Here is a 61,223-nt window from a genome sequence, read left to right on the forward strand (position 1 = left end):
TAAGTATGACAAAAACTAACCTGAGCACTCTCTACTAATCCTTAGGTGAAGTACAGGGTTTAGTTAATTAAGGTTTTTAGTGATATGGTCCAGCCACAGCTTGGCCAGTGATTGCCTATTCTATTGTTTCTGTAGCATGTGACCATGTTTTTAGCTTTAAACACTCAATATTTCTTTTCTCTGGCCACTGCTGCGCAACAGCTCGGCATGAAGCACAGCACTGCACTGATTGGGGTAAGTTAGTTTAGACTTCTTTAGTATTTATAGTTATCCTAAGGAGGTTAGGGTCTGATATTTTAGTCTAGTTAAATACACTTTTATCATTTTAATAATTTGCATATTTGTTATATAGTATAATTTGCAGTACCATCCACATGATACGCAATGTTGTAAATATATTACTTATTCTTCAGTCACGAGAGAGAGAGAGAGAGTAATATGTCATAGTTGTATGTATATATATTGTTATATTTTGATGTGTATTGCATCATATAAATGGGATTTGAAGCTGTAATAATATACTGATGGTTGTTCTGATAATATATGCTTAATATCATGCTCATGGTAAACAGTAAATGTAATAATATGTTTGTTTAATATAGATTCTTGTTTATATTACTAATTCAACCTTATTATATTATGTTTTAGGGAATTATCATCCGTATCCATATTGTGGTGGGATCTCTATATCCCCGATCCCTGAACAGACGTAATAAATCCCATGAACCCCCAACAAGTATTCGTCGTCATTCCACATTGACGTGATACCGCTGTATATATGTGATCTGCAGGCCAAATCATTTTTAAAGGGAGGTAACTTTACCAGTACGTCGCTTACAATACTCATATCTTGCGACAATGGCTGACTTCCCTGGAAAAAAATTGTTTTCTATCAAAACAGTATGCATTGTCACCGGAGCCAGCAGAGGTATTGGAAGGAGTATCGTTGTCAGCTTTGCGTCTAAGTTTCCACCAGGATCCCTAGTCATAGCGTTAGCGAGAGATTTGGAACAGCTGGCCGTGACGAAGACTTTGTCAACGAAAGCTAGTACCGGTGTTCCGTGCGTGACCCATCTTTTTGACCAGGGGTTGCTTGATCAACATAAGTACAATGCGTTGCTCAAAGATTGTCTTCAGGTAGGTTGACATGAGGTCATTTACGTAGCTTAGATGCCAGGGACAGTACCAAGACATCGTTGGTACTCTTTAGCTCAAGCAATATCTTTTATACCCGACAAACTCTATCCTTTAGGCTACATATGCACAGAGTTTACTGTCGTGAATCTCTCTCTTCTGCTTCATGTCCAGTTAACATTTCTCTTCGACTGCCACGCCCTCTGGCCTAAAGCACCGGAATTGCTAATTTTACACGAATTATTGAAACACGCCTTCCTTGAACTTGCCGAATAAATAATGGTTAAGGTCTAGGTGAGGCAGGACTTGTTGGTAGTTAAGGAAAATATAGTTAAAAGGGCAACATGGGTTGGCAGCAGTAACAGCAGCAGCAGCACTAGTGATGAGTGACACTTTTCACCAGTAGCAGTAGCCATAATAAGAAAATAATATATATCCCGCTGAAAGTCAAGCAGAAATTGAATCAAAAGGTGGATTCCCAAGCGCAGATATAAGCAGAGGGCATGGAAGGTTCATTTCATGTACAGTAGGGCTCGGACAGGTAACTCAGGTACTCGTGTCGGGTGGTTACTGAGTAGGACCTGGGTACCCACAGGACTACCCGGATCCGTGGTTAGTCACGTGATATCTTGTTTCATGACAAAAATTAAATATATAACTACATCATGTACATGGTTACACGACAATTTTAAGTCTCGAATGTTCGCATTTCTTCATGACTATGAACACGTTCCTTCTGACTTACATAAGTTTGAACAAAGCTAAACCTTCAGTCAACTTCAGTGTATGCATGACCACATCGTTTTATATATATGTATCTATATACATTCTACAGGGCTACTGTCAAACTATTCCCAATCAGACATCTTGTACCTGTCTCTTGACACCAACAGCGGGTAACTGGGTAGGGTCGGGTAATAGGGGTGTGGGTACCCGGGTCGTAAATTTGGACTCGTCCCAGCCCTAATGTACAGCACTATATGGGATAGACATGACTTCAGCCTCGTAGGCTACATGGGTCAATAAAAATATGATTGTGGACAGCAACAAGTAAAGATCAAAGGTGTCATAAGCTGAGAAGGATCACGCTTGACCATTTTCGGATTTAAGATTGCATCAATTCTTACAACACCCTAAGAATAAATAGTAATCTTATGCACTGTCCCAATACCAAAACAGAAAATAAGATACGGCAGACATTGCTCGGACAGTTGATAGACTTGTCTTAGATTAAACAAATTTCATACATTCATATAATTTGAATAAAAGTAACTTGCCTTCCTGATAAAAACTATATTTACAAAATATGTAGCCAACAGTAATAAATTAAGCTGTTATTATAAGAATTATTTGAATCTGTCTAAAACTTATCAAAGCGGTAGAAGTGAAACAGTGTAATTACTAATGAATTGTCGTTGCTTAGCTTGTGCATGAACACAACATATTGATATAAGATCATGTTCTGATTGGAATTATTTTGAATACGTCTCTGGTACAAACTGTTTCACAAATGTGGGTTTCATTTGTCTACTTTGCATCATTCAAGAAGTTATTGAGTGTCGTGAGAGGAGTAACCCCATTGCTGTCCGGATATAAGGGTGAAACGATCGAGGCACCAAACTCTGATATCACACTGTGCATGGCCTTTGATATGATACGCGATACTTACAGACCTGTATTGCATTTCATGAAGACACAAAGTACTTGTTTATCTGTAACTTTCTCAACGAAAGAATAACCGTATCTAAATAGGGATAAATGTGAGCTTGATAGGTCACCTGTGTTTTACAGATCAGCGAGTTGGAATAATTTTGGCATCATGTTACTTTTTATTAACAAGGAAGAAACTGTTGAAATGTTTTTACTCATGGTTTTTGTGTTGTTATTCTGGTGTATCAAGGTACGCATCACATCATAGCCTTCCATATCTTTGCAATAATGATATCAATGTATCAATAATTTGCGATATTGCGATATCAATGTACATGTATCACTAAAAAATCTTCGCTACCCCAGAAACATTTACATTTGATAACATTACCATCGTTAAAGTGGACAATATGTATAGGAAGGCAGAATATTAATGTTTAAATATGTAATCATGGTAAGGGATCAGCCTATTGTCTATTTAGCATTACGTTGATTAATTGCAGGTCTAGATAGGAAATATTTATTCATACAAACACACAGAATAAGTTATTGCTTTTAATCCATATTTCAGGGTATTTTGTGTCGATATAGCAATACTAAGCTTTCCAATCATGACACCAGTGCGTTGCCCCTATACCAGATATAGAAGATCATGCCCCTTGGCATTTACTACCGAAATGGCTCTCAAACTAATATCATTTAACGTAACCTAAATACTACCCATTTCCATTGTCACTGAACCCATAATATAAGGTAATGTATTTCCCATGAAACGTTTGTCAAGCAACACATTTGTTATCAATTGTTATCAATGCAATACTACCCATTTCCATTGTCACTGAACCCATAATATAAGGTAATGTATTTCCCATGAAACGTTTGTCAAGCAACACATTTGTTATCAATGCAGTTGTGAGATTTTAAAACATATGACAAGTAGGGCTGTAACAAAGATATGAATATGTTACGTATCACGAATGTAGGGTAACACATACAAATATTTATTCACAATTACAATAACAAGTCAGCAGTTGATGTATTATTTTTTATATTCAGAGAAACAATAAGAAAATAAATTATTTGACATTGTTTGACCATGTTGACAGTGCTAATTGATCACGACAATGACCAGTGACCACATTACAGTCAAATTAAGTATATATATACTCACCGTCAAAAGAAACCCGAACCATAGAAACATAAAGAGAAATGTTTACGTTAAGAAGAGATGTTTCCATGTACCACTTAATGACAAAACTAACAATCAGTCAAGTGTTACCACAGAGTGTCTTTATTCTTATCATGATATGCTGCACATGATTTCCAAACTTGACACACTAATCCTGCACGAGACAAATGGTGCATCTAGTGTCATGGATCTATGATGTCACATGTTATGCCTTCATGAGTGTCGGTTCACACAACATACCAGTATATTCATTTGTGCATCGAACCAATCTGATATCTCTTGAATATGAGTAATTGTGTTGTCTCTGAAGAAATCTATGGATATAATCAGTTCTTACTGATAATTTTAGGTATAGGGTATGTCAATGCGTATGACTGCAGTGATCCCCCGATACATTGATACCATTGGGGTCCCAATAATTGATGAGCATTAACTGATGATCAGTCGTTTAACCAAGGTAGAGTTGTAGGGGTAGATGACCAACAACATTACATGCTCAGCCTACTTAACACGATCTTCGCCACTATCGCCTCAGCTCACACATATTAGAGTTTGAAAAAGGATTAGAATATTGTAGTTGTTTATTATTCACAGTGCAAAAAAATATTTTCAAGTATTATGCACAGTAAAAAATCTACATGATATCCCTTCTGATAGTGAGTCAGATGAACGAACAGGTGATAACAAACTTGGTAAAAAAAAGTGAAATTTGAGGTAAAACATCACTAGCTGTGATGCTTTACCATTTAAATTGTTTTTCTTGTTCTGCTAGGCATTGATTTATGTGCAGAGATTAAGATTACTGTGTGTACTTTCTTGTGAACTAAGCTGGAAATATCTATCAGCTGTGTACACATTTTTTCCAAATCTACCAGTGATTCATTAAAAAAATACCCAATAATATAAGTTCAAAGAATCTTGATGCAATGATCGAAGGAATTGTATCTGAAACTGTTATGTTATCAGGAATAATATATTCCAATATTGTCTTATTTTAAATAATTATAACCATAAGCATAGTACTTTGGTTCATCTGCTTTTGCCGGATATATTTTTCGTGTGGAACAATTTGACAATCTCACGCTACATGCAATTCGATTGCGAAGACATTATGTTGACATATAATAGTCAAACTGCAACAATTATGACTTTTAACAAGTCAAAGTGTGGCATTTATGATACATGTATCCATTCCCTGACAACTAAGGTTTGTTTCAAGGCATTGATAGCGGTAATCTGTTTGTGGTTGCTGTAAATAATGTTGGTGCACAATTTCTTTCAAAATTAATGTAAACAATATTGAATGCAAGTTTGAATAGATTTAATAAAATTTACTACAAACATATGTCTACATATACAATAAACATGTTTTTATAAACAGATAGTGTGATAATAGGAAACAAAATGCCGCATTATGTGCTCACGGTAATCAGCTTGGAATGTCTTTGTGTTGGGGTAAAAACATTGTGTCAGTGTAAAACTTAAGTTTATTGAAAATGTACATCATTTTTTCCATTAATTGCTCAGGTTGAAACATTTCAATGATATTAAAGCAAACAAGCAATATACTAGGGCTGGTCAAAAAGCCTGACTAACGTTCAAATTTTAGGCCATAATAAAGTGAACTGTAGTCAATGTAGTACATTGTTTGAGTAGTTCATTGCGAGTGTATTTGGTCTGTTGAGGCCGTTTGTATATTAAAGTACTGTTGGGAATGCTAGGAAAATGCTTTTTGCCCGTACAAAAAATTCATGTGGAGAAAATTCTAGATGTACATCTTCTAAAATAACAAAATTTGTTTTGTCAACACTGCCCTGTACCAGGAAATGTACACAAGTTCTTTACACTTCAGCGAGATAGAGGGAAACCATTTATTAGTTTAGATAGGGTGAATTACTGAACTGCCCAAGCTACTGGGTTTTCAATTCATACCATTAAGTCTCAGGTATGATAAATAAAACAAAACAGGTATAGGGATAGTCTCAAAAACAAAACCGGGGCGTAAAAGGATATTAGACAGCTTTGATAAAGGGTGATTAAGCGTATAGTGTACAAGCTTTATGAGCAGAAGGTCACTCACTCGACTTGTAGTAAAATTGGGGAGGAAATAACAGACAGAATTAATGTTTCCCGGCCTGCACTAACTATTGCTCTCCACAAGATGTGATTTCGATACACTGTGCGTGGCGATGACAGTAGTTTTCAAGGAAAGTTATTTCATCCTGTCTATGAGGTCACATTATCTCTTCACCATTCATAACTGTCAAAGTCAGGGTTTCCAGATTATTTACCTTGATGACTACATGTGGCTATCGTCAGATGGATTAAGGGCACATATAGTACCATCAGGTAAAGGTAATCGTGTCATTGTTTTGTCCACCGGAACCCTGATCTGTGGCTTATTGATGGCTAGTTTTCGAGGCAAATAAGATAACTGGTGATTATCATAAGGGAATGAATGGTGATATGTTCAGAGAGCCCATTTTAAACATACTCAGTGTCATTGTCATGGATAACACCAGTTAATATAACGTCCGGGAATCAGATACTGTTGCGCCAACCATGAGTAGTCTGAGAGTACTCTGTGGGCGGACACTCTGCCACTAGACTACCCAGGCAGTTGGCTTACTATGAAGGGTTCGTGGCAAGTCATAACGCAACATTCAAACTCACACATGTCAAAGGGAGGATCAACGCAGTCTTTACTAGATATCAGCCTTGTTAATGAATAAAGAGAATAACATAGGTGACAGGTTTTCACCTTGTCGTACACCTTTTAGACATTGAAAGTATTCTGTGATTATTACTTTGCTTGAAATACATGATTTAATATTGCTGTAAATGGAGTATATTATTTAAGACATTTTCCATTTATCAGTAATTAATAATTAATAAGTTTTGGCCATAATCCCTGTCTCCAGACATTGTCGAATGCTTTTTCAAAATCAATAAAAGCACAGAATAACTTTTTTGTTTACAAAATATGAATAAGACTACAGATTCAAGATATGGTCACTCATAGAATATCCCTTCCAGAATCCAGCTTGAATTCAGAGAGGGTTTCAGTGTTATCGAGAAAAGAAGTTAGTCTGTTGTTCAAGACAGATGTAAATAACTTGCTCAGACACGATAGGAGTGTAATGGGTCTATATTTGTTTGGGTCTTTAAAGTCTCCTTTATTGTTATTAATTATAAATGGTTTTAACCAAGACGTTGGATAACATCCAGAATATAAGATTTTATTAAATACAGCTGTGTGTATATTTATCGTGATACAAATTGAAGTTTTGATATCCTCATCAATTATATTGTCGCACCCACCTGCTATTTTATTTCTTAATTTATTAACCTCAGTAGCAATTTCATCTGCCGTAAATGGTCTGTCCAGATATTCTTTAGCTCCAGTAAACATGGTAAAAGCAGGGCTAAAGTCATGATCACCTTCATTTACTTCAGCATCTGGGTTAAGTTTCATTATGTGTGGAGGGGCGGTCGGGTAGCCTAGTGGTTTAAGCGCTCGCTTGTCACGCCGAAGACCCGGGTTCGATTCCTGACATGGGTACAATGTGTGAAGCCCATTTCTGGTGTCCCCCGCCGTGATATTGCTGGAATATTGCTAAAACGGCGTAAAAGCAAACTCACTCACTCACTCATTATGTGTGGGCAAGTTTGTGATTGCATCACACAGGTGAATGCATCCAAATGTCACCAGTGTTAGGATAGGTTTCCCCAAACTCTATTCTTAGCCCTTGGATCCCCTTCAAGATCTTTCAACGCTAGCTATAAGATCATTAGGGTTAGGAACCGGTTAATGGCTATTATAGATTCTATAGTGGCTCCTAATATTCTTCACACAAAATGTCAAGAAAGAAGGGTGAAATGGTTTAGTGACGAATTTAGTAACGGTTTTGGATTCTGGAAACTGTGCTGGTACAATTACACAAGCAACTTTCACCTGCTACATTTATTCAATACCGATTCAAAAGCAAACTCACTCTTCGTTCAGTTCCGTAACATCGTAGGCATGACTAGGTCAGTTGCACTAAGTTTCACAGTGCGCACATAGCTCAGTTGGTAAGCTGTCGGGCTAACAATCTTAAGGTCACGAGTTTGCGTCTGACAGATTCTCACAAAAACTGGCTGCTCGTGTTTGAGACGGTTGACCTACGGCAGATGGTCCTCACGAGAAGTTGTGGTACTGTATTCTTAAGGTGCTCCTACCTATGATTCCTTTGATAATTGCCACTTACGGATTAATCCTCTTTTATACTATTTGTTTGTTTGTTTGCCGATTTGTAAATGACTGTTGTTTCATTTCAACTCTCTTTTCTTCTTAATGACACTGTTGACACAATCACCTGATTGACTCTGTTGCAGGGAAGAGTGGCAAGTGAGTTCCAGCAAGCAATGATCGTACACAATGCTGGATCTGTTGGCAGTGAGTTCTGTCTAAATTTGACCAACGTGGCCCAAGTGTCTCACTACCTGGATGTGAATGTAGCCGGACTTGTTGCACTGAATGCTCAATTTATGCAGATGTTTAAAGATGTACCTTCTAAAGTGGTTGTCAACATAACATCACTATCGGCTGTGCAACCTATGGCCAGCTGGGGACTTTATTGTTCAGGTGAGTATAGTTTAGTATCTGTACACCTATGGAAAAGGTTTGAGGATGAAATATTGATGTTAAAGTGATTCTGATATTCATGGGGCCTTGGCCATTGACCCCTGAAAACACAAATGTCAATATCTGAGAAACATTTTGTTCTCTCACTGACTTTGGGTCTTTTGGCGCAAAAGATTTCACATCAATCTGAAATTTGATTTTGTGGATGATAGATAGATTAATTTGGAATTATATAATTGTACATTGATATTGAAGTGTGGAATGATAAATTTATCCATGTATGTATACTTTATAACAAAAACTATATAATCATATGATCATGCTAAGGCGACACTTTTTTTATTTCTTGGTTTACGGATTTCAAACTCATTTCAAAAGTGAGGCAGGCCAATTTAAAAGAAAAAGAAAAAAAAGCCTCTCACATTTTTTTTACTTGAATATTTTCCTAAAAAGTTAGGTAGGTATGAAAAAAATATCCTGGCGTAACAAAAGTAAAATAACTCAATTTTTCAAGAACATTTTATTATATCCCTGGCACTCAGCTTGTGCACAAATGGCAACATAACAATATTCATGTCATGGATGGAAATGCATGAAAGACGCTGCTATTTTGGCAGCATGGGCACAACTAAATAAAGTTTGTTTTAAATAAAAATAATGTAAGCTAAAACATTCATAACGTCCAGATTAAGGACCAATGAAGCGCAAATTTAACGATTTTTTCGGCAAATATAAGAATTCATAAAATCCATTTACCCATTTCTTTTTTATTTGCATTAATTTACGTTGTTGGAACGTTATTTTAAAAAGAATTACAAATAATATCTGTCATCACCCATTTCCCAATGATAGTGGCTGTCCGCTCAATAACATGAGGAGATACCTCCGTTTTCAAAGCTTCGTATGAATAACACATACGTCGAAGGCTGCCATGTCAGTATACATTAAAAAAACTTATATTGTTTCACCGACAAAATCTGCTACAAGGTTCGTGATTGGTCAAATTTAAGCATGTGACCTAAGGCAGCCAATCAAATTACAGCAACGGTAATTTTCAGACTTTGGCGAAAGGTTTGGGTTAAATCATGTTATTCTGAACGTTTAAGCATGAAATCGCGATCTATATTAAAAATATGGAACTTTATGGATGCATAGAGCTAGGTTACGAGCTGTGACAAAGATTTCTTATGCATAGATTTTGGCATTAAGACATCGTGTCCGAGCCGAGAAATCGAGGCGATGAAAGGCGAGATGTCTTTTGACTGACGATTACATGCGATCGCACGAAAAGTTGGAAATAATAACTAAGATGTCAGTTTGGCAACTTTTATAGATATATTTTTGATGATTTTATTACTTTGTAAATAAAGACGTTTCAGCACGTGGAAGGTCTTTATTTTGCTGTTTGACATGTTCGATGAGGACCCGTTTTTCGAAGCGTGTCCGAGAATTTTATTTTCAATAACATTGCGGGGAAATAGTGTCTAGTGAATACATTTTTTATCTATAGTTAAAGAAATGATAAAATCAAATGGAATACGTATTTCAGACATTGTGAAATGTGATAGATTTAATAAATGAACGATATGACAAGTAGGTTAATATAATTATAAACTATTTTGACGTGACTTGGACGGTCTACCGTGCGGTGTGACTTGTGGCTTTGAACGGCCAACAGTGTTGAAATAGTTAAACTGGTCACCACTGCGCTTTGCGTTGACAAGCTTTGATGGTATTAGAGAAGGATCCCAGCAAGAAATATCAGAGTGACTTCCCTTTGCTTTACTCTCGATGAGGAAATGAAATCTTTCTTCTTTTTTTTGAACTTTTTGTCGAAAAGATCGGCGGTAATAAAAAAAAGGGTAATTTTCATGTTTTAGTCTGTTTTCAGTCGTACAATTGGGTATCTCATACCTCTAGTCGCACGTTAAAAGGAAGCCAGAAGCTGGAATGTAAACAATAAACTTGTTTCCGTCCGGTTGCGCACGCACCTCCCTATGACATCCCACAAATCTCTCAGCGCGCCTCTGAGCTGGTCGCTCGAGAAGGACTTTTGCGATAGACTGCTAGTTTGTATTCTACTAGTACTTATCGTGTGTCTACAGTTGTTGTTCTAATAAAGTAATGATAATATGTCTTCCCTGTAGACTCCTGGAATGTAATCCTTGGTAATCCATTGTTTGTGTTCAACACGTGTTTCACTGTTTGACTTGATGGCGGGCATTTGTGCCTCGTGTCAACGAAAACTGTCACAAGTAGATCCTCACAAGTATTGTCCTTACTGCATAATTAAGGACGGGTTTTAAACGTGTTCGTGGGATAAACGTTGTAAAGAATGTGAGCACTTGTCTTCTATCAACTTTAACTTGTATCTTCGTGCGTTGGCAAAGCGGGCTACTGACCAGCGCTACAAGCAGAGAAGGTCATCGGGTGGATCCTTGGACTCTGCACCCTCTACATCTGGCCCTGGGGGTGGCGCGTCGGCCACACCCAAGAAATCAGTTGAAAAAGACCCGCCTCAGTCAACTTATGTTTTCGACAAGACACGTGACCGTTCGCCTGCTGATGATACTTCCCGCACTACTGATCTTCGTCAATCGGTTGATCGAGAGCGTCACTCAGCCACCCCCGTTACAACGGGACCGGGTGGTGACGAGGACCACGGGGGGACTACGGTCCCCAATCGGTCCGTCTCTCGTCCTACCAACGACGATAGGAACGTCGTGCGGGTCGACAGTGAACACAGATCCCTCTCCAGGAGTCGTTCCCGTTCACGGGACGACAGGTCTAGGGCCTCGTCGATAGACAGTAAACGACACGAGGACGTTTGTCGCCTTCGTGGACGTCGTGAGTTTGTTTCGGACGATAACTACGATAGGGATCGTACTACTTCTACAGTTAGAGATCGTAGCCCTCGCCCCCACGGGGACGTGCGACGCTCTCGAAGGGAGTTTTTTTTAGATCAGCTTCGTAGAGCTGATGACCGATCGACACCCTCGTCTCACTTTCCTATCGACCCGACTTTGATAGCCCAGATCACAGCGGCGGTAGTCGCCTCGACGGCGTCGACCAAGAAGGATTCGACTACGTCGGAGGTCCATGGACCATGGACCAGTACACCAGTTCCTTCATCTACGCCTACACAATCGACGTCGACGATGGATTGTGACGACAGCCCTCCTCGGCCTCCCAAAGACATTGAGTTGTTTGCTTGGCTATCTAACTTTCTGCCTGAGTTATCAAATGATGCCGACAAACCGACGCGTGCTGGCTTTAAGGTCGGTGATATGCCACAGTCTCTTCAGTTTTCACCTCCCGATGTCTTCAGAGCCATGGCTCACGATATGGACCAGAACTTTGCCTCTGCTCTACCGGGACAGAGTTTCAACAAGCCGCCTGGTCGATCTAGTTACCCGATCTATGGCATGCCGTTTTCGTCACCCATGAGTAGGGACTTGGATTGGGGGCTACTCTTCAAGACACCAGCGCCCTCCAAGATTCTAGTAGAAGACAGGCATTTGGAATCCATGGACACTGCTGTTCGTCACCAGCTACAACCGCTTGCTATGCTGTCGACAGCGATCGAGGCCCTCTCAGTGTACTTCGAGGAGAAAGACCCCCTCGACGAGGACCAAAAGACGGTGCCATCAATCCTCACCTGTATGCAACGGTGGATCTCGGACGTCCTCGCCCAGTCCCGATATGTATCGGGCCAGATTACTACGGCACGTCGTCATGGTTACATCGCCTGCACTGACCTACCTGATCGTCATGGCAGGACACTCTTACGGGCCCCGTGGTCATCGCAACAGTTGTTTGACGGTCGTACCAACGACGTTCTGGACAAGTACTCCAAGGAAGCCGAGCGTGACATCATCATTTCGGCTTCACACAACATGTCCAGGCGGCCACCGGTTTCGAACGCCCCACGACGCCGTTATAGAAACGAAAATGTGCAACAGGCCTTTCGTAGGGACACGCCTCGACAGCCGTCCCACGAGAGAGATGCGGACAGAAACGGTTGCCAGGTCTCCTTTTCCAAGTATCAGAGGGGGGGACAGAGCCAGCGGGGGCAGAAGTGAGGATCCTTAGACATGGGCGTACGCGCCCGTATCATCCCGGGGCCAAGAATGTGATAGTCGACGCCCTGTCGAGACCATCGAGGCCGTCTCCCACGGAGTGGATGATCCACCCGACAGTTTTTCATCTGCTGACAGATCGACTCTGGTTGCCTCAAGTAGATCTCTTCGCAGGTTACAATAAAAACTGTTGGTGAATGTACGCATTCTTCTGGTTTTTTGTTGCATGCAGTTCTTCGGCTGTTTTGTTATGGTTATTCGGTGTATGCATCGTCTTCCCATACTTTATAGTACTGCTCGTATTTTTTAGTTACCTTTTATACTGCGAGTTGCTCTGTAACTAAACTATGCGCCGACCACACTTCGATCGCAATTCAACTGACGTGTGCAATTGTCCTGTCACATCGATACTTACTTGTGGGTCGAATAGCATTAAACATGCTGTTTTAGTTACCTTGTATACTGCAAGTTGCTCTGTAACTAAACTATACGTCGACCACTTCGATCGCAGTTCAACTGACGCGTGCAGTTGTCCTGTCGCATCGATAATTAGTTGTGTGTCGATGAGCATTAACCATGCTGTGAGTTCGTGATAAACATTTTGTCTCGTCCGTGCATCTGGTCGAATGTTCTATTGTCACTACAGGGGTGAGGAACTTGGTACATTCGACGTGAAAGAGGTCACTTCCTGATTACTTCCCGTGTTCCGTCGAATTCTACCCAATTGTACGACTGAAAACAGACTAAAACATGGGTTTTTCAGATTAAAAACGATGTTTTATTGGTCTGTTTTCAGTCGTACGTTCCCACCCAGCCATCCCCACTGGGAAGTAATCCAGTCCTGTCCTGCTTGATGGCTTATTCTTCGAGATTTGTGGCATGTCATAGGGAGGTGCGTGCGCAACCGGACGGAAACAAGTTTATTGTTTACATTCCAGCTTCTGGCTTCCTTTTAACGTGCGACTAGAGGTATGAGATACCCAATTGTACGACTGAAAACAGACCAATAAAACATCGTTTTTAATCTGAAAAAACCCTTCTTTTTTTTTTTTAACATTTGGACTTTGAAAGAGCGGCGCATCCGTAAACCAAGAAATAAAAAAATTGTCGCCTAATGGATAAATGATATATACATTCAAGCACAGATTGATGATACATATTCATTGATGACTCATATAAATGGATAGATTAAAATGTCATACAGACTGTAGCCAGCATCCTCGCCTAGATGGACACCACCAAGCTGACTGTTGTTCTTTTGCAAAAAAAACGTGAAATGTTCCGTTATCAATCGAGCAGAGGAATTCAACAATGTATGAAAATAGCATCAATTAGGGACATTATCATCATTCGACAATTTCTTTTAGATTGTGCTCATTCCACCTAAACTAATGCCGTTATCAAAGTTTTCACATTTCAATCTTTAATGATTTGATTTTTTTAATGTTCAGAGAATGCTCTACCTACTATTAGAAATCATGAAGCTTCACACCGTCGTGCCTCTGGAAATGCAACTGCGCCACCTCTAGCGGTAATCCCTGTCATCAGCAGCCCATCTAGCCTTTTAGTATGACTCAAACACACAGAAACTTCACAGAACATTCATATTAATCCATTTTCAGCATTAACCATGTCTGGAATTCATTCGAACTCCCAACTTTATAGGGTTCAACTTCTGTTTCAAGTGAATGACTTTGTCATTTTATGACTTTTGTAAGACCAAGGGACGTAACGTCCAATGGAATTTTTAGGATGGATGACGTCACGACAAATGCAACTCAACGTGTTACTATAGTTAAGGAAGAAAATTTATGAATGTCAACTTCTTTATTATGAGGGACACGTTTCGGAGTACATACCTACTCCTTCATCAGGTAAATAATTGCTATGAAGCAGAAAACATATATGTATTTGTAAGAACAACAAAAGTAATAAGATAACAAAGGTGAAAAACTCAACAACGGAAGCCACGGGTGGCCACAGTTTCAGGGGGTCTGGTATTTACTTCTAATTAAATTTTGAGTAATTAGATTAGTTCAAATCTACCAGGGAGAATCTACTGGGGGCATATCATGCTATTGCCAAGTTGGTAATAAAGTTATAATGTTGAGGAAGACAGATATTGACAAGATGAACAATCTTTAAATTTAATTGTTGCTTGTTTGTTTATCAGATTGGTTGGTGGATATATGAACCTTCCACATATTACTATTTGGAATCAGGTGAACATTACAAGTCGAAGTAACGTTCTTTTGACTACGATGTCACTGCATTGTCAACTACACTATACTGCATCAGAAATTGTGGGAAAACTGTAAATATGCATCTGTTTATCCACATGTGTTGACTTACCGGTATATATGAATGTTTTACACTTATGTGGCTAACATATTTGCAAAAGTTGGATGTTTTGTAATATACTTTTATTCACCACTGTTCACAATTGTGTGTGATTTCCCAACATGAGGAAGTTGATGCAGTTGCCTTGTGCAAGAAAGTGCACACAAACTCACTTCTGTTTTCCGGTGGACAGTAACATTACATCATCCACTTATCATTTATCTGTGAAAAATGTAAATACTCTGAAAACAGACCAGTGGACATCCTTTGTAAATATAATGATCTTCATGGGCTGTTGGAGGCGTTTAAGTTTTGCTGTGCAGTACCATTGACCTGCAGTGTGGTGATGGCTGAAGTACCATGAAGTGGAAGAATAATATGTTTCTGGCAAGCCTTTCTGTGACATTTTCATGAGGACACTGGCACTGGAGCAGCTGGACTTCCAGGTGTTGAGCTATGCCCCAACATGGCGGTATGTTTCTGGCAAGCCTTTCTGTGACATTTTCATGAGGACACTGGCACTGGAGCAGCCGGACTTCCAGGTGTTGAGCTATGCCCCAACATGGCGGTATGTTTCTGGCAAGCCTTTCTGTGACATTTTCATGAGGACACTGGCACTGGAGCAGCCGGACTTCCAGGTGTTGAGCTATGCCCCAACATGGCGGTATGTTTCAGGCAAGGCTTTCCGTGACATTTTCATGAGGACACTGGCACTGGAGCAGCTGGACTTCCAGGTGTTGAGCTATGCCCCAACATGGCGGTATGTTTCTGGCAAGCCTTTCTGTGACATTTTCATGAGGACACTGGCACTGGAGCAGCCGGACTTCCAGGTGTTGAGCTATGCCCCAACATGGCGGTATGTTTCTGGCAAGCCTTTCTGTGACATTTTCATGAGGACACTGGCACTGGAGCAGCCGGACTTCCAGGTGTTGAGCTATGCCCCAACATGGCGGTATGTTTCTGGCAAGCCTTTCTGTGACATTTTTCATGAGGACACTGGCACTGGAGCAGCCGGACTTCCAGGTGTTGAGCTATGCCCCAACATGGCGGTATGTTTCAGGCAAGGCTTTCCGTGACATTTTCATGAGGACACTGGCACTGGAGCAGCCCGACTTCCAGGTGTTGAGCTATGCCCCAACATGGCGGTATGTTTCAGGCAAGGCTTTCCGTGACATTTTCATGAGGACACTGGCACTGGAGCAGCCCGACTTCCAGGTGTTGAGCTATGCCCCAACATGGCGGTATGTTTCAGGCAAGCCTTTCTGTGACATTTTCATGAGGACACTGGCACTGGAGCAGCCGGACTTCCAGGTGTTGAGCTATGCCCCAACATGGCGGTATGTTTCTGGCAAGCCTTTCTGTGACATTTTCATGAGGACACTGGCACTGGAGCAGCCGGACTTCCAGGTGTTGAGCTATGCCCCAACATGGCGGTATGTTTCAGGCAAGGCTTTCCGTGACATTTTTATGAGGACACTGGCACTGGAGCAGCCCGCTTCCGGTGTTGAGGGGGGGCGGTCAGGTAGCCTTGTGGTTAAAACTTTTGCGAGTCAAGACAAAGAACCGGGTTCGATTCCCAACATGGGTACAATGTGTGAAGCCCATTTCTGGTGTCCCCTGCTGTGAAATTGCTGGAATATGGCTAAAAGTGGCTTAAAACCATACTCACTCACTCTCCAGGTTTTGAGCTTTGCCCCGGGTCCTGTTGACACCAACATGTCGGTATGTTTCAGGCAAGGCTTTCCGTGACATGTTCATGAGGATGCTGGCACTGGAGCAGCCTGACTTCCAGGTGTTGAGCTATGCCCTGGGTCCTGTTGATTAGTCAAAATTTACTACCTTGGTAACCTACCCCTAATTACCCAACCGTATCTGGTACCCACTGCAGGTCTCAAGAGCTGGGAACAAAATGTCTGAGTGGGAATTGTTTTACCAAAGCCATGGCCAAAATTATTTAAATATACATGTATCAAACGATCAGATCATGCATACACTGAAGTTGATTAAAGTCAAAAGGATTGTGTACATCACAGAAAAAAATGTGAACATTAGCGACTTGTAGTGTAACCACTGAGCTAAAGTGAGTTTTTGTCATTAAAGAATATATCATGTAACTAACCACGGGTCCGGATAGTCCTGTGTGTACCCATGTCCTGCTCAGCACCCACCCGACTTGAAAACCTGAGTTACCTGTCCCAGCCCTGCTGTTGACACCAACATGTCGGTATGTTTCAGGCAAGGCTTTCCGTGACATGTTCATGAGGACGCTGGCACTTGAGCAGCCTGACTTCCGGGTGTTGAACTATGCCCCGGGTCCTGTTGACACCAACATGTTCCACAAAGAGGGGCTCCAGGAAACAAAAGCTGAAGACCACCTTGAAGCTTTAAGAGGTAAGTGCTATACAAGGGCAATAGGTGTGATTGAATTGATTTACTTATATATTTTACTTATCCTGCATTACTCCTTAATGCATTCACTGCTTACCTTACGACAACTAGAAGGACAGGGCAACTGCGAAGGTCCTGGGTGAAGAAATAAAGTTGTTGTTCTGAAGTCCCATCGAGGTCCTGTGACCTTGATGACACTTTAGGTCATCTTCACATCCCTGCTTATCGCAGTGCAGCAAGGACGTGTCCCAGCGGAGCTCTCCTTTTGGATTAATTTAGACCTTCAGTTTTCGTCTTCAATCCTAAAATTGATCTGTGATGGGTGGTGTATTCTTTTCATATTACTTTCACAATGTTGTGTCGTTTTATTTGGATTAATTAGGCGTGAAAAGACTCTTGTCTTTTTTCCCGCCACATATTTGTTGTTCGCCGCCATTTTTAATTGTGTTACAATCGATTGCCTGCCAAGGTAGTCAAATTGTTTACAATTCTCAGCTACGTATGTATAACATATTCTTGTGTTCTTAAATACTACTAGCTTTGGCGTAACAGTGAGTTGCGTATATATAAATTATTGTATACATTACATTTTCAACTCGTTAAAATTATGTTTGCCGATAGATTAATATCAAATCTACGGCTTTCTTCCAGTCCCGCTTCATCAACAATTATTTATTTGCGTACCTATGTTTGCGCGATTGTACTAATTGTCGTGGAAAAAATCTTACAAGATTATCATCGACGTTGTTTGGTTTGCACGCAGATGTGCTCTCCAAATTCTACATGTAAATAGCCTTGGTTTACATTGAGTTGCATATATAAAAATATTGTATACCCTTGCAACTCGTTTTTTTGCCGATAGATTATTGTTCAATTCTATGGCATTCTTCCAGTACCATTTCTTCAACAATGGTTTAATTGCGTAACTAATGTTTGGGTGTTGTACATATTGTCGTGGAAAAAATTGCCCAAAGATGCACGTTCCTCGGCATGCATGTAGATGTGCTCGCCAAATTCTAAATGTAATTTTTGTGTAAATCTCTCTCCAACGAGTTTTACAATATAAAAGCAGGTTACTCACAATCATATTTTGCAGTAATCCTGTCGTGAGACGAGAGGAATGTCACAATCACGGAATAGCGAAAGACATGGTTCGGTCATTACCACCCAACTGTTATTATTGGCAGGTAATATGACACCCGTACTGTGACAACAGAAGTACACCCTCCACTGAAATCAACAATACCGGAGGATTTTGTGAGTATCGTAACTGCTCCTATTTTTCAGCTGCCAGACACTCCCAGATATGTTAAATCTGTGACGTCGGCGACAGCACCAGCATCTCAAGATGCTATGATGGGGGTAGCACAGATGCAAGCCATGGTCCAGTCAATACCTTTGAGCTTTGTGTCTCAGTTACCTGCGCCGAGCGCAGCGCCTGACTACTACCCAAGCACCTCTATTACACAAGCAATGCACGATCAGCTTAGCGCTGTTCCAACATATCCAGCGCAGAAGATGTACGCTCAGGCGTCAACAATCACTGATGAGCCTTGTTTCATAGACCTGCGCTGAGCGCAGCGTCTGCGTACCCATCATGGTCTCTACAATGACGTCAGCCCAAGAGCTTACAGTGTGCTTTATGCAACCGGCACATGATCAGCTAAGCGATGTTCCAACATCCTTGGCACAAGTGTAAACGATTACATCTGCGCCTAACGTATACCTAATACCTAAAATCTGGTACAGCATACATCTCTGGGCAGTAAGTACGGGAACATCACCACATGACTCCTTATCCTGGCGGGTCATCAAAACCTGCTGATAGGTAAGGCACTGTGCACCTGATCACCGGCTTAGCACAAGTACCCGATCGGGTAGCAGACCATTTCGTGTCAGTAACGCCCTCCCCTGGTAACGGGGTAAATAAGAGGGACACCACGTGGTCATTGGAGGAAGACTTCTCCAAACTCACATATGCTCCATCATTTAAGCCACCAACATCGTCAATGTTTGTGGCGGATCAGGATCTATCAGAGGATAACCCTATCTGATAAGATCACTTCCAAACTATGGTGATTTTCCTACAGCGTCAGATTAACCACAGGAAAATTCATCTTGAGACCGCCCTGAAGGAGTTTACCGTTACACCCAGACTTGACAGTGTTTCCAACTGATATTCTGGTTTCAAGGTCAGGCTGCTACGTCAATCTTGGTCATCTACTCCCCTGTTCAATGAACAGATCGCAGACACGCACGCCAAGTTCCCAAAACGCTTGGAATGACACTGTGCTCAAGACTCAAGAGCACGTCTCTTTTAGTCTATCCCAGCGGGCTGGCAAGTCAGGCAATTATAAGCCTAGACACACGTCTCTCAAGGTAGACCAGTATTCTCTTACTGGGAAAGGGCGTGGCAGAAACAAGACTCAGGGACGATTTCGTACTCATCATACTATATCATGGTTTCCGTATACATGTAGAGGTAACCCCACCGTTGACCGCAGTTTGATTTGGAAAATCCAACATAGACATACTGTTGGTAAGAAGTGCTGTAGAGTTGGTTCACAACCCAGTCTTTACACTCGGGTTTTATCCTCACATCTGCCTGGTACCCATGAAGGACCCAGACAAGATGAGAATGATCCACAATCTCTCAGTGTTCAATGAATGTTATCTGAAGCGTCCACATTATGGCCGCCTCACCACGTTGAGACCTCTCATAATCAACATCATTATGTTTGATTCTTGATCAGTCTCGACTATCCATCCCAACCGTAGACTCCTCAGGTCCAATTCAATGGGGTTCACTACCAACAGGGAGGTTTTCCCATCTGACATGTTCGTGACCCTATGGCTATTTACAGGAGTAATGAAGCCAATAACTGCGTATCTACACTTGACGAACACTTGCTTCGAGTCGTAGATGGAGGACATCTACTCTCATCAAAACATGTCAACGTTAGTACGCCACCGGGAATTCACCAGGCTACTATATCTTTTTAACTGGAATGGATAATCAACGGGGCGAAGTTGGGTGTTATCTCCTTCCTATTGGCTTCAGTTCATAGGAGGCCTGTTCCAGACAGACCAGGATCTCCTATCTGTACCGAGGGACAGATGACACAAGTTTCTACGTCTGTTGTCATCTGTTCTACTTCAACCACAAATGCTTTGCCAATGGCAAGTGTTGCTAGGGTTAATCACTGCAGCACAGGGCTAAACTAGCTAAACACACTCCCACTTTGTACTTCAACAGACATTAAGATTTCTCCATTTTTTTCGATCGGCTACAGTTCATAGTTCAGCACATCCCTGGATGTCGAAACATACTGGACGATACCTTATCATGTCCAGACAGGGTGGCTCCCACCGAGTGGAAATTTCTCACAGATGCATTTCAGTTACTGCTTCAGAAGTTCAGGCAACCGAACATGACTTGTTTCTTACTTGCCTAGACCACCAACTCATGATGTATATCTCTCTGTTACCGGATCCGCAGACTTGGGCGTCGGATGAGTTCAGTATCCCTTCGGAAGGGCTAAAAGCATACACTTTTATGCCACCAGTTTTACTTCCCAAGATGATATAGGGGATCAAAGAGACAAGGTATCTTGCTCTTACCTTGGTCGTGCCCTGGTGACCGGCGAGAGGATGGTTCGTCAAGCTCAGAAAAATCTAGCTGAAGACGATCCACGACCCCTCCCACAGTGGTCCAACCTACTCATCCACCCTCACAGCAAATTGCCTCACCCAACGTCTGTACGCATGGTTCGTCTTCAAAAGGCGTTTAAGTGCAAAGGGTTATTTCGACACGGGGAAGCAAAGCTATAGCTTTTGTTCATCGTTCCTCTACAAAGACAAGTGGGGATCATTTGAGACTTTTTGCAAGGCTAAAGTATCAAGACCCTATGATTGCATCACAATTCCTATGGAATACCTCCTACATTTGCGTACCCAAAGACACTTGGAAGGTAGCACCATTACTGCGTAATTGGCTGCACCTAACTCAGTGTTGGCTGTTCCGGAAAATCACAAGGTGATTAAGGTCACGGAACTACAGGCACTGTTACGCTCATTCAGGCTTGAGGATCAGAAGGCCAAGCTCCGCCCACCTGCTTGGGATTTGAACGTGGTACTTTGAGGTTTGCGAGAGTCCCCTTCCTCCCCCTCTATGCGTCCTCATTTTATGACCTCACCAAGAAAACAATGGTTTCTCTTGGCATTAGCAACGGCGGCACGCATGAGCGAACTACATGTGATCGACACCACCCAGAGCCGTTTTGAGCATGGGACGCACAGAGCGGTATATCTCGGGTTATGCTGGGATTTTATTGCTAAAATATTCTACCAGGGCAACCCAACCGTTCCTTCACCATCCCACCAATATCGACAATAGTGGGAGTTGTACATGAAGGCCAATTTCTTCTGGGCTTGGTGCGAGCAGTTCGAGTTTTCATTCGCCGCTCCAAGACTAGGCGTGGATCGAGGAAGCGGTTATTTATACCCGTGTTTACTATGTCCATGACCAAAGTTAGTCGCAAACTCCATATCTCTATGGTTACGCGCAGTAATACTTCAGGCCAACGAGATCGCCAAACGGAATCTGCCAAGAGCGAATTACCATCACGATTTCAGGGTGTTAGCCTTACCAGGGCTCAACACGGCAATTGTTTTATTGGAACAATCAGGGAAGAATATTTCTGGAGGTTCGACACAGGTTTTCGTTAGTCATTATCTTCGCGTTGTGGCTCTCGAGGATGTCGAAGGCATGCAAAGTTTGGCCCTCTGGTTGTAACCCAGATCGCCAAACGGAATCTGCCAAGAGCGAATTACCATCACGATTTCAGGGTGTTAGCCTTACCAGGGCTCAACAAGGCAATTGTTTTATTGGAACAATCAGGGAAGAATATTTCTGGAGGTTTGACACAGGTTTTCGTTAGTCATTATCTTCGCGTTGTGGCTCTCGAGGATGTCGAAGGCATGCAAAGTTTGGCCCTCTGGTTGTAACCCAGCAGGTTACCAACCCCTGACGCAAATAATGAACTCGACCTATACAGAGCCAGTCTACTTCCATGTGCAGTTACTCAGTCACCACCAGTGGAAGAATATTAGACAATCTTGTTTGTCTACGACGGCTCTATGACGTAGTAAGTAAAGAATTAGCTGATTAGCTATTATTTTTTTATTGCTAAGTGAGTATAGGGAATTTCTCTTTAATTCCAATGTCCAATGGCATTTTTTCTGAACTTTCCCGCTACACGGTTTATCGACCAACTGGTTTCTGTATTCTGAAGGTATACCCACCTCCAAACCGTCCGATACAGATGCATTAAGGAGTAATTCAGGATAAGTAAAACATTCAGTAAAATCTAAATAATTTTTACATTTGTATACTTTTCCTGCATTACTACATATAAGGCCCACCCGTTGCAAGACTTGCCTCCCAACTTTGGCTTTAGAAACCTCAAAAGTATGTTTTTCTAAGAGCTTGGGCAGCAGGCAGTGATGTGAAGATAACCTTAAGTGTCATCAAGGTCACAGGACAGCGACGAAAGGTCAGTAATTGGGACTTCAGAACAACAACTTTATTTCTTCACCCAGGACCTTCAAAGTTGCTCTGTCCTTCACTTTGTCATGAGGTAAGCAGTGAATGCATTAAGGAGTAATGCAGGATAAGTATACAAATGTAAGAAATATTTAGATTTTACTAAATTTTTAACATTATTTACTTAGTCAGATTTTCAAATTCGAATAATACATTAGTTTGTCAAAAAATTAGACTTTTGATTGCCATTATTTTCAGCAGTATTGAAAAAAACTATTTATCACAAGTATTCAGTCATTTTCGTTCAGAATGTTATGAATTTGGTACATGTGTAGTTGGTGGAGGAGCTCAACACCTATGGTCCCATTTCCCCTGATTCTTTATAGTTTGACTTTGAGTTGAAATTCGAGCTTCAACCATGCTCTTACCTTCTTATGTATGATAACCTTTACTTGGATTTTATTTTGATTTTGAGACAAAATTTAATTTGGAAACTAACAGGGTTATCATCTGTTTAAGATATAAACTGGACTCCCAATTTCCATTCAGGGTTCAAACTTATTTGTACGTTTATGCAGTTGGCACAGTTATATACGTTCCTGGAACCTGAGGGGCACACTTAGAGAGTTCCTATTTGTTTATTATCCCCCGCCCCAACGAAGTTGGCGGGGGATATAGAAATGGGTTCCGTCCGTGTGCGCGCGCGTGTGTGTGTGTGTGTGCGTGTGTGCGTCCCCAAATCGTTTCCGGAGCATAACTCAGAAACCGTTAAATATTTCTCTACGAAACTTTGCATATCTATCAGACTCATGCTGAACTGGTGCCTTTTGCTATTTAGGAATTTAATAAATTTTTATGTTTCCATGGCAACAAGTTGGACTTAGGTTCTATAAGGGTGGTGTTCGTTTCCGGATCATAACTCAAAACCAATTCAATACTTTCCAACAAAAACTTTGCATGTTGACCAGACACATACTGGACTGGTGCCTCTTGCTTTTTAGGAATTTTAGAAGTTTTTATTTTTCACAGTTCCATGGCAATAAGTTGGACTTAGGTTCTACAGGGGTGGTGTTTGTTTCCAGAGTGTAACTCAAAAACCGTTAAATACTTTCTTACAAAACTTTGCATGTCTACCAGGCACATACTGAACTGGTGCCTTTTGATATATAGCACTTTTTTATTGTTTATGTTTCCATGACAACAAGTTGGATTTAAGTTTTAATATAGGATTGGTTTACTTGGAGTATAACAAATAAACTGTTAAATATTTCCTTGCCAAACATTGCATGCTATATATAAAGCGCATACTGAACTAGTGCCATTTGATATTAAGGAGTTTTAGAAATGTTTATTTTAGAATTTCCATTGCAGCTATTTTGACATGGGCTAAGAGAAATGTTGGGTCAGTTACCTGGTTTGGGACCATAACATGTTAAAATGGGCGGGGGATATAGATGACTTTGTCAACTATACGCTTGTAATAACTTGTGACAATGATGCTTATATGAACCCACAAAACAAATGTGACAAACATGTGAAAATAATGAAAATGTGAAACGGCTAATGCACAGTATGCGTAACCAAATCTATTTGGTCTTTTTTAGAAATGAATCTGACCTTACATTATAATACTAGCTTCTGATTGGTTAAAGAGCAGGCAATTATTTTCCATGTAGCCCGCATATGTACCCCGCTGCAAAATCCTTTGTACCACACCTTAGGTAACTTGCTGATCTCGTATACCAAAGGCCATCTGTTTGTGAAAGTAGATATCTTACATTTGTCTGTGTGCTACTTCCTTCAAAACAGTAATGTGAATACAGCTGGTTTGAAGGAGAGCTGTAAGAGGCACTAATTAAGAATGTTTTGCATTCAATCCTGGTTCGGTGAAATGCCATGGCTCAGTCATATGAAGCGGGCACTGCAAAACTTTTTATGGGGCTATGATGCTTTTGTTCTCAACGTAGGACATGAACTTCATTTAGAAGCTTATTTACTCACAGAATGAGATTATCGGTTTCTATTCAAGATAAATCAAGAAAAATATAATTGTTCTTTGCACTAATTAATTTCCTCAATCTTCAATCAGTTGATTGAAATTGAATTTTGCTGAAAGTACAGTTAGGGAAGTCAAACTTCATGATTGCTTGAAAAGCACTAAACCTTTCAGAAGAGGACTGCAACAGTTACAGAAGTGTTGGAACAAATCAACACTGTTGTGAAGAACCGACACAAACTCAAGCCTAGGCATATATTACTATTGTCAGTCACATATACTTTGGTCACTTTCCTTCTACCTCAGTACTGCCCTTCTTATCTGTACACAGAACTGCCATGATGCTGGTACATGTTCTCGCTGTCATAATGCTTGCTCAATGCTACATTGTTACATTCCTTCAGACTAAGTACTGCTGAATCTAAATACCGTATTCGACGTAATAAGTGCCCACAGCAATATTTGCTAATATATTGGCTAGTGAACAATCCCAATTAGCACCCCTTCCGATTGATCAATGTACACAAGACTTATTTATTCGCCTATAATATGCACTCATGTGTTATATGCACCCTTAATTATGGGCAATTAAATTCTGGAAAAATATATCTGTCGTACATAAACATTTCAGGCTGTCAGCATAAATCACGAAATTTATCTTTCAACTCTGTTTTTTTTACGAATCCCCCTATTTCTAATTTTGAGAGCATCCTGGGTGCTTATTACGTCGAATACAGTAGTTGTTTCCTTTACCTGACTTAAACCAACAAAATGCATGTAACTGGTCTTGTCAAGACTTTTAATCAAAACCCAATACATCTGTTAACCAAGGGTTGACTGAAGTGGTGCCTGTTGCACACACAAAGACCAGATTGTCAACTGGTGCCTTTATTTAGAAGAAGAAAACTCTGTTTTCAAGGCAACAATTTTGATTTTGACTCTGTTCATAGTGGTGTGTACCTGACATAGAAATACAAAGTTCTGAATCCCAATTCCATTGTATTTTTTGCTAGCTCAATCAGATGATTTGTTCTTTCAAATTTGTGGGGGCCGGGGGGATTTGTCATCTTCTGATGACTCTTGTATTAAACAGAAATTAATTCAAGAAATGAAAATAATTAAAATTAATAATTTTGTTTTGGGGATGAAGCTGTTGCTCACTTGTTGCTCGCTGGCTGAAACAGATAGATTTGACTTGTGAAACAGAATGGACTGAACTTAAGCCCCAGTTGTTAGGGAGGTATTTAGATAAAGTAGAGTACATGTAGAACGGATGGATGAAATAAATGATCAAGTGAAATTTAATGTGGATAACGACAATTTGTTTTCCTATTGTTTAGTTCATGAGGAACCAAACTATTTTAACTCAAATTTCGATATTGAAACTATACATTTTGGTATTATCACAAATAATAAGAATTGATAAAACCATACCAAATAAGTAAGGATGTAATAGCAAAATGGATGGCCCTATCTAACATTTACATTAGTCCTTTGATTCCCACATTCACTTGATTCTGTAGGTGTAATTTGACTGATGTTGCACTGTTATTAATGGAGTACAAGCATTATCATCAAATGTAATGATTAAACTAAACATTTAACCCCTTTTTCTTTGATGTCATGTCTTTGGTGACATCAGAGAAAGACGACATTGATATGTTAATTGATTTTTATCTCACTGAAATTTTGTTCATCTTATGAAAAATCAAAACATAATTTGACACTTTTTCGACAACACGAAAAGACCATGTTTGATATTGAACATTAAAGCACCAGGACGTCGGCTGTTCTGAGGGATTATTTGTATACAAAAGGCCTGAGCTTACTCTGCTTCTGCACAAGTGACTGCACTGCTGGAGGAGAAGGATTTAAAAGTAAAAACACCCAGTTTAAAATAAAAAATAATAACATAAATCCACATCATGATTGAAACTCTAAGCAGTGTTAAAATAGACAGACACAGGTTCGTCATATGTACCATATATTGCTATGTATAAGGCAAGATTTTAGTACCTAGATTTAGGTGCCTTAAAGGGGTCATCTTATACACAGGTTTGAAGAATTTTGATGTTTTTTTCCCCCAAACACAAAAACATTACTGTGAGCATGTAACACCGGAAATACCATGTCAACAAATCCGTAATGAAGTACGCATGTAATTACACTGTCTGGTTATAAAAAATGTTCATTGCATATCTTGACTTATGTCTCTCCACCACATACTTCCCCCTCCACACAAATGACGTCCTCGTCATTTGCCAGGTTTATCCAGTAGGGATACGATCATCTGTGACATGGCTCCACCAAGTTGCTCGAAGACTCCAACCTCTGCCAGCTGCTTTTGGAGGATTGCAGACGAAAGGCCAAACTCCTAGAGCAGCTGCGAGAGGTTGGAGTCTTTGAAGCTTAAGAAAGCAATTTTAACGTTTGGATATACTGCTTTTAGAGATACTCGGGGCTAGCATGCTGCACGGGCATACCATGCATGGCACGTGATCTTTTGTTATGCATGACTGATTACACCATCTCGAGAAAACAATTCTTCCCGTAATTATATCTTTCATGATTGTTACAAATCTTGGGACCAAACAATAATGAAATATATTAGGGTGTGCCTAACTTTTTTCTTTGTGTATACATACCTGGTTTCCACACTTTCAAGTCCACAGCCACATCTTCATTACATTCGTTTGCACACAACTGGTCTTGGTGGAGTTTTCTTGAAGTTTGAGCAAATGTCGCTTTCACGAATAACTTCAGGGGTCATCTCACTTTGATCAGTTTGTGACTAGATTTAAGCTGCTAGCTACAGATTGTGCATTTAATACATCTGATGAAATGGTGAGGGACCGCATAGTGTTCGGCACATCATCTACTAAACTTTGTGCAAAATTGATAAATGAAGGGGAGAAATTGACACTCGAGAAAGCAATTCAAATGGGACAAAGTTTAAAATACTCTCAGGAACAGTTGAAAACAATGGCCAACCCTGAGGTACATACAGTTTCAGCCAGTGATAATTCCCATCGACACAAAAAGTATCATTACTCCCAGCAGAAATCACAACCTGTAAAACACACCAAATAGGAGATCATCAAACAGTGATGACAAAACACATAGTCAGTGTGGAAACTGTGGTAGATCACATTCTCAGCATGAACCGTGTCCTGCCAAAGGTAGAAAATGTGACAATTGTGGAAAGTGAAATCATTTCAAGATTGTGTGTCACTCAGTGAAAGTCAATGAGGTTGTGACAGATGAACACTTTGATTCAGGGGACTCAGACTTTCGCATAGACTTAATTGATAGCGTGGATACATCTGGTGATGTTGACAGTGTCCACTCCAAAGCTGAAGATACTAACCAGGCTTTTGTTACTGTGAAGGTAGGAATTAAAGACATACCAGTGGAATTCAAATTAGATACAGGGTCTCACGTAAATATCATACCAGCTAGATTATTCCCCCAAATTGGCACTACAACTGTACCGGCGTATGGCGGTACACATCTTCAAACTCAAGGTACATGTAGCTTACCTTGTCAGATTGATGATCGTGAATTCACAGCTGAGTATTACATTGTAGAGACGGAATCAAACCCTGTACTCAGTCTCAATACATGCCTTGAATTGGAGCTTATCCAACTTACCTGTGCTGTTGATGCTTGTGGGACGAGTGAGCAATCTGGAAAACCTCTTGAGAAGAGCACCATTCTTGCAGAATATGCCGATGTGTTTGAGGGCATTGGGCTCTTTCCAGGTGAATGTACGATACACATCGATCCAAGTGCTATCCCTGTATCACCCACCACGAAAAGTTCCAGTCGCACTTCGTGAGAGACTAAAAGACGAGCTTGATCGAATGGAAAAGTCAAACATTATCACAAAGGTTGATGAACCAACTGAATTGGTCAAACAGTGTTCCCGTTTACCGGTAATTACCAGTTTTTTACCGGTAAAATTAGGCTTGGACCGGAAATTCATGTGACTGCCAGTCCCTGTGGACTGGCAAATAAGGTAACATCGGTGATATTCATATAAGTACATTTTTCGAACAAAGTCAGCTTGTCTGTTACCATCAGGGTTTCCTCTTGTCTATTTTTAGGTTAAATATCCGTTTGTAGCGACTTCATCTCGAAATATTAAAAAACAAAGAGACAATTGTGACTGAAGTTTGTGTGAATGACGTAAAGATCTAACTAAGTTACTTCAAAGATGACATCTTTGCACTGAACGTGAAGTTGAAAAAATTAAAACAAAATAATTTTCATAGGTTTTTTTTATTTGTTGAAAGTTGGGACTGGCAAAAATTAGGGGTGGACTGGTAATTTTTAGAGTTGCCAGTCTACAAGGACTGGCAGTTTCCAAAGCCAGCGAGAACTCTGGGTCAACTCTGTAGTAATCGTTGAAAAGCCACATTCAAGGAAACTGCGCATATGCCTGGATCCATTGGACCTGAATCGTGCTATACAGCGTCCACACTACCCAATGAAAACACTTGAAGACATCCTTCCAAGCCTCTCTCAGGCTTGTTTTTCACTAAACTTGATGCTCGATCTGGATATTGGGCCATCAGACTGGCTGAGGAATCTTCATTTCATACAACGTTTAACACCCCGTATGGACGTTACAAATTTCTTAGACTTCCCTTTGGGATACATTCAGCGCAAGATGAATTACAGCAAAGGATTGACGAGTGCTATGAAGGACTAGATGGCGTTGCAGCGATAGTTGATGACGTTCTTGTGTATGGATGTACTCCCAAAGAGCATGATCACAACCTGCGGAACATGCTTTCCCGCTCCTGTGACAAAGGTATTAAGCTTATCGAGGAGAAGCTTGAAGTTGGTGTCACAGAGATCGAATACTTTGGACACATCTTGAGTGCTGAAGGCCTCAGACCGGACCCAGCTTAGGTCTCTGCTATATGCTCAATGAAGCCACCATGTGACCGCTCTGAATTAGAAACAATTCTTGGAATGGTGAACTATTTAGCCAAGTTTGCTCCTAATCTGTCCGAGATCACCAGCCCTCTGCGACAGCTCCTTCCCAAAGACGTTGAATTTGTGTGGGATCATCCTCAGTCCACAGCGTTTCAGAGAATCAAGGATATTATTACACAGACACCTGGGCAACTTCTTGCCCTTTCATCGTTGTGTTTCTATAGATCCTTTCAAGGTTGTGTTGCCTTCCCAGATATTGCTTTGGGTACCAAAACAAATAAAATTGAACATAAAGAGCTATGTGGGTCCCTTGTCAAAAAACACACTTTACAGTTTACAGTTGTACCTTGCTTATTTGGACACTTGAGCTTTTTTCTAATATTGTCCAGATAAACATATTTCCAGAGATCTGAATCCCGTGTTAACTGATCAGAGTTACATCCCCTACCCAAATTCTACTGAGGCATAAAAATATAATGCATAATATATTTATTCAATACATTGTGTCCTTAATCAATAAATGTACAAGTATAACTGATAACATCAACTGCACAAGTCATTTGCATCAACATTTCATCATTTACACCTCAGAAGCCAAAGGTACAATGAATCTTCTATGTTTTGATGTTTAATGTTTAATGAACGTGATGACTTTGATGAACCTTCAGATAGGGTCGACAATATTTGTTTTTATTATAAAATGTCACCAATAGTTTTGTTTGTTGTTTAATGCTGCACTCAACAATATGCCAGCTATATGATGGCGGTCTGTAAATAATCGAGTCTGGACCAGACAATCCCGTGATTGATATCATGAGCATTGATGACATGCATCAACCAAGTCTGCAAGCCTGACCACCCAATCCTGATAATCGCCTCTTATGACTTACTTACTTACTTACTTTGGAGATTTAACATGCACTTTCCGACTGATGCGTATTTCGCACACGGGCCCGGCCAGGCCATTTAATGTGTTTCCGAAAGGGGCGAAAGTGGTCTGTGCAACCCAAGAGGGGGGTTTTAGGGGTTGCTTATATAGAATTTGGGAATTTTGAGATTTGGAATAGATGCCGATGGGATTGGGGAGGAGAACTAAGGGAGCTGGGTATGGTGGATGTTTGTTTGTTTATGTGATTTTGATTTGGTAGGTTATTGTGTTTTTAGATGCGTTTTATTAGTTCCGTTTTTATTAAGAATACGCCTAAGGCCTTGAAGTTTTCTAGTTTATTTTGTGGGTTTAGTATTGCTTCTAGAGTGAGAGCCTTGTTTAGATTGAGGGTGGTTTGTAATGCGGTTCGATGTGTTAGGTAGTGTGTGCAGTGGATGAGTGCGTGTTCTGGGGTTTCTGGTTGTTTGCAGTGTGGGCAGTTACCTGTAGTGTGTTTTTTTAAATTTTTTAGGTGGTTATTTAGGTTGGTGTGTCCTGTTTGGAGTTTAGTGATTACTCTGTCGATTTTTTTGGATGGATGGAGAATTTTTGGTTTGGTTAGTGGTTTGCTGAGCACTTTTTTGATTTGGCTATTTGAGTTTAGATATAGGTTATGCCATTTTTGTGTGATTTTTTGCTTGTTTACACTTTTAATTTCTGATTTTGAGATGGGTAAGTTTAAGCTTATTTCTGGGATTTTGAGGGATAGTTTAGCTGCTTCATCGGCGTTTTCATTACCGTATATTCCTACGTGGGCGGGTATCCACAAGAAGGTTATTTGTTTGCCTGCCTTAGTTAGGTCGTTGGAGCTTTTAAGTATTTGATTTATTAATTTAGGTCGGTTTTTGGTATTTTTGTTTTGGAGGGCTTGCAGTCCACTTAGGGAGTCGGTAAGTATTAGGATTTTTTTGTGTTTTTTTTATTCTTGATTATGGAGGGCTGAGGCCATGCCCATTAGTTCTGCCGTGAATATTGATTGGTTGTTTGGGAGTCGGAAGGATTGTGTGGTTTTAGTTGGTTGTGTGGTATGGACTCCGAAACCTGTGTGTTTTTGGAGGTCGGATCTGAGGATCCGTCCGTGTAAATGTGACACCAATTTGGCCAATTTTCGTGTATGTATGCTAGTGTGGTAGTTTTAGCTGTGTTTGGGTCGGTTTGTTTATTTATTTGGCTAGCTAGTGTTGTGTCTATTTTGGGTATTTTAAGTTTAGGGGTGAAGATATTTGATTGTTTGCAGTTTTGTTTAAGATTTTTAATTTGGTGTTCATTTAGGTAGTTTGTTATTCTTTGGGATATTGGGGTAAGTAAGGGGTGTTTACGAGCTAGAGCTTGGTTTTGGGGGCTGATGTTTTGGTTTATTAAGTTTTGGATGAGAGGGTTTGATTGGGACGCGGCACAGAAATTTAAGCATAGCTGTTCCCTGCGTAGACTTAGTGGCATTTCTCCTGTTAAGGCCTGAAGTGAGGTGTAGGAGGTGCCATGTTGGGTGCGTGTAATTAGTTTGAGAGCCTGATATTGTATTGAGTCAAGTTTTTTAGATAGAGAGTTGTTTATGGTGTTGTATATGGCGCAGCCGTAGTCTAGTTTAGATCTAATTAGTGATATGTAGAGAGAGAGGAGGGTATCTTTGGATGCTCCCCAGTTAGAGCCAGTTAGGCATCTTAGGGTGTTTAGGTCTTTACTGCATTTAGTTGTTAGGTTTTGGATGTGAGCATCCCAGGTGAGATGTTCATCGAAAATAAGTCCTAAGAATTTGGTTTGTTTTTGAAATTTGATTGTTTGATTGTTTAGCTGGAGGATTGGGGAGGCGGGTTTCATGTTTTTATGTTTGAATACTATTCCTGTTGTTTTTTCTGAGTTAAGGGAGAAGCCCCATTTGTCAGCCCACTGTTGTATTTTATTTAGAGATTTTTGGAGTAAATTTTGGACCATGTTCATGCTTTTAGTGCGGATCCAGATGGCTCCATCATCCGCGAATTTTGATGTGTTTACTTTAGGGGATAGGCCCTCGAATAGATCGTTTATCATTATATTGAAGAGGGTGGGGCTGAGGATACTGCCCTGTGGAGTACCATTTTCTAGGGGACATTGGTCCGATAGCGTTTGGTCTATACCCACGGTTATTTTACGATTGTTTAGGAAGTCCTGGATGTAGTTTATTATCTGACCTTTGAGTCCTATTTTTTTAAGTTTTTGTATTAGCCCATCGTGCCATACCATGTCGAAAGCTTTAGAGAAGTCTAAGAAGATGCCTGTGGTATATTGTTTATTTAGTTGTCCTGTCTTAATATCTTGTTCTAGTCGGGCGAGGTTATCTAGGGTTGAGCGGCCAGGAGTGAAACCGCTTTGATCTGGGTTTATGATGTTATTTTGGGTTAAGTAATGTTGTAATCTATTTTTAGCCATTGATTCCATTACTTTACATAAGTTTGAAGTTAGGGATATTGGTCTATATGAGTTAGCTTGATTAGCTGGTTTATTAGGTTTAGGGATTGGTATGACTAGGGCCTGTTTCCAGGGAGTAGGAACCTGTCCGTTTAGCTAGATGAGATTGTATAGTTTGAGTAGTGCCTGGAGTAGTTTTAGGTGGAGTTTTTTAATTATTTGGTAAGAAGTTAGGTCTAATCCTGGGGCTGTGCCCTTTTTCCTGTTTTGGATTACGTAGAGGAGCTCCTCCATTGTGTAGGGTTGATTTATTTCTAGATTGTTATTGTTTGGTTCTTTTGTGGGTTTGTTTTCTGTTTTAAGTTTATCTTGGAATTTTTTACTGAAGTTGGTGTTACTGCTAACGACCGAAAAGTGGTTAGCAAGATTAGTTGCTTTTTGGGCGGGGTTGGTTGAGTTGTCAATGTTAGGGGTTTTTTTATGTCGTTTTAAGCCTCTGATGGTGTGGATTTTGCGCCAGACCATTCTGGCATCTGTACGGTTATTTATACCTTCGCAGAATTTTTTCCAGTCTCTACTTTTGGCTATTTGGACTAGTTTTTGAACCTGGTGGTTTAGTTCGTGGGCTATGTTTAAATATTTGTAGTCGCATTTTGCTTTATTGAAGGCTGATTTACGTTTTCGTCTAGTCTGTTCTATTTCCTCATTCCACCATGGTACCGTCGGTTTGCCTGTCTTAGATGTTTTGAAGGGGATGGAGGTTTTGGCTGCGTTTATTATATAGTCTGTTAGGTTTTTACAATAGGTTTCTGGATCATTATTTTCTATTTCGTTTAAGTTAGCTTCGTTGCAGATATCTTGGAATTGGTCCCAGTTAGCTTTATTGTAATGGAATTTTGGTTCTTGGTTTTCTGTTTGGATTGGTACGTTTGTATTTCCTATGGTTATGTTTATAGGGAAGTGGTCACTACCTAGCGGGACGTCGTGCACTTCCCATTGAGTACTTTGGGCTAGATCTGCGGTGCATATGGTTAGGTCGATAGCCGACATTTTTTGGTTTATCTTATCGTACCTCGTGGGTTGGTTGCTATTAAGGAGTACTAGGTCGTTTGTTTCTATCCATTCGGAGATTAATTTGCCATGATTATCTATTTTATCATCTATGCTCCAAGTAGGATGGTGAGCGTTAAAGTCTCCTAGGAATATAGTAGATTTATCGCTTATTTGGACTTTTTGTTCCGCCCAGTGGTAAATATTTATGATTTAATTTATTTAAGGTTATTTAATGTGATTTTAATGCCGTTGGCTTCTAGGTTTGGCGTGTCTATTTTTATTTCTTCGTAATTTATATCTTCCCTGATAAATATGATTAGTCCTCCTGCGGCTCTTCTTGTTTTCGGTTTAGCTCTGTCAGTTCTAACTGAGTTGTAGTTAGGTAGTGTGAATTTGGATTTTTTTGAGAATTTGGTTTCCTGTATACAAGCAATGTGAGGGCCTTTATTTAGTTTAAATTTAGTTTTTAGTTCATGGCCGTGGGAGGTGAGTCCGTTTGCGTTCCACTGAAAAATATTTAGTCCTTCGAATATTGGGTTCGGTTGATTGGTGATTTAGTTTTTAGTTTTTAGTTTTTATTTTATTCGGTGAGTTCTTTTAGATGGAGGTTAAAGAGGAAGAAGGGAAGATCGGTTAATTTTAGATTGAAAGCTACTTTGTAGAAGGATTTCATGCTAGCTTTTGGTGAGTTTTGACTATGCATGTATGCTAGGAGTAAGGTGAGGTTATTTAGGTTTTGGGTGTTGGCTGGGTGGAGAGTTTGGTTTGTTTTAGTTGGAGTAGCGTCTATTGTTTCCTCAGTAGTGGAGAAATCTTCGTCATCGGTTAGATTAGGTTTAGCTGATTGAGTTTCCATGGGGGAGGCATGTGATGTGGAGGATTGTGAAGGTGTTTGTGGGATGGGTGTAGCTGATGATTTCTTAGTGTTTGTGTTTTGTTGTTGTGCTTGCTTGTGGGAGAGTGTTGTTACCATATGGGCTGTAGGGTGCTTGGATGAGTGTCGTGTTGTGGCGGTCATTTTGAGGTTTGTTTTGCATGCGGGGGTTGATGTTTTGGCTATGTGAGATGTGGGAGGGTTCGTGGTTGGTTGAGTGGCTGCTTGTATGTGTGAGGTGGGTGCGGTTTCTCGGTAGGGGCCCCAGACAGAGCTGTCGGTTATGGGTGTGGTGTTTGTTTGTGGGATGGTGTTTGGGTGTGGTGTAGGGAGGAGTGGTTTAGATGCAGGTGTAGCAAATTTTCGTTTTTGGATTTTAGCCGTGTCTTTGTTTATGTGTTTGTTGGCCTGCTGGGTGAGTGTGTGTCTGTATGGGCATTGGTTTGAGAGTGAAGTGTGTTGGGTGGATTTGCAGTGGATGCACCAGGGTGTGCATGTGCCTTGGCAGTCTGTTTGTGCGCATTTTTTACATTTAGTTTTACGGTATGTGCATTGGGAGGCAGTGTGGTTGTATTTGAGGCACTTTGTACATTGCTTAACCTGCTTTATATAGGGTTTGACTTCTAAGTTGGTGTGGGCTCCGAAGGATATGTGTTTGGGGGCTTCAGGGAATTTAGCGGTCTTTTTGAAGTTGATTATGACAATGGAGGTTGGGACCGTTTTTCCGTTTCTAGTTGAGGTTATTCTACGCGTGCTGGTGATTAGGGGTTGAGGGTTTTGGTCTTGGTTTATGTTAGCTTCTAGAGAGTATAATTGTAAGTCCTCAGTTGTTTCCCTTGGGTTAACCCTAATTACGCCTCGTGTATATTGTTGCCAATTAGGTGTTTGTTTGATTACTGTGACGTGGAATATTTGAGTTATTTTATTTGCTGCGTTGTAAGATTCTCGGTTAGGGAAGATTATCTGGTATCCTTTGTTGGCTTTTTTAATATTGTTGTAATTTATTTTTTCTCTTTTAAACCAAAGTCCTATTTTATCTGCCGAAAGTTCTAGTGAGAGAGTGGTGCCTGAGCCTGCTGAGAAGAAGTAGAGGGCGAAGGTGGTGAGGAAGGCGGCCGGGGAGGGTGTGGGCGATGGAGGTGGAGTGGATGTGTCGAGTTTGCGTTTTTTGGTGTTTTGAGGTGCCTCTTATGACAAGTATTGTCGCATTTTATAGTTCACCATTAGTTGATTTTCTGATGTTATGTCAAAACTAAGAAAACATACAACTTAATGTATAACAACTTCTTGTTTTTTTGTGTCTAGCGATGTTTTTATGTAGATTTTTACACTGTTATTAAGTTGGAGTGACAACAACTCAAGTGTTAAGAGGTACAGATGCATGATATGTTGTGATAAGCAGCAGATTCACATTGAGAGGTAATAGATAACAAGTGGCACAAAGAAGATTGGATGAAGCTAAATGTACAGTAAGAATAGCAAATAGCACACAAGTAATGAAGCCAGATGTACAGTAAGGATAAGGATTGAACAGTTGTGACAAGCTGATTGGATCCTAATTATAATAGTCTATTGCTTGATTAGATCTTCATAGGCAGACGAGATGTAATAACATTGATCTCTGTTTGTGACAATGGATTTCTAAAGCTTCTGAGAGGTTTCTTTTGGTGAAGTCCTGATGTTTGGTTGAGAGGATTTGGACTATGTCAAACTAAATTTGCTGGCAAGGGAATTTTTACTGGTGGTCAGAGAGGGCTGCTGTCTGCTTTGGCTGTTGCGGGTATCTACTGGGTGAGAGGTTTCAACAATGTATGAGTCAGCACTGTCACAATAAACTTTATAGATTACCCTTTTGGGGGTTGCTTGTTGGAGGGGGTCGGGGGCGGACAGGGGGGTTGCGGCCGTTAGAAATCTACATGACCAATTTTAATATGAAGCGTGGTGGGGACTTTGTTTCCTGAGCACAACTAAAAAATAGTTCAATATTTTTCTACAAAACTTGGCAGATATGTCAAACAGATTCTGAAGTGGTGCCTTTTGACACTTAGGAATATTTCAAAATTTGATTTTTCCCTGTTTAGATTGACCTGAAACAGAGGGTGTTGTTTCCAGAGCAGAACTGAATAACAAGTCAACAGTTTACATCCAAACTTGGTACATGTATTAAGCAAAAGTTGAAATGGTGCCTTTTATTATGTAGGAATTTAATTTTTTAAAGTTTGAGTTTGACTTTGTTCGTAGTGGTGTGTTAGTTTCAACAATATCTGTAACACTAACATCGGTAGGTATTCTTTCATGACACTTTGCACACACCAAAACCATGTTGTCAACTGTGCCTTTTGCTATTTAGGGATTTTAAGAATTTACATTTTTTCTGTTTCCAAGGCAACAAGTTTGATTTTAACTCTGTTCATAGTGGTTTGTACCTGACATAGAAATACAATTTTTTAAATCCCAATTCCATGGTATTGTTTTGATAGCTCAATAACTATTGTTTATGGACAGACAGATCAGGTAGATATTCTCTCATCAAGTTGGACTTTAAGTAACAGTCAGATGATTTGTTTGTGGGGGCCAGGGGGATTTGTCCTCTTCTGATGACTCTTGTTATTGCTTGTGAATTGGGTATTGAAATTCACTGTCTAGATCCATAAACAAGATTTCCAGATAAAAGAAGCGTTTTATGTACCAGGGTAGTATCTATTTTGTGTAATGTAAATATCATACGGTAGACATGGGTTCAGTGTGTCTGGAGAAGCAATGTTCCACTGTAATTAATTATCACAGGTTCTACTTCACACTCAAACTTTTTTATGTTTTCAAGGCATCGCTTTCAGATGCTGAAAGTAGTTAAAATGTTATGACGCCTTTGCTGCTTAAGGTGGTGAAATGGGGTCTAACATCACATTAAAGATTATTGCACTTGTGTAGAGGTGTCTGTGTGTGCGGGTGAGTGTGTGTGCTTGTACTAGTACAGACTAATGTTGGTTTTACAGTACTAGCAGACTGAGACACCATGCCACAGTTTAACATGAATAACCCACTCAGAAATGGTATACTGACTCCGAGCCGACTTGTCCTTGTTTAGGTCCCTTAATGCCCAGCCTCAGGCAGGGTACTAACAAGTACTATCTTGAACATCTTTTAGTATGTTGTGGCCATAGATTGAACCACCAACCTTCCATTCTGTGGGCAGACGCACTATCCACTAGACCATAGATATGGTCTTGCTGCCTGCTTAAGACAATATTTACTGTGTACTAGTGCCCTGTACAAAAGCTTTTGTGTCTGTGGTCCTAAAATTGTTTCTTCACATCATTGTCAGTAGCTTTTCATCTAACATTTGGGATGTTAGTACTTGCTACCTTAGGTGACATGATTCAAAGAATTTTAAAAGTCTTAATTTATTGGAACGTGACTTCCATATCTGTTCTTTAAGTTATCTTGTATGTATTTCTTCTTTCAGCAATGGAGAAGTGTCTCCTTAGCCCAGAAACTACAGTCAACAGACTCATCGCCATACTGGAGAAAAATGTTTTTGAAAGTGGAGCCCATATTGATTACTTTGATGATCAGTGATATCAGTAAAACTTTCAGGAGTGAAAAGGACTTTGATGCTTTGCATTTTCATCCAGGTGTATGATTGAGTTCTATAATAAGAGTTTATCAAAGCAAAGGTCTTATCAAGAGTTTGAGATGATTTGACCTGTCATTGGTAGGAAATCTATAAGCAATTAAAGTCAGTATGGATTGATGTCTTAATTCATGTTTGACCAATGAGTGACATGAATCAGGTGATTGTTTGATTTATGCCCATAACTGTGTCACCACAAACTCGGCTGCCAATCAACCATCAACAGAGAGTGGCATCAAACAGTTCAGAGGACGTGTCAATCAAGGTAAAAGAACTACAACTGTCAGACTGTAATGAACAGGAACAAATATATCCTGTGCAGCTGTTTCAAATGAAATGTTTTGTAACTGCCAGATTCAAACATTACTTCACTGAGAAAGGGAAGACAAAGTTTGAAAAATGCAAGTTAGAAATGAAACCCGAAGACATGAAATATGTGGAACACAGGCGAGGGAAAAACACCGAACAGGTGAGCAAACCTGCATGTTTGCTGTTTCATACATTGCTGTTTCATTCCTTCATTTGTCTTGAAGGGTGGCTTGGATGATGAATATGCCTGAACATTGCTAAAACGTCCTGTGCATGATGATATAGGTGAGAAGAAAAGGAATTCCCTCGACTGTAATTGGGATTCCCCGACATTCCGTTGAAGGTTGTCTGCTTTGGTGGGCATGGCTTCATTTTTTATATTCATTGGGATGTGAATGCAATAACACGTGACCAATTTAGCTATTCAGAATGCAGGAATTACAATGAACACAACAAATGTGATTTGTAAACAGGGTAATGTTATTTCTACAACATTCTATAGAGATTTGATATTTATCCACAATTTTGTGAAGTAAGACCCACTTAATAATCATCATTCATCTAAAATATCAATAATCAGACTATGTGTGGTTAACTTTACAAATTTCAGCTGTTGATATATATACATGCAAATAGTAACCATCATTTATATGTACTGTGTTTTCACAACAGATGAGGATCACACTTTTGCAAACAATAATACTGTAAATACTGTGTTGTAGGTGCATGAACAGTTCTTCAATAATACACAAGCAATCAACACCATAAAACTGAGGTCTTTGTGAAACTGAAAGAAGGTTGAGGCTCCCTTGTACATGTTTGTTTGTTTGTTTGTTTGTTTGTTTGTTAGAGTTAGAGGGATGGTTAAGAGTACAAGTTTAAGTAATAAGGTTGAATAGGTTTACATAGGTAGGGAAGGGAGAAAATTCCGTAGGTTATAGATAAGAGAAAGATTTTGCCCCTGTTGTTTTTTTTCTGTTAAATAAACTTTAAATCCAGCTTCTTTCTTTGTGTTTTGTTTATAATTAGAATTGGTAACCCGGTCAGGAGCCTCCTAGAACATAGAGACAAAAGAATACTGCACAGGGAAAAGAGTACACAACGCAAAGCACCGCAGTATAACATCTGACCCTTTGTCAACTATCTCTATAGTTCTACTGTCACTGGGCGCCTTTTACAGGCGTTAGAGGGCGCCTATTACAGATTTGATGCCGAGACCAGGATCGGGTTATATTGTTTTCAATTTCTAGTTATAGTCTGCTTCTGAAAACTAAATTAAAATTCAAGTGAAAATATGATTGAAGGTTTAGGTTTAAATTGGTCAGTTTTGTCTGAGACTGATTATGATCATTTTCTTGGTAGTGTCGGTGTTAATCCCAAGGAACTACTTATCGATTTGACAAGTGAGTTTCCACCACCTCGGCAAAATATGTATTCTACATCTACACCTTACAAACCCCTACCTCTTGTAGGAGATGCTGTCGGTTTAAGGAGTGGACAGGCTTGCAGGGATACATATTTGGGGTCAGACTATAATGCACCTGCACATTGGAACGCTGATTATCGGTGGTTGGGTCACTCTTTACCAGACGGCATCATGACGGGTGGCCGTTCTGTTCATTTCAGGACACCAGAAATACCACAGGAAAGGTCAAGGGTTGATTTTCAGAGTCTCAGCGGTTTTGATAGTGTAAGGCCATTAAATACAGCAGGCACTGTTTTGTCAGAATTTGAGAAGACTAGGGTTTCTCATCGGGAAGTTAGACCTGACAAATTTGAAGGGACGTCATGTGATTGGCAAGATTATATTGTTCATTTTGAACAAGTTGCTTCATGGAATGGGTGGACCAAGTATGAAAAGGCTCAACAACTTAGTATGTGTTTGAGAGGTGCAGCACAAAAACTTTTGAGTAATCTTACGTTAGGACAACTCAATAGTTATCAGGCGGTCAAAAGTGCATTGAGTCAGCGTTTCAACCCAGTAGAACGTAATGTAGCCTATAGAAGTGAATTCCGAAATCGTCGACAAGGTTATGACGAAACCGTTTCGGATTATGGGTATCAGCTCCGTAGATTAGCAAATTTAGCTTACCCTACCAGCACTTATTCATCACTAGAGGTACATTTAATTGATCAGTTCTTAACTGGCCTGCATAGCTTTGACATGAGGAAACATGTCACATTTGCACATCCCCAAACACTTGAAAATGCTATTTCATACGCCATGGAGTTTGAAGCTGTCGATGGTAGCAGGAAAAAGAAACCTGAAACTTTAGACAGGGTAGCAGGAATTTATCAAACTGTTCAACCAGTTGGTAGTACTGGGGTGACACTTGAGGCAGTTGCCAAGTTGATAGATGATCGTCTGGAAAGTTTCAAACGTAGCTTACGTAGTGTTAGGCCCAATAGCTGCTATGTCTGCAATCAACCAGGTCATTTTCATGATAGGTGTCCTTACTTATCAAAGCTGGGTTTACCGGATCAGTCTGTTACTAATAAACCTGAATCGGGAAACTAGATGAGGCTGAGATCGAGGCCGGGATTTCAGCCAATGTTGAGCAGATGGGTAGGCCATGTGAAGATGTAGTTCCGGTAAAGTTATCTTCACCTGATGTGAAAGCCAAACCTATTTTAACTGTTGATGTTGGAGTCCAAGTAGATTTACCTAAGTTGGTAGGGAATAGTGTAGATCCCTTGGTGAACCAATCTTCACTCCATGGTTTTGGGTTGGGGGAGAGGTTATCTTTGTCAGCATCAGGTGTAGGGAAACCGATGAGGTCATCTTCGTCAACACTGACTGGTATGTCTAGTCCACGGGAGAAAATTGTTTTGCGTTCTTTGAAGCCTCAGAAATGTTTGTATATAGATGTTCTGATGAAAGGGGTTACCTCAAGACTGTTGTTGGATACTGGGTCTCCAGTGTCGATTATCTCACAAGATGATGTCCTTAAACTGGGTTTACAGGATGATAAGCTGAAGGAAGTTCATAAAGATTTCTTACGGCCAACGGTACACCTATAGTTGTTCATGGTTCTGCTTGTTTTGTGTTGGAAACGTGCAGCTTCAACAAGAGTTTGTGGTTGCAGATTTGGGTACCATGGGTAGTATTCTTGGCATGGATTTCCTGGAGGATTATGATGGTGAGGTATATGTGAGACGAAAGACACTGTCTACATCTAGAGGTAGGCTCAAATTGTACAATTTGAACACAAGCAATTGTGCACGGGTCAGAATTATTGATAAGGTTATTGTTCCCGAGAATTCTGAGAAATTAATCAAATGTACTGTTGACGGTTCATTTGGTGCTGATACGGGTTTGGTTCAGCCAAACAATTATTGGAGAAACAAGGGAATATTTGTGGCTAGGAGTCTAGTCCAACCTGACAAGGATGTAGTAGTCATTTCAGTGCTGAATATGAATAGCAAGAGGGTAACCATAGATAGCTCATCAGTAATGGGCACAGTGGGCATGGTAGAACAGGTGGTTGCTTGTGAGGATGTTGTTACCGCTAATGCTGAAAGCCAGGGCTTACCAAGTCACTTGCAGTCACTTGTTGATCGCTGTTCCACTGATCTTTCAGAAAGCCAAAAACTGTCTGTTTTTTATTTAGTGGGAGAGTTTCAGAATGTTTTCGTTGGTGAAGATGGTTTGTTAGGGCAGACGGATGAGTTTACGCATACCATCAATACTGGTGGGGCAACCCCTATCAAATTACCTGCTAGGAGGGTTCCTTTAACTAAGAAACAATTAGTAGAGGAGGAAGTTGACAAGATGTTGCAGCAGAACATTATAGAGCCTAGTAGTAGTCCTTGGTCTGCTCCCGTTTGTCTAGTAACCAAGAAAGATGGATCCTGCAGGTTCTGTATTGATTTTAGGAAATTGAATGACGTCACTTTATGAGATGCCTATCCTCTGCTCTGAATAGATGAAACACTTGAAATGTTAGGTGGTTGTCATTGGTTTAGTACCCTTGAATTAGCTAGCGGATATTGGCAAGTCAAAATGGATCTGAAAGATAAGCATAAAACTGCTTTCGCTACTCATGTTGGACTCCATCAGTTCAATGTCATGCCGTTTGGGATCACTAACACTTCAACTACTTTCGAGAGATTGATAAAATTAAAGTTGAAAAAGTGTCTGTGTTACCTGGACGATGTCATCGTTTTGGGGTCAGATTTTCAGTCTGCTTTAAACAATCTTAAGTTAGCTTTAATTCAGTTGCGACAGGCAAATTTGAAACTCAAACCTAAAAAGTGTACGCTCATTCAACCTGAAGTTGCTTTTCTAGGACACATAGTCTCAGCCAATGGTCTTAGATGTAGTCCAGAAAAGGTAGAAGCTGTCGAAAACTGGCCTAGACTGGAAACCTGGTCAGATATTCACAGTTTCTTAGGGCTTGTAGGTTACTATAGGCAGTTTGTACCAAACTTCTCGGATATCGCTTCTCCTATGGTGCAGCTCACTCGAAAGGGTATACCATTTCAATGGACTAAGGATTGTGAGAAGGCGTTTGATCAGTTAAAGCAGTGTCTCATAACTGCTCCAGTACTTGCTTTTCCTCAAGATAAAGGATTATATGTGCTTGATACGGATGCTAGCGGATTTGGTATAGGTGCAGTATTGTCTCAGGTGCAGGAATGATATGAAAAAGTTGTTTCGTATGCAAGTCATACTCTGGGACAGTCACAACGCAACTATTGCACCACCAAACGTGAGCTTCTGGCAGTGGTAACATTCCTTAAGCACTTTAGACACTTTCTATATGGCAGAAAGTTTGTTTTGCGCACTGATCATGCTCCTTTGATTTGGCTGCAAAACTTCAAGGATCCAGAAGGAATATTAGCAAGGTGGCTTATAGTTGTAGAAAACTATGATTTTGAGATCCAGTATAGGCCTGGTAGAAAGCATCAGAATGCGGATGCAATTTCATGTAGGTCATAGCGAAAGTGTACTTTTGAGAAGTGTCTTGATTGTCATTCTTCAGATTTGGCTTGTAGTCAGCATGATAGTCAGTTGGTCGTATCAATAGAGCCTATTGATGATCTGCAAGTTGCAGAAAGCCGTCTTCAGTCACCTGAACCTGTCAGTCCGGTAGAAGTAGAGGAGAGGAATGTTATTCTACTGATTCGGAGGAAGATCGGAATTCTACGGATGTAGGCTCTGATAGTTCTGGAGTAGGCTGTACACTATTCAGTGACTCTGCAGCTTGTGGTGGTGTGGGTAACTGGTTACCAGTGTGGACTCAGGTTGAGTTGCTCAATTGGCAGTTAGCTGACATTGGCATAGGTCCGGTATTGAAGTTGTTGTCAGTTGATAGTGGGCAACCTGAGAAATCAGAAATCATAGATTGGAGTTCAGATGCAAAGATGCTATGGAGACAATGGCAAGGTCTTAGGCTGGAGAATAGATTGTTGAACCGCAAGGTAGAATCTGATATTTTTGGCTCTCGTTTACAGTTGGTAGCACCAACAGCTGTATGTACATCAATTCTTGAATATTTGCATTATCCACGTACAGCTGGCCACTTCGGTCGAGATAAAACTATGACATCTATCAAAACCAGATTTTATTGGCCAGGAATGTCTAAGGACATTAAAGGATGGTTAAAATCTTGTGACTTGTGTGCACGCTGTAAACCATGCCAGGAGAAACCATGCCTTCTTCCCCCGGAGAGACCCTCTTTCAGGGTCTAGAAGAGCAGACTGGGAGCAGGCTGCCCAAGCTAGATCTGCACAGCCCAAACGACGCCTGATCCATGAGGCTCAGGAGGAAGAAGACCAAGAAACCTTGGCGAACTTCTCAAGTGATTGAGAAGTTCACATTGTCGCATTTTCTCATTTTGTTGATATTGTTTGGCCTAAATCCTTATTTATTTATTTTTTGTTATTCATTTTTGATATACTCAACAGATTTTTCTATATATTTACACTTGTTAATTTACTTAGATTTGTTTTGTTTTTGTATTTTGAAGGGGGCAAAAAGGGTAACTTTTTTACTTAAGGGTGGGTGGGTGGGGGGGGGGGGGGAACGTGGTCGACTGGGGGTTATTATGGGTAAATATATATATTTAAGAACGTAGTGAGTGGGTTAGTTTAAGGGGGAGTTGAACGGCTGACGTAGTACCTATCTTTGTAGTCCTTGTGTAGAAGCTTATCCCCGAGCAGGCGTAGTGGCTGGGAAGACATGAGGATGCCACACTTCTTGCATGCTCAGCTAGGCGGAAGCCATGATTGGGAGAGCAGAGATGTAAGGAGCATGTTCATTGGTTGTGTACGTTTTCCTGGTCACATGGTCCGCATGTTGGCTTCATAAGCCTACCCTGGGTAGGGTATTGTCAGTCGTCACTCACCAGTATCTGGTCAGGTACAGTCGGCTCCCGCGTCCTGAATCAGGATCATTTATTATTTATTATAGGGCTTTCGGTATGGGTGTGGGAAAAGTAGAGTAGGTATTGAATAGGTTTGTTTTATAGACGTTTTACTTTTGGGAGTTAAGTTAGAGGGGTTGTTAAGAGTACAAGTACAAGTTTAAGTAATAAGGTTGAAAAGATTTACGTAGTTAGGGAAGGGGGAAAATTACGTAGGTTATAGATAAGAGAAGGATTTTGTCCCTGTTGTTTGTTTTTTCTGTTAAATAAACTTTAAATCCAACTTCATTCTTTGTGTTTTGTGTATAATTAGAATTGGTAACCCGGTCAGGATCCTCCTAGAACATAGAGACAAAAGAATACTGCACAGGGAGAAGAGAACACAACGCAAAACACCACAGTATAACATCTGACCTTTTGTCAACTATCTTTATAGTTCTACTGTCACTGGGCGCAGACCGCCTCCGTGGTCTAGTGGTAGAGCGTCCGCCAGGAGAGCGGAAGGTCTGTGGTTCGAACCCCGGCCGCGTCATACCAAAAGACGTTAAAAGATGGTACTTGTTGTAACCCTGTCTGGCGCTCGGCATTAAGGGGCTAAAACAAGGACTCGTCGGCTCGGAGTCAGTATACTGTGTCTGAGTGGGGTATTCATGTTAAACTGCGGCATGGTATCTCAGTGTGCTAGCACTATAAATCGGCATCAGTCCGGACTAGTACAAGCAGCCACGCAAACACACATACGTACATGCACGACGTTAAACCCCATTTCACCTCACCTCACTCGGCACCTTTTACAGGCTTTAGAGGGCGCCTATTAAAAACACATATATAAAATATCAGTAGGTTCAGTTATAGCTTTTTATATAGATGCTAGCCTAAGGTAACGGGAACACATCTCCTAGAAATTCTATTCAATAAGACAAAAGTTATGTCTACATGGTTTAATAGATTTAAAGCTTTTAGATAAATACTAGCCTAAGGTATCAAGATCCCATCTCCCAGACATAATATCTAATAAGACAAAAGATATGTCTACATAGTCTTATAGATTGCCTTGAATTATTTTATTTAAGTAAATCTGTCATCACCTATATTAGAATAACATTCAGCAATTACTTCAATTTAGACTCATTAAGTATTAGCCCCCATACAAGCTCGTCTATAGTGACACCATAATCTCTTTCAAAGCACCCAGTAAATATGTCAACAAGATTAGTGCTAGTCCAACAGGATTAACAGGATTAAGTATTCCCCTCTGTCTAGCCATTCATTAACCATAAGGCACACCCCATCATGTATCAACCTATCGTATTCCTTTTTATTGTTCTAAGTTTTGTTAAATACACACAGAAGCAATATGTTAAGCAGAAGGGGTTTGACGCTCATACGAAGCAAACCTCTCTCCCACAGCCCCGAGGGTTGTACCAACTTTCTGTGGCACCCTCAGCTATATTCTAGGTTATTGTAAATTGTTCATTGTTAATTGTTCTTGTAAATAAAATTGTGATTAGTCTCCTGTGACTCCAGCTCTTTGCTGACTAATTCCCCCAAGAAAAGCAGCACGCCATTTGGAAGGTTTGGAACAACCGAACAGAACCATAATAATTCCATAATAATTTGGCGGAGAATCATCGATTTCGGAACCACAGAGCCCAAGAACTAACTACGACCAGCTACAAGAACTCATTGGAGGACATGTCCAACTGTGATCATCTGATGGAATAACAAGCAAGCTGCATCCACCTCTGACCTCAACACTGGATTAAAAGAACCAACTACTCCAAAGACACCAACAAAGGGAGAAAAAGTCTTCAAATATTGTAAGTACTTCATTACATTGTTCATTACTTGTCTTTCTTTAATTTAGTATGGTACATACTAATAGGTGTCATGGCAAATATGTAGTCAGGTATGGAAAGTAACTTTGAAAGTGAAATTCCAACAGTGTCTTTAGTTACGCCCCTTGCCAAAAGTGTAATTCAGGCAAAATTTGGTACAAAAACAACATATTGTTTAGTAGATACATTTGTCAGCACCATACCCGTGCTCGTGGGTTTCACCGAAGTGGTAAACGTCTGAGACCTGCATCACTTCGGGCTTTCCTCCCACATTAAGCTGACACGCCGTGATATAACTGGAATACTGTTAAAAGCGGCGTTAAGCCAAACTCACTCACTCACTCACTCACATTAGTAGATACAGGGGCATCCATTTGTTGTATTTCGTCTGCTTTTCTGAGCACAGCTTTTGAAAACCCTACTCTTGGAAACTCACCCTTTCCACAGGTTAAAGTGTTGGCGGCGAATTGCATAAAGTGTTAGGTTCAGTTGTGTTAGATTTTGTCATTGAGGATCAGGAATTTTCTCAAAGATTCTATGTTCTGCCTACACTACCAAAGGCAGTGATACTAGGTGAGAACTTCCTTGATGACAATGATGCAGTCTTAGATTATAGCTGTCATTCCTTGATACTTAACAACAGCACCTCAGATAGGCAACATATCAATTTCATAGCCAATTCAGTGCAAGAGATTTGTGGATTAGCAAAAACAATAGATCACATTTACATCTTCCCTCAGAGTGAAATTCATTTCAAGGTTAGACTATCAGATGCCAAAGAGGAATCCCTCATCCTCATTGAACCCATTGCTTCCCTCACTGCTCATTCTGAAGTAGCAGGTGGTAGAACTCTTTCCAAAGCGAAAAGCAAAATTGCTACATTTAGGCTTATGAATCCTTCCAAAGAAGAAAAGGTTCTAGACAAGGGTACAGTTGTAGGAAATTTACTAACATTGACAAAGACTCTGTTTTTGAAATAGACTCTGACCAACCATTCATAAGTACCGTTAACACTGACAATGAGAAGAGAGATAATGACACCAGGGACTATGTTAAAATTGCACAAGAATTAGGATTTGATTTGACCAATACACAACTGACTCCAGACCAACGACACAGACTACTTAGATTTTTGGGACAAAATAGAGACATGCTTTCAACGAGTCTTGCAAATTTAGGAAAGACTGACATGAACCAACATTTGATTGACACTGGCAACCACCCACCCGTTAAGTGTAGACCATATCGCCAATCTCCTCATCTCCAAACAGTCCCTGAAGAACTTATAAATGATTTTCTGAAGTATGATTTGATCGAGGAGTCTACTTCTATGTATTTATCCTTGTCAAGAAACGTGATGGCTCATATAGATTTGTTTGTGACTACAGGAAGTTGAATTCTGTCACTTTACCAATGTCATGGGCTCTTCCTGTTTTTGATGATGTTGTTGATCACATCGCCAATGCACAAGCTAAGATCTTCTCAACTGTAGACCTTGCTAATGGCTTCTTCCAAGTGCCATTACATGAAGATTCCAAGCATAAAACTGCTTTCGTCACCCATCAAGGCCTTTATCAATTCAAACGTTTGCCCCAAGGTTTGGCAAATTCTCCACTTTGTTTTCAACAGCTCATGAGCAAAGTGCTAAGAAAATTGCTTTTTTAAGGTTGCACTGATTTACATTGATGATTTGATAATTTACAGCAAAAACTTTGAAGAGCATCTCCAGCATTTGTAGCAAGTATTTTACTATCTCAAACAGGCAAAATTAACACTAAAGCCATCCAAATGCAACTTTGCAACAGACAAAGTTTCTTTTCTGGGTCATGTTTTATCATGTGGAGGTGTTCAAGTTAATGACAAAAAGATTGAAGTAATTAGAACCTTTCCAGTGCCCAAATCACAAAAGCAGATTCGCTCCTTCTTAGGCCTCACAAACTTCTACAGAAAGTATGTGAAAAATTACGCTCACATAGCACTTCCACTGAATGCTTTGCTAAAGAAGCATTCAGAGGCAGAAGTAGGAAAGAAACCAAAGTTCCAATGGTCACTTGAGTGTGATCAGGCATTCAACACTCAAATATGCTATGAGTAATACACCTGTTCTGGCTTATCCAAATTTTGACAAAGAATTTCTTCTCGCAACTGATGGCAGTGATATCAGCATAGGTTTTGTTTTGAGTCAAAAAGATGAGAAAAATAATGAACATCCAATAGCTTTTGGTGGTAGAGATCTTCATGGCAGCGAAAAGAACTGGAGCATTATGGAAAAGGAAGGCTTAGCTCTAGTTGAAGCAATTAGATCATTTCGTCCATACGTGTTGAAACACGTGCTGTGTGCGCTCTTGCATTATCTTGCTGGAAGGTGTGCATATCCTGTTGCTGATGAAAGAATGGGATGATGTGATTTGCCAATATGTTATTCCTGTAGTAAAGGGCATTAACTCTTCCACGACAAACATGGAGCTCTGTTCGATGGTTATGACTGATGCCAACCCACACCATGACACTCCCTCTCCCTATCGATCTGTCTGTACAACGCAGTCATTGTGGTAACATTTTCCACGTCGACGCCAAACTCGCAGTCGACCGTCAGCATTCCGTAAATGAAAATGGGACTCATCAGAGAACAGCACACCATGCCACTGCCGCAATCTCCAATGACGATGCCTTTTGGCCCAACGCAGACGTTCAATTTGATGTGGATCAGTGAGTATGGGTCCAACATATGGACGTCGAGCACATAGCCCTGCTGAGCGGAGACATCGACGTACGGTGTCAGCGCTGATCAAACCCCGTCGGCCTTGTACTGTTGCTGGAGTCCTGGTAGCTGGAAGTGTACGATCATGAAGATGCCGACGAACAATATGGCGATCCTGACGTGGTGTAGTTACACGACGTTGACCCGGACGTTGTCGATCTCTGGTGGTTCTTGTCTGCTGGTATCTGCTCAGTAGCCTGAGGACTGTTGAATGATGGCATTGAAACCGTTGTGCAACGACTCTACTTGATGTACCAACTTGAAGCATGCCCAAGGCACGTTCACGTTCCTCTGCTGTTAATCTTGGCATTTCTTGTGTCAGTACCCTTTAAGTCTGCAGCAACAAGTGATGTGGCTTTTAAAAGTCTGTCTTTTATTGCCCTATTCTGCATGCTTCCCGTGAAACAAAACACGTTTTCCATGATTTGCTCGCAATTTGTTGCGTTTTGGCGATGTCGCTCACAAAAAATTTAGGAATGTGTATTGACAAGCTGTTCTTCTTCATGCTTCGTCCAGAACGTCGTATATTACTCATTCATTTATATATTTTCTTATGACTTAAGCCCGGATAAAAATTCATCCATTTTCATGGTGGTGCGTTTTTAATGCTGTTCAGTATATTAACTGTAATGATCAGACAGAAGATGCTGCTGAGAAAACAGCCTTCTCAGTAACTTCAACTCAGCAAAGCAAATCAACTAGCAGTACCACAATCTTGCCAAACACACATTCACTTAGAATCAGACACACAGACAACACATTGGTCAGTCACCTTTGAATATGAAGAGGATTATCAGTTAGTACCAGTTAATGTTGTTGCAGCATTACATACTACAAATGCTGATGTTACTCAAGAGACATTGGTTGAAGTAAGTATAAAAGAACATCCAAATTTACGTCATTTACAAAGGATTTGTCCAGATTTCATCCAAATCTTTGACTACAAAGAGGATGAAGTCCTTCCACAAAATGAAAAGGATCGTCAAAAGATTCTTATCGAAGCCAATACTTTTGAAATTGATGAAGGCATCCTTTTCCGATTTGTTCCACAAAGACAGAAAGGACATGCGGACAAGTTCATTAAACAGCTGGCAGTCCCAAGAACCCTCAGGAATCAAGTCCTGCAATCCTACCATGACTCAGAGTTTGGCGGTTGCCACCACGGGAAAGAAAGGATGCACAACACCATGAGACCTAAGTACTACTGGCCCAAAATGTACAGCGATATTGCTACTTATGTCCAGACATGTGAGGTATGTCAACAGACCAAGAGGCACTACCAAGGCAACAAGGCTACACTTCGTCCACTACCTGTAGAAGAGGTCTTCACCCGATGGCACGTTGACATTCTTAGTCCCCTGCCAACAACACCAGACAAGTACAAGTACATTTTGGTCATCACCAAAGCATCATCCAGATGGTGTGAAGCCTCTCCACTTCGGACCCAAGAAGCCAAAGAAGTAGCAGATGTTCTTGTATGGCGCTCCAAGGACCTTAATTTCAGACAGAGGTCAGAACTTCATGTCCAAACTTATCAAAGCAATTTGTGAACTTTTGGCAATTAAATTTTCCCATACCAGCCCATACCATCCTCAAACAAACAGCTGTGTAGAAAAGCTCAATTCTTATATCAGTCAATCACTAAGAGCCTATTGTAACATGTCTCAAAATGATTGGCCCCGTTTTATAAATAATCATAATGGCCTATCGGATGGCCCCAAATTCATCAACACAAAAATCCCCAGACGTTATGCTTTTTGGTCGAGAAATGAGGGCTCATGATGTAGCATTAATTCCAAAAGAAAATCTAAGCAACAATAACAAAAATTATCTTTCAAATTTGCTTGAGGAGCTTGAAATCACTAGAACAATTGCAGCTGAAAACACTGTGCGGGCTAAGGAGATGTGTTCTGAACAATATAATCGAAAGGCTAAAAAGAACCAGAATTCGCCCCAGGTCAAAGAGTTTGGCTTTATTGTCAAAAAGTTGAAAAAGGTCTTTCCAACAAATTAACCAAAAAGTGGTATGGTAGCTATTATATCATCCATACAGGTCCAAATTATACCTACAAACTACGCAGAAGTTCTGACAACAAATAAAACAAACCACTGGTCCATGCCAACCGTCTGAAGCCATATTTTGATCCTGCTGATCGTCCACAGTATCCTCCAGAACCATGCATCAATGACACCAGTAACATGGATTCAGGAGTCATGGATGACAATGAGGGACCTCTCAGGGATTCACAGCTTCACAGCAACAATTCCCAGTCAACAAGCTCAACGTACCAAGCAACTGATAATCACCTCAACGACAGAAAGGTAACAACGACAATTCAAAAACTATGGCAGGCACGTCCAGCAACAAGAATTCGAAACAAAAGACACCAATAAAGGAGAAAAACCCTGCTCCAAATACAACAGAAAAACCTTCAGGTTCCAGTACGACAATTACCAAGGAAAATCATGCCACACCAGGTCCTAGTCCTCCAAACAAGACGAATGAAAAAGTAAACAAGGGGAAAAGAGGAGTAAATAGTAAGCATCACCAGCCAAAATCCAGACAACAACTTGACAACAGACAGGTACAGTCTCCAAGTCAGGGTCCAACATCAGGTAATCAAACCAAGGATATCCCTCAGGTTGTCAATCCAGAGGACATACACTCAATTGTAAGTTCCAAGAGAGCAAATGGAAAAAAATCTACTACAGAGTGAAATGGAAGGATCAGAAAGAGGAAACACATGGGAGTATGGCAGCAGCATTCCAGACTCCATTTAAACCTCAAAAGAAGTATGTCAGGAAAATCACGAAAACGTCCACTGAAGAATAATAAGTTTTTCGACCAAAAGGAACCAGCACAAGACAATACATCAGTCAATGTTCTGTCAATACATCATTCAATGTTCTGTCAGGGAATACAATGTCAGTGAATGTTGAGCAAGACAACACCAAACCATGCATAGAATTAGATGTCAAACCATATCCATTTATTCCAAAACACCTACGAGAAGTAGAAGTAGATCATTCAATAAAGAGAGTTATGGGCATTGAAATTATTCAAGGAGACTGCTATGTCAAGGTATCATATACCCACAACAAAAATAACCATGATTACCATACACACTATTTTGAAAGTGGTCCTCCCCACCTCATACAGCAATACCTTGATGACAGCTGGAAGGATCTCTACCAGTGGTTCTATGAGCCTGAAGATTATCATCCATCTAGTCTGTCTCAACTACCAATCTATAAGTCCAAAAGGGTTATTATCATCAACACATTTATATTTTTAAGTATGTGTTTGGCAATGATCTTATATTCCATGATGTCATTGAAAATGATTATGACGATATTGCTGTTTATAACCCATCAGATGTTGAGTTTGACATTCTTGAGTCCGAAAAAACAAGAAAGGAAATTCTCGATGCTATTGACTCACTTAAACCTGGAAAATCTCCAGGCCCTGACAATATCTTAGCGGATATGCTGAAGAGTTCCAAACACATAACTGTTCCATTTTTGCATTCTCTGTTTTAATAACGACATATTCAACAAAGATATATTTCCTTCAACTTGGTCAAAATCTATCATTGTTCCTCTATTTAAGAAGGGTGATACAAGCGATCCTGATAATTATAGAGCAATTTCATTGACAAGTATTTTAGGTAAGGTTTTTGCTATAGTTTTAAACAAGCGTTTAACGCTCTGGTCTAATGTTCATAATAAAATTCAAGAAAATCAGGCAGGCTTCAGACTATCATATTCACCTATCGACCATATTTGTACACTTTATTCTATTGTACAAAAATATCTTGGATGCCGTAAACGAAAACTGTATGTTGCATTTGTGGACTTCAAAAAAGCTTTTGATAGTGTTAATCGTTGTAAACTTTGGGATTGTTTGAGAAAAACAGGCGTTGGGGGTAAAATGTATAAAATGTTACAATCTATAAATGCAAATGTCAAATCATGTGTTCGTCACAAAAATGGTGTCACTGATTACTTTGATTGCCCTATCGGTGTGAAACAAGGTTGCATTTATTTAAGCCCTCTCCTTTTCTCTTTCTTTATCAACGAATTGTCCCTTGAAATCCAACAAAACGGAAAACACGGTGTCCAACTTTATCCAGATATGTATGAATTGCTAATATTACTTTTCGCAGATGATGTTATACTTATTTCTGATACTGTTAATGGGCTTTAAACACAAATAGACATATTGTTTCAGTATACCATCTCCTGGAAACTGACTGTTAATACAGATAAAACGAAAATTGTTGTTTTTAGAAAGGGGGGTCCTCTTGCATCCACGCAAAATGGTATATAAATGGGCAACAAATTAATGTTGAAAAAACTTATAAATACCTTGGTGTCATTTTTCCTTTTAATCTGAAACTAAATCACGTCGTCAACGATCTTGCGCTACGAGCTAAGAGAGCCCTCATTACTTTATTTGTTGTTCTTGATAAACTCGGTCTGTCTTCCCCGTCTGTTTTCTTCAAAGTTAAACCAATTCTGTTATATGGTTCAGAGATTTGGGGTCTCGAAAAATGTCACATCTTGGAAAAAATTCACTTAACTGCATGTAAACGATTCATAAATGTTGGCAAATCTACCCCAAATTGTATGGTGTATGGTGAATGTGGAAGACATCCCTTATCTAACTGTTCTTATGTACGCGGTCTAAAATATTGGTTAAAGATTACAGAAATGTCACCTGATCGTATTCCACATAAATGCCATGAAATGCTGCAATACCGCGACAATGTTGGTTATATAACATGGGTCACTAAAATCAGACAACTTTTATTTCCTCATGGATTTGGATATGTTTGGATTTACCAAGGTGTTGGAGATAAGACAGCATTTCTTAGTGTATTTAAATAAGTTGCATCTGATATGTTTATCCAAGAATGGAGAGCTACATTGGAAAATAGTTCAAGATACGACCTTTATAAAACATTTAAATCCTGCTTATCTCTATAACAGTACTTAACAGAAATAACAGACAGAAAACTAAGAGTGTGTTTTACACGTTTTAGATTAGGTTTGAACTTTTTAGTATCTAATACGGGTCGTTTTTCCTCAGTTTAAAAAAATATGCATTTTGTCCTTTTTGCCCCACATTTATTGAAAACGAATTACCATTTTATGCTTATCTGTCTATGTTATGAATAGATCAGAACAAAATATTTCCAAGGTTTACCCCAAAACATCAGTACACAAATCAAGCTCAAGTTTTGATGAAATATCTAATGAGCAACAAAAGAATACTATCCTATACATTAATTATGGTTTGCGACTTCGCAACCGTCTTTGTACAAATGATGTTTAATTATTCTTGAGGTTATTTGTTTTTATTAATCAAATGCTTTAATCTCTTCTTGTTGTGTTGTGATGCGATTTATTTTTCACAAAAGTGTACACGTGCACATCTCTGTGCATATAAGTCTGCATGTTTATACTTGTACATGTGCAAAATTGTATATATATAGAATATTATTGTATGTATATGGGCCTGTGGCCTGAATACAATAAATGATGATGATGATATCAATGCGACTCCCCCAACCCCATCCCCAGTGAAATGATACATATCCTTACCTTAATTCAATCAAACAGCAAATAACACTGCTTGATAGCACCAAGTAAATGACTTCCGTACTAACAAAAAACAATGTTTTCCTAAAAACATTACAGAATATATACTCAAACGCAAAAAGAAACGCAAGTTGAGTATGCAGTTGACATGTTATTTATTTTCAACAGTAAAGACAAGAAATACCCATAGGTCAAGATTTTGACAAAAATTTGACTGAAGACAGTTATATGGATTAAAAGGCAGATGACATAATTGTTTTTCTCAAATGTTAAGGGCTTACACAGTTTCGGGTGGTCAATACCCAAAATGTCAGTCAATACCTTGAATGACCACCATTAGCATTGATCACTGCCACACATCTCCTGTACACTGAGTGGATCAGACGATTTGAGTAAGGCCCTAGGGACCATCCTGCACACATCCAGAGCAGCTGTGCCTAGTTCATCGGCAGTTGTAGGGACTGGGCGCACATTGAACCTCATCCCACAAATGTTCGATGGGGTTCAGATCAGGGCTGAGGGCTGGCCACGGTAGAACACGGATGTTGTGTTGTTGCAGAAAGGCCATGGTAGCTCTGGCAACATGGGGACGAGCGTTGTCCTGCTGGAAAATGTGTTGTTGATGTTGTGAAAAAAATAGAACAACGTGGGGTCTGATCACTTGGTCGATATACCGCTGAGCAGTGACGCCGTGTCCCCGACCTTGACCAACATTCAGAAAGCACATGGGTCCAAGTCTCGCATTAAGTCCAATCCCTGCCCATAACATGACGCTAGGTCCACCCCACTGATCCCTTTCCGCAACGTTTCTGTCAGCGAAACATCACCTCGACGCCGCCAAATTCTGACTCTTCCGTCTGCTTGGGAGACACAAAAGCGACTTTCATCAGAGAAGATGACACGCCTCCACTCACGATGACGCCAATTGTGATGTCCCTGTGCCCACTGAAGTCGTGCTTGTCGATCCCGTGGTTGGAGAACAGAACGACGTGCAAAATGCAACCAATAATATTGATAACACCATCAGGCTTCACTACATGCTAAAACTCTATCAATTTATGGTTCCGTGTTTGTTACCTATTTGCTTTAAACCACTTGCGTTTCTTTTGCTTGTGAGTATATATTAAATCTGTTGACTGGCATTAAGAAAGTTTAAAGGCAATAACATAATTGAACAAAGACCAGTTCACTGATTGGAGTGGTCAATGATGCCTAGTTTGACACCCGTGGGAAGAACTTTTGACGCCAGCAGTGATAACTCACCCGATGCCTGTTGTGTAATTTATATTCTTTAAATGACATTGTTATGTACTTGTTACAACTGCTGCTCAATAAACTGTGTTTGTGTATATATTCAAGTTGGTATTTCCGCTATCCAAACTGTGCAGATTGTTGATAGCCATTTTGGAAAATACATTGTAGTGGACCCGTGAAGATCTGGAGGTCTTCAGCAACCCATGCTTGCCATGAAAGGCGACTATGCTTCCCACAAGAGGCGACTAACGGGATAGGGTGGTCAGGCTCGCTGACTTAGTTGATGCATGCCATCAATCCGAATTGCGTGGATCGATACTTATGATGTCAATCACTAGATTGTTTGGTCCAGACTCAATTATATACAGACCGTCGTGATAAAGCTGGAATATTGCTGAGTGCGGCATTAAACAACAAACAAACAAACAACATTTTGGAAAAGGCGAAGTTTCATTAATGCGAAAAAAGACCACTCGCATTTTTCGCATTTAATTCACGCTCTCGTTAATTTCAAGATTTACAGTACATAGATAGATTGGCAGTGAAGAGGGCGTCTGTCGAAAATTTAAATAAATTGATAGTGCGATTGTGCTAAAACGGTAATGACCTTCCTTTCTCCCAGCTGACATTCTATCCATACACCACAGAGGCAGTCACACTGATAGGGATGTAGTACTTCTGGTAAACACAGCAGAAGTATGCAGCTATATATGTTCATTCAATCAGGGAGTGTATACAAGACATGCTTATAAGATATATGCACTTCTTAAATGAAATAAATGCTTCATGTCAGAAAAATCTAACAAGTGAAACATATCTTTTGTGTGGCATCCTCCAGTCATCTTGTGGATAGAACGGGGGTGTGGAAATTGAAAAATATTCGCTCGTTTACAGGAAAGTATTCTCTCAAATTCTACTTGTCCAGAATTTCATAGGCACAGCATATTTCAGGATGTATATTGCCTATGTTGCTACTGGCATCTGCATCACACCTGGTCTGGAGTTAACATATACTTTACACAAATCAGTATTTTTGTCAGCAAATTGCACAAATTGATTATCAATGATAACCATATAATAAAACACTACTAATCAAAAGATCAGCAATATGATCCAAATCCAGGCGAAATGAGAATGAGATGAATAAGTGAATGTTTGTAGTTTTTTTCTAGAGAATTTGTGTCTGCCGACGGATGAAATGTAAACATTTACTTGTACCGGTACAACTGTCCTACATTTCCACAATCCATGTACAAAATTTGGGATGCCATGTAAAAAATAGCAACTGTTTCTTCAGTTCTCCTTGCAGCACAGGAACAACAAAAAAGCAAATGTTTTGAATAATTTATTTATTATTAGTACAATGATATCAAGCAGGACTAAACATGTACATTATTCACATGTGTAAAGGCAAATAACAAATATCAATTCACATTACTAGTTCTCAAAACGTTACTCCCTTAGCTTTTAATAGTTAACAAAAAACGTAACATGAATGCTAACAAGTGGCTTGCCTGTCACGGGAAAACTCGTGTGGGTTGTCTTCGCTAGATCCTTTTTACCTGTTTATGGTGCAGTTGTCTTACTGAGCATATTCGAAAACGAGGCTGGAGTTTGGGGGGCCATTCGGTCAAAAAATACAAAGTTGAACAAAAGGACAAAAGTACACAATAAAGGTAATATTACGAATAAAGAACTAAATGTTACTGATAAAGGTCAAAATACAAAACAGACGCCGGTTAAACAAATACAAAGTTGAAACAAAGGTCAAAAGTATTAATATTAATAGTCAAATGTGACGAAAAGACGTCATAAGAAAAGTAAAAACAATGTGTTCGAAAGAACGTCAGTGAGCCCGAAAGGACGTTTACAATAAAGAACGTCAGTGAGCACGAAAGGACGTTGACAATAAAGAACGCCAGATGGCGCTGCAATTTGTTCTTTATTCGTAATATTTGACCTTTATTGTGTAATTTTGTCCTTTTTTTTAACTTTGTATTTTTTAACCGAATGGCCGCCCATACTGAAGGGAATCCCGAGTGGTTACAAAACACAGGAAATCTTCAACTACGAGCTCGACTTTTTATGGCGTATTGTTATGGTAGAAAAAGGATTAACCACTGTGTTCGGTTGTTACCGGAAAATCTACACACTGGTGATTAATCTGCCAGATTAATCACTCCTGTGTAGATGTTTCGGTAACAACCGAACACAGTTGTTAATTCTCTATATAAGAATACATTTCTTATTTTGTCATATGTCCAGTTTATCATCCCAAGAAATGCTAAATAATTATCATTAAAATTAAGCTAGCTATGCATATTGGGGCTCTTTAACTGCTATGATAATATAACAATTGCATTATTGAAGAAGTGTTGTTGTTTTTCAGTAAACATGGTAAATAATGAATCTTTGGTTTAAAGAATATACATGAGACAAACATAATTCTACATGTCTTTAATACTCTGTTTTGTCTGTTAATTCTGAAAATAATTAACTGTGATATTGAGTTTCTACCTAAAACTAATTATATGAAATTAATTTTAAGATGATTTCATCCTATCTAAAATACAAAATATATTTTAAGATGCATAAATGTAAATAATTGTTGAAAAAAAAGAATATTGTATTTGAAAAAAATACCGAATAAGGTTGATTGGTGCCCACCATGTTTATCTTCATCATTTTGTCTGCTCCCTATAAGAAATCAAAATAGTAAAGAAAAAATATAAATACATATATTACGTTTTTGAGTTTACATAGATTTAGGTATGACTTAAAACATTCAAGTTTAAACGTGGTAATGTTGTTGTTTTTATAATGAGTTAATTAATTAATTGTCCTGAGATAGTATGTTTAAATAATTGAAGTCTTCATGTTTTAAAAAAACCCAAATAATTATAGGCGAAATAAATTAAATCTATGGATCTGGATAAACTCCACCTGTTGAAAGGGGAAACAACTGCTGTGGTTGCAAAACATCTCGGTCGTGAGATGTACAGCCCGTCCGGCAAAGATTGATCGTTTCCTGCATTAACATTGAATATTGCTTTAGATCCAAATTATTTGAGTCTTTATTTTCTTAAAATATGAAATTTAAAGGGGCACTGATCCTACGCAATTCCCCGGACTGGTTGTTGCCTTTTTTTCCCCGTGAGCACCCGGATGATACGCAACGCAACTGAGCGTGACCAGAGACTGGGCTACCGTCTGCAAGGACAGCTAAATAAACTTGGAGGCTGGAGGCAATATTTGTTTTACGCATTTTTGCATAAACACTGATTGGTTAACTGTGATCTATAAAGATTTCGACAAAGGGCGCATGTTAATTAATTTCTTCAGCCTAAACAAACAGACAAAAAGAACGGCGGAGCTCATCGAATGTCGTCATTTGGAAATACCCCAGATGATTATAGTTTAATACTAAAATAAGTATCTATGCAGTGAAAGCACTTTCGGATTTCGGTTTGCGTCGATAATACGATTACTACTCCCTTGTTGTCATCCACGTTTTCTCGTATAACCCTACACTTGTGTATTTGTCGTCATTCACTTGATGCTCAGTTAATGAATTTATTACAGGTACAATTAGTGGTAGCACCACTTAGATTACCTGACAAAGGTTCCCATTTGGCATTTATTGTGTCTGGGGTAATTATTCAATCTAAATCCAGGTTTGAAGTGAGGTGAAATGTGTGTTATGTAATATGCACGTGGCAGCCCAGCAAGAGGTGAATGATCAGTTGATTTACTTTTTTTGTGTAAATCAACGGATCGTTCCTAGTCATCAAAGGATTAACAGAAAATACGTTGATTGATAAATCACTGTTATCTTGCACAGTGGATATGTCAAAAGTGAGTGTTTACATGTCTAGGTTTACTAAAACGAAGGGAATACACTCATATCATGGCGTGAAGTGCCGATGTAAAAAAAACATACTTTGTTCAAAGGGTTAACTGATAATACGTTTATTGATTGATCATTGTTATGTATCTATCACTCAATGGATTTTTTAGGAACAGTGAACGTTATGAAAATAGTTGTCACGTGGGCTTTCTCAGCCGACCCTTGAGACTTGACACATATGTAAAACACCTGAAACAATCCAAGTGATCAGTTGAGAAACGAACACGGGTTATAATATCCTGAACCGATATATATCTTTTAAAATATTTGATTGTTACAGAGACACGTGACATCGAATAAGTTTCTTTGTACAGCTGCAGACGAGTAGGATATTGTTCCTTTGTGTGGATATTCACGGATACATTCCTCGACCAAGGAAGCTGCCTAAAATTTATACACATAAATTTGGTAGGTTG

The 61,223-nt window shown here is 39.9% G+C and overlaps 1 protein-coding gene across 1 annotated transcript; it reads left to right on the forward strand.

The window, feature by feature from the left end:
• Positions 1-839: 839 nt before the first annotated feature.
• LOC124118625 (sepiapterin reductase-like) lies at positions 840-40,074 on the forward strand. The gene is made up of 4 exons (XM_046480818.2): positions 840-1,137; positions 8,351-8,600; positions 17,255-17,410; positions 38,599-40,074. The coding sequence occupies exons 1-4, from the start codon at positions 859-861 to the stop codon at positions 38,709-38,711; spliced, it is 798 nt and encodes a 265-aa protein (XP_046336774.2). The 5' UTR covers positions 840-858; the 3' UTR covers positions 38,712-40,074.
• Positions 40,075-61,223: the final 21,149 nt, after the last annotated feature.

Source organism: Haliotis rufescens, unplaced genomic scaffold (assembly GCF_023055435.1).
Source record: "Haliotis rufescens isolate VD_foot unplaced genomic scaffold, xgHalRufe1.0.p SCAF_10, whole genome shotgun sequence".
NCBI lineage: Eukaryota > Metazoa > Mollusca > Gastropoda > Lepetellida > Haliotidae > Haliotis > Haliotis rufescens.

What these genes read in the sequence shown, in the direction of transcription:
- LOC124118625 (XM_046480818.2), top strand. Translation starts at nt 859, where the DNA reads ATGGCTGACTTCCCTGGAAAAAAATTGTTTTCTATCAAAACAGTATGC. An exon ending in CTGGGGACTTTATTGTTCAG is followed by an intron (nt 8,601 to 17,254) that starts GTGAGTATAGTT and finishes GGTATGTTTCAG; the next exon opens with GCAAGGCTTTCCGTGACATG. An exon ending in CCACCTTGAAGCTTTAAGAG is followed by an intron (nt 17,411 to 38,598) that starts GTAAGTGCTATA and finishes TTCTTCTTTCAG; the next exon opens with CAATGGAGAAGTGTCTCCTT.